General features: G+C 42.1%; 3 protein-coding genes across 4 annotated transcripts; 2 read left to right on the forward strand and 1 right to left on the reverse strand.

The window, feature by feature from the left end:
• The first annotated feature begins 18,281 nt into the window (after positions 1-18,281).
• On the forward strand, positions 18,282-27,777 carry LOC145405897 (protein rolling stone-like). The gene is made up of 7 exons (XM_080277153.1): positions 18,282-18,377; positions 23,807-23,908; positions 24,455-24,692; positions 25,545-25,670; positions 25,917-26,089; positions 26,797-26,966; positions 27,372-27,777. Exons 1-7 carry the CDS (start codon positions 18,312-18,314, stop codon positions 27,433-27,435), a joined length of 939 nt encoding a protein of 312 aa, XP_080133279.1. The 5' UTR covers positions 18,282-18,311; the 3' UTR covers positions 27,436-27,777.
• Positions 27,778-31,734: 3,957 nt separating this feature from the next.
• Positions 31,735-34,066, reverse strand: LOC145405842 (uroporphyrinogen-III synthase-like). 2 transcript variants are annotated; one of them, XM_080277088.1, is made up of 3 exons: positions 34,035-34,066; positions 33,444-33,518; positions 31,735-32,868 (listed from the first exon to the last, which is right to left on the reverse strand). In XM_080277088.1, the coding sequence occupies exon 3, from the start codon at positions 32,850-32,852 to the stop codon at positions 32,091-32,093; it is 762 nt and encodes a 253-aa protein (XP_080133214.1). In that variant the 5' UTR covers positions 32,853-32,868; positions 33,444-33,518; positions 34,035-34,066; the 3' UTR covers positions 31,735-32,090. The 2 variants fall into 2 exon arrangements, with proteins under 2 accessions (XP_080133214.1, XP_080133215.1); XM_080277089.1 differs by lacking the exons at positions 33,444-33,518; positions 34,035-34,066 and adding an exon at positions 33,065-33,182.
• Positions 34,067-34,593: 527 nt separating this feature from the next.
• Positions 34,594-44,974, forward strand: LOC145405896 (ubiquitin-associated domain-containing protein 2-like). The gene is made up of 8 exons (XM_080277152.1): positions 34,594-34,643; positions 36,366-36,496; positions 37,025-37,107; positions 37,321-37,470; positions 37,937-38,105; positions 42,217-42,447; positions 43,948-44,008; positions 44,287-44,974. Exons 1-8 carry the CDS (start codon positions 34,604-34,606, stop codon positions 44,430-44,432), a joined length of 1,011 nt encoding a protein of 336 aa, XP_080133278.1. The 5' UTR covers positions 34,594-34,603; the 3' UTR covers positions 44,433-44,974.
• The last annotated feature ends 27,115 nt before the right edge of the window (positions 44,975-72,089 follow it).

Genomic DNA, 72,089 nt, shown 5'->3' on the forward strand with positions numbered 1-72,089 from the left:
AGTGAGGTGTGTGTAAGGGAGATGTGTGGTGTGGTGTGGTGTAAGGGTTATGTGTGTGGTGTGTCGTGTGTAAGGGTGTGGTGTGTGTGCTGTGGTGCGATGTGAGTGGTGTGGGTGAGTGATGTGTGGGTGTGGTGTGAGTGAGTGGTGTATATTGTGAGGGTATGGGGCTGTGAGTGAATGGTGTATATTGTGAGGGTATGATGGTGTGAGGGGGTTACCAATGGTGTATACGGTAAGGGAGAGTAATGGTGATGATGGTGGTGGTGTCAGGGAATAGTGTGTGAGAAGGTGATATGGTGGCAGTGTTAGCAGTTCAGGTATCAGGTGGTGGTAGTTAGGGTATCTTGTAATGGTCCTTGTGGTATCTGGTAATGGGAGCTGTGGTATCTGGGGGTGGTTGTTATGGTATCTAGTGATGTTAGGTGAGGTAAAATGGAAAGTTGAAGAGAAAAATCAAGGTCAGTCCCTTTTGAGATGCCTGTAAACATTACATTGTAAATACTGGAGGTCATTAGCAGAAGGAAAGACTGATTGAGGAAGACAGTTTTAAAGTTGATCACTGATTTAAATGAAAGATTGAATCGGTCAACTATTAGCATTAGCTGGACAGAAATGGGGGGGAGGAGTCTGTGTAGTTATACGGATGCTGCATACCCACCGTAACAGGGGGAGGGAGAGAGAGAGAGAGAGAGAGAGAGAGAGAGAGAGAGAGAGAGAGAGAGAGAGAGAGAGAGCAGGTAAATGTTTAAAATGCGGCATAAATGGATGAGAGGCGTGGACAGGAAAAAAAAAAGTTCTCGATCGTTGTAGTGCTTGTGGTTTTGATGGTAATTGTGGTGGTGATGGTTGTGATGGCGGTTGTGGTTGTAGCTATAGTTGTGGTAGAGGTTGTGGTAGGTATGGTTGTGGTGGTATGTGTGGTAGTGTCATTGAGCTGCTGGTTGTGGTGGTTGTTATGAGATTGGTTGTGGAAGTGCTTGTTGTGATGGAAGTTGTGACAGTTGTGGTAGTCTTGATTGTGGTAGTTGTGGTTGTAGGTGTGGTAGTTATGGTGATAAAAGCAGTTGCTGTGGTGACGTAATTAGGCGAGCCGTCTCCATTTCACGCCTGTTTCATCGTTCCCAGCAGAGAGAGAGAGAGAGAGACTGACTGGTAACTTTGGTGTGTGTGTGTGTGTGTGTGTGTGTGTGTGTGTGTGTGCGTGCGATCTGAGAGAGAGAGAGAGAGAGAGAGAGAGAGAGAGAGAAAGAGTTTCGTGTGACCATTGTGATGTAAATGTGAGTGTGACGAGTTATGTGTGTGTGTGTGTGTGTGTGTGTGTGTGTGTGTGTGTGTGTGTGTGTGTGTGTGTGTGTGTGTGCGACCAGTGTGATGTAAGTATGAGTATAACCAGCATGAGTGTGGCCTCCCCGCCCATCACCCTTCAGCAGGAGCCACAATACAGGAGAGTGAAGGAGTAGCAAGGTCGCCCAGCCTGAGAAGAAGAAAAAAGGGGCTGACATGGTAGGTGTTTTGTGCCCTGGTTAAGATTGGTGGGTTGGGGTCAAGGGGGTATAAGGGTACTGTGTGTGTGTGTGTGTGTGTGTGTGTGTGTGTGTGTTTTATTTTGTACGTCTTTTATGTTGTCCTGCCTTGTCTTTTCCTGTCGGTGCCACCGCGTGAAGGCTTCCCTTTCCAGCACTATATCGCCATAGTCTGTACTGTACGGCAAAGGGAGGTGGGTCATGTATGGTTATTTAGAGGGCAGGTAGGGAGGAGGAAGAGGAGGAGGAGGAGGAGGGGTTTGCGGGAAAGGGGAGCGGAGGTGAGATGAGGAAGGGAGACAGGTAGGGAGAGGCAAGAAGGAAGTTTTGAAAAGACAGTGGAGGTGAAGCAAGTAGGAAGGTGTAATATAGGTAGGCAGGCAGGATGGGAGGGGAAGTCAGAGAGGGGTAGGGAGGGAGGGGAAAGACGGACGTGTAGGAAAGGCAGGGAAGGAGGGAGAAGTAGATTGAAAGATACATGCACGAAATGTAGGGGGGAAGGAGGGAAGAGTAGGGCAGGAGGAAGAGAAGGGAGGAGAAAGCGTACAGTGAAGAGAAGGTATTTGGGTGGAGGATGAGGAGGAGTAAGTGTATTGTAGGTTGGAAGCCTCATAAGCATACCAGCAGAATAGGCCTACTTGCACGGCACGTGTAAACGTTTACGCACACACACACACACACACACACACACACACACACACACACACACACACACACACACAAAACCTATCTTTCTTCCTTCCTATTATCACCTTTTCTCACCTTTGTTTTCTTCCTTTTCATCTTCCCTTTCATCCACCTTCCCATCCCTTTATTCCTTTTCCCTTCCCCTCTTCTCTGCCTTTGTCCCACGTACTTCCTTTTCCCTCTCCCAGTTTTCTTCCTCTTCCTTCTCTCCACTCTCAGCCCTCGATCTGCCTCCACAAACCCCCCCACACCCCTTCCTCTATCCGTCCCCTGCTGTCCCTCTCCCTTCCCATCTTCCCTCTACTCCTCTCCCTATTTCCCCCTACCTTCCCCTCTCCCTATTTTCTCCTACGTTCCCCTCTCCTCCCTCTGTCCCTCCTAGCTTCTATCCCCTCAATCCCTCGCCCTCTTTCTTTTCTTTCCGAGTCTCTTCCCCATCCCCCTCTTTCCTCTCTGTCCCCCTCTCTTCTCCTCCCCCCTCTCTTCCCCTCCCCCTCTCTCCCCTCTCCTTTAGTCCCCCCACTGGCCCCCTCCCCATACCCGCATACGGCAAAGCAAGGGTCATTTCTAAACTGAAAAAAAAAGCAAAGTAAAGATTGCTGAAGCTCTCTCACCCGCACTGCCCATCCATCCTGTCCACACGCACACACACGCACACACACACACACACACACACACACACACACACACACACACACACACACACACACACACACACACACACACACACACACACACACACACACACACACACACACACACACACACACACACACACACACACACACACACACACACACACACACACACACACACACACACACACACACACACACACACACACACACACACACACACACACACACACACACACACACACACACACACACACACACACACACACACACACACACACACACACACACACACACACACACACACACACACACACACACACACACACACACACACACACACACACACACACACACACACACACACACACACACACACACACACACACACACACACACACACACACACACACACACACACACACACACACACACACACACACACACACACACACACACACACACACACACACACACACACACACACACACACACACACACACACACACACACACACACACACACACACACACACACACACACACACACACACACACACACACACACACACACACACACACACACACACACACACACACACACACACACACACACACACACACACACACACACACACACACACACACACACACACACACACACACACACACACACACACACACACACACACACACACACACACACACACACACACACACACACACACACACACACACACACACACACACACACACACACACACACACACACGTGGGCTAGGGTGTTGACATGAGTGTGCACGTCTTTATAAGCTGAGCCAAATGACGCAAGAAATGAATGTCTGGCCAATGTATGTGGATGCTGTAACACGTGTGCTTATATTTGGCCATTCTCTCTCTCTCTCTCTCTCTCTCTCTCTCTCTCGTGATTTTGTACCTTTTTTGAAACTCACTTTTCTTCCTGTGGTCCTGAAAATCCTTCTTTGCTTTCTGCCTCTTTGTTTCCCCCTCCCCCTCTTGCCTGCCTCCTTCCTTGTCTCCCCACCTCCCATTGTCCCCTTCCCCTTTCCTCTTCCCATATCCCCACCCTTGCTTCCCTTCCCTTGCCTGCTCTTTCCTCCTTTCCCCCAACCTGCCCCTCCCTTTCCCCTCACCTTTCCCCTTTCCCCTCACCCTTCTCCTTTCCCCCACCCTTCTCCTTTCCCCCATCCTTGCCTTTCCCCCTCCTTTCCCCCCCAGCCCACCCTCCTTTATTTGGCCAGGACTTGAAATTAGGTAACATTAAGGAAAGTTATGTTATCTGTGTGAAATATGTTGGCTTGGAAGTTACGTTAATTGCTTGATTGCCCGCCACCACCACCATCCCCATTAACCATTAAATTTTGGACACACATATTTTAAGGCATTTTGTAGGTTGTTATTTCACCCTCTCAGTATTTCCTCGGTTATTTCACTCATTAAATATTTTCTGAGTTATTTCACCCCTTCAGTATTTTCTAGGGAGTTCTTTCACCCCTTCAGTATTTTCTAGGGAGTTATTTCACCCCGTCAGTACTTTCTAGGGAGTTATTTCACCCTGTATTGTCAGCGTTATGTTCTTGTGTTACATTCTCCTGATTACTGCTTGGAGGGATTAAACCTTCATCGTGCCGAAATGTCTGCGCATCGTTTTTATTTTAAGAGGGTTGAGATGCGGTACATGATGGATTGATAGAAAGCATTAAGAGAAAAGTGAATTCATATAACCAGTTTCCGGGCGAGATTGTGGTAGTTTCTCAGCTACAACGAGGCGCGGGTAAAAATATGGCACATGTAAACAATTGTAGTAAACAGACAACACCAGATTCGTGAAAAATGCAATATCAGCTTTGTATTACGACTGTGGTAGTTAGAACGGTGCAGACAACAAAAGAAAACAAGTAGAATTATCATATCATCACCATCGTTATCAGTAATCATCATCATCGTCATCATCATCATCATCATCATCATCAAGTATATTTTATAGTAAACAGAAACCATCAAAGGGAGTGTAAAAAATATATACAGTATAGTAACTTTGTACTAATGTATCAGACTGGGCCCGTATGACTCCTGCCCTCAGCATTAACTTTGTTCCCTTAGAGTACGTGTACCCGGTGTTGTGGACCTGGTATAGATGGACAGATAGATAGATAGATAGATAGGGAGAGAGAGACGGAGGGGGAACGTACACGGAGACATAGACGTACACACAAAGGGAGACAGAGACAGACAGACACAGACACAGAGAGCCTCTAAGCTGAAGAAAGTAGTCAGGAGGCATCAAGAATAGTATGTAAGACGTCAAGGTGGAGAGGTTAATTAGAGAGGTATATATCAGGTGGTTGGGTATAGGTTAATTAGTTATATCAGGTGGTTGGGTATTGGTTAATTAGTTATATCAGGTAGTTGGGTATAGGTTAATTAGTTATATCAGGTGGTTGGGTATAGGTTAATTACTGTTATATATCAGGTGGTTAGGTATAGGTTAATTAGTTATATATCAGGTGGTTAGGTATAGGTTAATTAGTTATATCAGGTGGTTTGGTATAGGTTAATTAGTGTTATATCAGGTGGTTGGGTATAGGTTAATTAGGGAGTTATATATCAGGTGGTTAGATATAGGTTAATTAGTTATATCAGGTGGTTGGGTATAGGTTAATTAGTGTTATATCAGGTGGTTGGGTATAGATTAATTAGGGAGTTATATACCAGGTGGTTGGGTATTTGGCCACCTGCCCTGACCTGGCGCCGTGCCCTTGCTGGTTGACAGAGGTAATGAGTACAGGTGGAGAGAGAGAGAGAGAGTCCTAGTAGTGAAAGGGTTAATGATGTATCTAACCTCTACATTTCGGAATGTTTCCCCTGAAATTAATAAAATTGTCTGGAGGTAGCAAGAATACGTTATAAAATTCGTACCTGAATTAAAGAGGTGTGACACTTTTATTATTTTTATTATTATTATTATTATCATCGTAGCTATTTGGGAGGGGGCGGGGCAGTGACGTCATCGAGTCGCCAGCCAATAAATGTATCAGCTGGCTCAGAGAGAGAGAGAGAGAGACGTAGGAAGGAAGAGAGGGTGGGGGGAGGGGAGGGATGAGAGGAAAGTTGAATGAAGAAAGCGGGGAGATGGGGGAGGAAGAGAGAATTGCAGGGAACGGAAGAAGGAGAGAGGAGGCAAGGAGAGGAGAGAGTGGGAGGAGGGGGGGAAGAGGAGAGGAGAGGATGGGAGAGGGATGGGAAGAGGAGAGGAGAGGAGAGGGTGGGAGGGGGAGGGAAGAAAGGGGGGGAATCTTATATTTTGCCAAGGTAATGTCAAGGTAAAATTAGTATATTAATTTTTCCATCAACTCTCATGGTCACGTATTTAATTCAGGCAACATTTATTCCCGTATTCCCATCGACAAAAGAATCCCCCTAACACATCTTCTCTAGCTGTTTATTTTTGGATATGGCTGGTTAATAGCCTCTGTACGTTGTTTATGTAGAGTATGGCCGTACTGGAAGGAATTATGTAACACAGAAGAGGAGAGTAAGGTGTAATAAGCAAAACAAGTCACTTTGGAAAAGGTGTAAGGGAGCTTCCTCAACTGACGAGAATACGACCTTAGACTTATTGATCTGAGAGTGGGTCATAGGAGACTGGTAGTGTTATATTGATACCATTAACCCTCTCATGGTTAGGACAGTTCTGGTATTCTGTTCTCTTCTAAATTCACAAGATTTTATTTAGCTGAGTTCAGTTATAAGCGTCTCGGTGTTTTTTCCCTCTTGTGTTTTCTCCCTTCATTAACCCCTCCACCATCAGAGAGAGAGAGAGAGAGAGAGATCAGGGTGTCTAAAACTTGGTAAGGGGATACGCCCCCCGTTTCCCCCTCTCCCCCTTCCCCCTCCAGGTCTGACGTCATGATAACTACCCCTACTCTGCCCCCTCCTCCCTCCCACCCTCCATTCTTTCATTTCTTTTCCCACTGCCTTTCCCTTCTCCTTTCCTCCCTAATTTTCTCTCCATCCCTCATTCTTCCACCTCATTTCCTCCTTCCTTTCCTCTACTATCTTCCCTGTATTCCTTATTTACTTATTTCCTCCTTACTTTCTTTTCTTTCCCTGGGTGATTGTCTTACATCTTTACTTATCTGTTTATTTATCACCTTCTTTCCTTGGTGTATTTCCTCAGTTTCCTTCTCACCGCACTTTTTTCTGGTCTTGATTTTGTTTCTCGTCAACCAGACTTTGTGAGACTTGCGGTGAGACAGGTTATGTGGAGTCAGATGTGAAGAAAAGTAGGTGTGTGTGGGTAGTTGAGAGAGAATGTGGGTGGTGGAATGTGTTTGGGTTGAGGGTGGGGGTGGGGTGGTGTGTGTGTGGGGGGGTGGATGGGTGTGGGTGTGCGTGTGGGTGTGTGCGTGTGCTTGTGCGTGTGCGTGTGCAGCTGTGTACGTTGCTTTAAGATCATGAGGGTCCATTATGAATCCAGGCGATCACAATGATGCATACATACAGTACATAGAATTATAGAAGCGAGAAGTGGACGCAGTTAGGGAATGTTTATAGACTGGATGAAGGGAATTTGTGCCGTATTCTAAGTGGCATGAGAGGCTTCGTGGCACCTTTTCCATAGCGATTTAATTTGCTTATTACACCTTGACATTCACTATCAACCCTTTACATTTTCCAGCATGCTATTTTTATCCCTCAATCGACCAAGCTTGCATCAGTATCACAGCAAGAGGAACGTGATTTGTACTGTGCAGAATAAATCGCTAAGGGAGGGGTGTTGCGGGATCATCATAGCCACTCATAATACGGCCCTTACAGCGGTGTAGTGAATCGAGGTGAGTTATGTAAGGAGGGGGTAGGTGAGATGCGAGTTCAAGGGGATGAGATGACAAGCCAGATTATACATACACATGCTGGCGTTGGTACCCTTGAAGGACCGTTTGTGCCCTATCTGTCTATCTAACTATCTGTCTATAACGAGATCCCTCAATCCCGTAAGGGGTGGACTGAGACAATCGCCTCTATGTCGCCCTGTCTCCTGCCATTTCGCTGCCCTTTCCCCAGCTTACACTCCCTCATCGATATGACAAACAAAATGCCGTTTCAACTCGATGACGTATATTTTTTGCTTATTCTTGATGCTGGTGATTGAAAGGGACACCTTCAGGTGGTGGCACTGATATAGCCAGGCGGCTCCACTGCCTGGTTGTACAAACGTCCCTCAGGTCCCCCCCCCCATAGTCCCCCCAGGGGAGGAGGACAGTTTCAGCCTGCAGTCCACTGGGTTCACACTTTAGTCGAACCCGGGATTGTCTACCACAAGGACTGCCCCACAGAAGAAGTATCTTATCTGTAGTCAACGGGTGTGTTATTAATCTGGGCGTGATAACAAATAAAGTCTAAGGAATGCGACATACATCAAGGCCGTTCCGCATAAACAGCCAGGATGAGAAAATTAGCCGTCTCACTGCTTGCCATCTTCCTCGTGCGACTCTGCCTGCTAATCTTGGCCTTGGCATTATATACGCTTTATTTAGATGCTTAGGACTTTTTTTTTTTTTTTTTTTTTTCTTCTCGTATGTAGGCACTAGGTGGATTGAGGGGATTTTTTTTTTTTTTGTTATTTTTTCATGAACAGGTACGGGATGGCAAGGATATTGTTGTCTCTTTTTGAGTTTTTTTTTTTTTTTTCGAATATTCTGGTTTATCTTTTCCTTTTGTTCTGCTTCTGATATTTCTTGTTTTTCCTTTTTCTTGCTTTTACTTTTTTCTCCATTTTTGCTTTATTTATTTATTTTTTTATATCTTGTCTCTGACGAGGAGACTATATGTGAGTGGGGTGGAGGGGTGGAGAGGGAGTGGGAGGCCAAGGATGAGATGGAGGGATGGAGTGGAGAGGTATATGAGGGAGGGGGTTGTGAGCTGGGAGCAGGGCAGTGAAATGACTGGGGACAGGGCGACATGAGGGCGATTTGTTTGTGGCCACCCCTTACGGGATTAAGGCGTCTGACAATAGAAAGATAGACAGACTCTGGACATTCGTTTATAAGCCCTTTCCCGACTTTGCTGTCCCGTGTTCGTCCACCAATAGAGAGTTAGTGGTATATTTTGCACTCCTTTCTCTATCAACACATACTTTCACATTAGCCACATGCACATACTATACAGTCACATGTACACGTTTTCATATACACATAATCCCATGCACATACATATTCACACGCACATAGCCATCCAGATGGGTACATTCATTCATAAGCGCATAACCACTCACATGAATGTATTTTCACACGCACATGGTCATTCACACGTACATAGCCATTAAGTTACACCCACGCACATAGTCATTCACGCGCGCACAGTCATTCGTACGCACATGCACATTCAAGCACACATTCACACTGACACGCACACAGCCAGTCAAGCGTACATATACACTCCCGCGCACATGGCTGCACCCACGCACATACACATTACATTCACACACACACACACACACACACACACACACACACACATTTTTATACTCACTTACATACACACAAGCACCTAGATCTGCATAATTTCCCACACATCCACACACATTCATACACACTGGGGTGCTGTTTGAAAAGACGTGGGTTCGAGCCCCGGCCAGAGGAGGGACGGGTTTTTGTGGACGTTAGTTTCGTTCGTGTTTAATAATACTCCACAACCCACCCACGTCTCATACTCCCGCTAATATTGCCGTGTTAGTTTTAAATGAGACAGCCCTAGTATGTATTCAGTATAGACGGTGGGTATTGGTGTTAAGGTGGTGATATGTGAAGGCGTGTGGCTGGTAGAAGAACAGCTGGACCTCAGGGAATGGCCTTGGTCTTTGCCCCGAGTAGGAAACATTAAAAATATGATGTATACACACACACACACACACACACACACACACACACACACACACACACACACACACACACACACACACACACACACACACACACACGTTTCATTTTCAGGCATCTTTGATCTTCACTGCACTTGAGTGAAAAGTGTCTCTTGTGGAGGAGGAGGCAGAAGGAATAGAGGAGGAGGAGGAGGAGGAGGAAGGAAGGAAGGAAGGCGGTGCAAGGAAAAGAAAGGGAAGGGGTAAAGTGAGGGTAGGGAAGGGGAAAGGGGAGAGAGAAGGGGAGGGTAGGGAAGGTGAAAGGAGAAGGGGAGGGTAGAGTGGGTAGGGAAGGTGGGGGGACATTACTGGGGAGGTGTACGGAGGGAGGGGGGAAGGGGGAGTGAATTAGGAAGGAGGAGCGATGATGGGAGAGGGAGGGATAGAGGAGTGGAGGTACGTGGGGAGGAAGAGAACTGTGGAAGTAGGAGGAAGGGACAGAGAGAGAGAGAGAGAGAGAGAGAGAGAGAGAGAGAGACAGACAGACAGACAGACAGACAGGCAAAAACAGACAGACACGGATACAGAGAAAAGACACACACACACACACACACACACACACACACACACACACACACACACACACACACACACACACCACTCAGACAGGAGGACAGAGACATGACGGGAAGCAAGAACTATATTAGGTTGGAAAGGGGAGGAGAGGGGAGGGGAGAGGAGGGGAGGAGAGAGAGAGAGAGGGAATAAGAGAGAGTGGGAGAAGAGACAAGCTTTGGGAAGAGAAGGGGAAGGAAGGGAAGACGAGAGAGGGGAGGGGATGTCAAGAGGGAGGAAGAGAGAGGAGACAGTTTTGGAAAGGGAGGAGGGGGAAGGAGATGGAAGCAGGGAGGAAAGAAGGAAGTGAGGGGAAAAGGCAGTTTGGGGAAGGGAAGGGAGGAGAGGGGAAGGGATGAACGGACAGTATTCAGAGAGAGGGAGAGAGGGAGATGGAAGGGACGAGGGAGGGAAGGAATAGACAATTTTGGGATGGAGAAGGCAGGGGATAATAGGATAGTATTACGGAGAAAGGGAAAGAAGGAAGAAAGGTGGAAGTAGGGGAAGGAAGGAGGGAGGACGGGGGAGAGAGAGAGGAGAAAGAAAGGAAGGAAAGAGGGAGGATGGGAGGGAGGGAGAGAGAGAGAGAAGAAAGGAAGGAAGGAGGGAGGATGGGAGGGAGGGAGAGAGAAGGAAGAAAGAAAGGAAGGAAGGCGGGAGGGAGGGAGGGAGGGAAGAGATATTTTTGGAGAGGGGAGGGGAGGGGATAAAAGGATAGTATCAGGGAGAAAGAGAGGGAATGAAGAAGGGAGGGAGAGGAGGCAGTTAAGGGAGGGGGAGGAGGAAGAGAGGGAGGGAAGGAAGGAGGGAGGGAAGGAAGGAGGGAGGGATAGAAGGGATGAGGGAGGGAGGAAAGAAGGGAGAGAAGAGACAATACTGAGCAATGGAGTGGGAGGATTACTGAGGGAAGGGAGACAAATGATGGGAGAGGGGGAGAGAGAGAGAGAGAGAGAGAGAGAGAGAGAGAGAGAAAGGGAGGGGGGAGAAAATACGATTGAATTAAAAACACTTTGATATACCGAACCTTAACTGGCCTTTCCTCTCATCCTCATTCCTCTCTCATTTTTCCTCCCCCACTATTCCTCACCCGTCTTTCTCTCCCTCTCCCCTCCTTCTCTCCCTCACTCTCCTTCTATCCCTCATCCCCTCTCCCTCTCCCTCATATTCTTCCTCATCCCTCCTTCTCTCCCTCATCCCTCCTTCTCTCCCTTATCCTTCTTTCTCTCCTTCAACCCTCCTTCTCTTCCTCATCCCTCTTCCTTTCCTTCATCCCTCTTCCTTTCCCTCATCCCTCCTCCTCTCCCTCATCCCTCCTTCTCTTCCTCTCCCTCTTCCTCATGTTCCTCTCTCCCTCACGCTTTTCTTTCACTCTTCCTCACTCATTCTCACTCCTTTCTTCCCACTCTTCCCTCCCTCCATTCCTTCATTATCTCTCACTTTACCTCACGCCTTTCCTTCTCTCACCTTCACTCTTTTCTCTCACCCTCACTGTCTCCCCCACTTCGTCCTTGACATTTTCATTCATCTTCCTCTCTATCCCTCCTACACTCTCTCTCTCTCTCTCTCTCTCTCTCTCTTCCATTTTTACTTCTCACCTCACCTTCATTTCTCTTCCTCCGTCTCTGTCTTTTCCCCCTTTCATTCTCTCTTTCTACCGCCTGCCTGCCTGCCTTCCTGCCTGCCTGCCTTCTCATTATTCCTGCCTGCCGCGCTTGTTTTCCCATCCACTGCCTACCTAACTTCCTTAATTATCGTGTTTTCGTACCTTCTTCGCCTTATTTCTCCTTTCCTTCCTGTCTTCATTACTACTTTACCTTCCTCTCTACCTCCCTGCTTCTCTCCCTACCTTAATTTCCTCCTGTCTGCTTACCTACCTGCTCGTCTGCCTTTCTTTTTTTCCTGCTTACCTGCCTACCTTGATACGTACCTACCTGCCTGCCCTTCAGCCTTAATACCTACCTACCCATTTACCTGTCTGCCTAAATGCCTCCCTACCTTTGTCTGTCTCTCTGCATTCCTACCCACTTCCTTCCTACCTATCCTAGCCTTCCTGTCCTTACCTTTCTGCCTTCCTTCCTGCCTGCCTTCCTCTCCTGCTGTCTGCCTGCCTGCCTACCTCCTCCCTGCCTGCCCCCTGCCTCTTCGTCTGTTGGAGGCATCGATTGACCCCCTCCTCTCTCTCATCAGCTCCTCCCTCCTCCCTCCACTCCCCCTCTCCCCTTCCCCCTCTTCCTCCCCTCCCCCTCTCTTCCTCCCCTCCTCCTCTCTTCCTCCCCTCCCCCTCTTTTCCTCCCCTCCCCCTTCTCTTCCTCCCTTCCCCCTCCCTTCCTCCCCTCCCCTCTCTCTTCCTCCCGCCGCTGGCACTTGAGCACACCTACGTACACACTCACAAACATTACAGCGCCGCGCACATAAACGTACATACAGAAGTTCACACTCCCACACATTTACACACACACACACACACACACACACAAACAGCGGCAAATAATAACATTCAAACTCACTCCAACAAAAACATCCAATTCTCTATCTATACAGTATCGAATAATGACGTTAATTGACTTGCCCATTTGCGTCATATGAAGTTAATAGTGAGGGTAGTGTGGAAATCTGACCTTTTGTTGTGGGTGATTTTTTTAATGTTATATTATTATCGAATCTTTGAAGTGTGTGTGTGTGTGTGTGTGTGTGTGTGTGTGTGTGTGTGTGTGTGTGTGTGTGTGTGTGTGTGTTGTGTGTGTGTGTGTGCGTGTGTGTGAATGTGTTTGTGTGTATATATGTTTGTTTGTGTGTGTGTGTGTGTGTGTGTGTGTGTGTGTGTGTTGTGTGTGTGTGTGTGTGTGTGTGTGTGTATTTTCGAGTATTTGAAGTGTGGCGTTTAGTTGTAATAGTTGTTTTTTTTTTTTACTTAAGGATTTCTATGAGCCAAATACCTTTTTAATTTTTTTTTTTTACCATACCTGTAAAAGAAGGTAGCGTAAGTGATCCATCTATAACTACATGTCTATCTATCTATCTGTGTCTATCTACCAGTCTGTGTATCTATATCTGTCTGTATGTCTGTCTATCTATCAGTCTGCCTATCCGTAGCTCTCTCTACCTGTGTCTATCGATCTATCTACCCATATTTATCTATTCGTTATCGGGGTGAAGTGGTTGGAAAAATCCGAATTGCGCAACTTTCCCCACAGATTTTCAGACATGCCAACACAAATGTAAATATATATATAAAAACTCGTCCAGCCATGGCCCCTCCCTGCCCCCCGTGGTGTGGTTGGTATAGCGTCCACCTTACGTTCACGGTCTGTGGGTTTGAATGCTGTGTGTATGGAAGGGCAAGAGAGGCGGGGTTCCTAAGGGTTTGAGCTGGGGGGGTGGTTGGGGTGTTGTTATTATTATTATTGTTATTAGGGTTGATGTTCGCATTGTTTATTATTATTATTATTTTTTTACAGAAAATAAACACAAGAGGGAAAAAAACATACATCAGATTACAGTTGTCCCCCTTCATGAAATATATATAACAGTTGGACTTGAAATAAATACTAACAACAACAACAATAATGATGATGATAATAATAATAATAATAATAATAATAATAATAATAATAATAATAATCTGGTGTTGAAGGGGTTAAGCTCCACGTGAGGTGTAGGCTGGACTAGCAATTTTATCTTGGTAGAGAATAGCCTTGAGTACCCTGGTGGGGCTGATGGACAGTATTTAGACGGAAGTAGGGAAGAGAAGGGAGGGGAAAAGAGACAAGGAAAGAGAAGAGAAGGGGAGGAGAGAAGGCAAGAAGGATAGTGTTAGGGAGGAGAAGAGAAGGAAAGGGTAGGGTAGGGGAGGAAAGGAAAGTGGAGAAGAGAGAGGAGGAAAGCTGGGGAGAGGAGAGGAAAAGGACAGTGTTAAAAGTGAAGGGGAGGAGAGGGAAGGGAAGGTAAGAGAAGAGAAGAGAAAGAAGTGGAGGAGAGGAGAAGGAAAGGGCTGTAAGGGAGACAGGGGAGAGAGGAGAGAAGGTAAGAGAAGGGAGGAAAGTGGAGGAGAGGAGAGGGAGAGTATTAGGAGAAAGGGACAGTATTAGGAAGGGAGGTAAAGAAAGGAAGGGGGAGGACTACTAGGGGAGGAGAAGGGAGGGAGGGAGAGGATAAAAGCAGGTGGGAGAGGGAGAGAAGGACAGTATTAGGGGGAAAGGGAGAGAGAGAGAGAGATGACAACAAACAACTCATTAATTTCAACAAGCAGACATGATGACATAAAAACAATAACACCACGACAACAGGTAGTGCAATAGATAAGACAAGACAAAAATAGACAAATAATGGACAGAATAATAACCATACTAATAAATAACGAAACAGTAAAAAAATCAGTTAAAGTGAAGACCCAACCACACTAACTGACCAAAAAATAAAAATAAATAAATAAATAAATGAATGAATTGGCAAAAGATAAATCAAGCGTAAAGGTCAATGTATAAAATATTGTGGTGAATTTTACGTGGCTGTGTTTAATCTGCCTCGTTAAAGAGCTGTTGGGGTATTTGTGGATGTGGTGGTGGTAGGGCAGATTGTGGTGGTGGTGGGGGATTGTTTTGGTGGTGGTGGGGGCAGATTGTGGTGGTGGTGGGGGGGTTGTGGTGGTGGTGGTGGGGGGATTGTGGTGGTGGTGGTGGGGGGATTGTGGTGGTGGGGGTGGAGGGATTGTGGTGGTGGGGGTGGAGGGGATTGTGGTGGTAAGGGGGATGGTGACGATGATGGTGGTTGGTGAGATTTTCATGGTGGTGGTGGTGGTGGTGGTGGTAGAGAGGTGGTGTTACTGATGGTAAGGGGATGGTGACAGTGGTGTTAGTGGTGGTGGTGATGAGGATGAATACTAGGAGTGGTGGTGACAGGTGGTGCTAAATGCTGGTGATATTTATAATGCTGTTGTTGTTGCAGTATATGTGGGTGTCAATAGCTATAGCACTAATGTTGGTAGTAAATGTTGGTAGTAACTGTTGGTAGAGGTAGTAGTAGTGTTGGTAGTCTTAACTTTAATAATTGATACGTGGAGAGGGGGAGTTAGACAATGATGGAAGGGGGAGGAAGAGGCAGGGGGGAGGAGAGGGGAAGGGTGAGGGGAGAGATAATGGCAGGGAAGGAGAGAGAGAGAGAGAGAGAGAGAGAGAGAGAGAGAGAGAGAGAGAGGGGGGGGGGGGGTGAGCGATGTAAAAGATATGGGGCAGTGAAAAATAGGAATGTGTATGGAAATGTGTTAGATTAATGAAACAAAACAATTAGGTAACAGGAAAATATTGAACGAAGAGTAATAAAAAAATGAGTAGTGTAATGGTGGGTAGGGAGATAAAGAATGGGAATGGAGGGAGAGAAAGGGGGAGGGAGGGAGGGAGGGAAGATGAGAGGAATTGATTGGAGAGATGAGAGAGAAATCGATAAGACGGAAGGTAAAGGAGAGAAAAAAGGGGAATAGAAGGAAAAGGGTGAGAATGAGAGATGGGTGGATATAGAAGAAAAAGGGAAGGAAGGAAAGAAGATGAAAGTGAGAATATGTGGGTGGCTTTAGGAAAGAGGAGGAGGAGGAAGAAAGATTTGTTGTGAAAAGAGGTGGGAAACGAGGGGGGGGGGAGGAGGGAGGGGGGAGAGAAAAGCGAATGAAAAGAGAAGAGAAGAAGAGAGAGGAGACTGTGTGGGCGTATGAATTGTGTGGGACGAAGGGAGAAAGAGGAGGATAAGAGGAGCGGAGAACAGAGCGTGGAAAAACAAGGGTAAGGAGAACGAGGAGGAAGAAATGTGGAAGAGAGCAGAAAAGAGGCGGGAGGGAAAGAAGAGTAAAGAGAACAGGATTTGAGAGGAACGGAGGAGAGACAGAGAAATGAAGAAAAAAAATGGATGACGTGTTTGTGCATTTGAAGTGATATGCAGATAAAGAGAGGGATGAGAGGAGGGATAAAGAGAATGAGAGAGAGAGAGAGAGAGAGAGAGAGAGAGAGAGAGAGAGAGAGAGAGAGAGAGAGAGAGAGAGGAGAAGGAGGAGGAAGGAAAGCGAGGGAGAGAGAAAAAGTGTCGAGGAAGGTGACAGGAAAGGAGACAGCGATAGGTAGGGGGAAAGAGAGAGAGAGAGAGAGAGAGAGAGAGAGAGAGAGAGAGAGAGAGAGAGGGAGCGAAGGAAGAGAGACATGAGAGGGGGTGGAGGAAGAAAGAGGCGAGAGGAAGGAAAGGGAGGGGGGAAAGTAGAAGTGAGGAAGGTGACAGGTAGGTAGGCAGGTAAGAAGGTAGGCAGGTAGGTAAGTAGGAAGGTAGGTAGGTAGGTAGGTAGGTAGGAAGGTAGGTAGGTAGGTAGGGAGTCTTAATATCGATGTACAGCACTATTATGCCGCCATGCGCGATGCCCTCCCTCCCCCCCCCTCTCTCTCTCTCTCTCTCTCTCTCTCTCTCTCTCATTTTACCTTTATCAAGTATCGTGAAAAAAATGTATTATCGAGTATGTATGTTTGTATGTATTTGTGTGTGTATATATGTATGTATTTATGTATCAATGTGTGTACGTCCTGACAGCCATTAGGTACACCCAAACGGGCGCGCGCACACACACGCGCGCGCGCACGCACACACACACACACACACACACACACACACACACACACACACACACACACAAACGCGCGTGCATCACCTGCGAGCGAGGGAGCGTGCGTGTGCGCGTGTCGCCGTGTGTGCGTGCGTGCGTGCTTAGCGAACACAGGTCACCCCTCCACCTCCACACACACACACACACACACACACACACACACACTCAACCTCAGTGTGGTGGAGAGCGGCGGGGTGGAGTGTGGTGTGGCTGTGGTAGCTGTGGTGGAGATGATCTATACTGTAGTGAAATATGTAGCGCTCCACCTCACCATATCAATGTGGATTTAGGTGGATGAGGCTCTCGACACTAGTGGATGAGCTGGTGGATGTGGATAGTGGATTGAACGTGTCATACCAGCTGAAATATTGGTGTTGTGGTATAGATTGTGGTTACGTATAGAAGCATTCCACCTCGATTATAGCCCTGTGGATGCCAGTGGATGAAGTGGTATAGGCTGGTGTGGATAGTCTGGCCACGTCAATAACACCAGATGGAATAGTAGTTGTAGTGGTATTATAGATTGTGGTGATCTGTACAACCCTTCCACTTCTGTTATACCCAAGTGGATGAGGCTTTTAAGGTGGATGTGGATAGACGTGGGTGTGGATGAGGTGGATACGTGAGCCATACCAGCTGACACCGGATTTGTGGTGGTGGTATAGATTGTGGCTGCTTATACAAGACTTCCACCTCGATAATACCCAAGTGGATGCAAGTGGATGAGGCTCTTAATACCAGTGGATAAACTAGCAGACGCTGGTGTGGATTGCGTGGCGAAGACTTACCATACCAGCTGGAATATCGGTGTTGTGGTGTTGGTGGTGGAGGGGTGGATTTAATGAGCTGGGTGGAGTGGATGTGGATGGATTTTTACCGCCGAATGTGACTTAAAGATGAAAGGCTGCGAGTTGGATGAGCGAGTGAGTGAGTGGATGAGACAGTGGTAAGAAAAGTGATACAGACAGAGAGACAAACAGACAGACGATATATTGTAGAAACATTTTTTTCCACAGACAGGCAGACAGACAAACAAACAGAAACATACTGTAAAAATATGGCCAGCCACAGAAAGACGGACGGACAATGAGACAGACAGACACAGAAAAAAGAGTGAGACATAGACAATGAGGCATTCACAAACAGAGAGGCAGACCAAAGGAGATTGAGAAATAAAGTAAGCGTGAGTCTGAATAAGTGAGAGTGAGTGGGAAAAGTGAGTGAGAGGGAGTAAGAAAAAGTGAGCGAGTGAGTGAGAAAAGATAGTCAGCGGGAAAGGTGAGAGAGAGTTAGGGAAGTGAGCGAGAGAAGTGAGAGTGAGTATGAGTGAGGATGGAGACAGTGGTGGGCTACCATACGGGCAACCCAGGCTACCTCGTCCATTTCTACACCATCAAGGTAAATTACGTACACCTGTCCTCATTCTGATTACATGTACACCTGTCTAATTACATGTACACCTGTTCTTTTTTCATTACATGTACATCTGTCTTCATTCTAATTATTTGTACACTTGTCTAATTACATGTACACCTGTTTAATTACATGTACACCTGTCCTCTTGTAATTGCATGTACATGTCTTCATTCTAATTATTTGTACACTTGTCAAATTATATGTACACCTGTCTTCGAACTACATTTACACCTGTCCCATGTATACCAGTCTTCTAATTACATGTACACCTACCCTCACTACATGTACACCTGCCCTAACTACATGTACACCTCCCCTCACTCTAAATACATGCACACCTACCTTCACTACATGTACACCTCCTTGCTCAAATTACATGTACACCTACTCACTCACCATGTACACCTGCTGTAATTACATGTACACTTGCTCTCATAACACGTACACACCCTCTTTCACTCCACACACATGACATGCACTTACTGTAGCTAAATAAACTAAATGATTTCGTTCAGTATTTCACTCGAACAATTTTGAAACTGATATAACATTCTGATAACTTGAGCTCACAAGATTGCGTCACTGGTCATCACATTTTGAGTCGTATTTTCAGTGGTTTTGAAAATCCCGTAACACCTCTTCCTTAGCGGTTTACTATGGACATTATACTTGGCACATATATAATTATCGTATCAATATTCCACAAAAATATTACTTCGATATACTACAGAATTATCGGGTCAGTATACAGACTTATCGGGTAAATATACAGAATTATCGGGTCAATATACAACAAAATTATCGGCGCAGTATACAGAATTATCGGGTCAAAATACAAGAAAATTATCACCAATACTGTAGACATTTATTGCCCAAATGTCTAAAGAAATAACGTCAGTAAGCTACAGAATTATCGCCTCCTTATTCTACAGTATTATCATTTCTGCAAAATTATTACTGGAATCCTGAGTAATTTTCACGTCTAAGTGTTGCTCAGAATTAGCTAGAAAATATTAAATGTTTATTGAATTATAAAGAGATGATTAATTGTATCACTGATATTGTCTGTCCAGGTAAACTCACGTAAAGGACACACACACACACACACACACACACACACACACACACACACACACACACACACACACACACACACACCATAACAGCCCTCCACACGAGCTGCAAAGGGGGCAATTGCATACTGTATCAATAGCAAGGCATAAACCTTACCTGGGGGGAGGTGTAGCTAGATTGCATTGTGTTGACCGCCAGCTTGCAGTGTTGTGTGTGGCGGGTCACGGCGATTTACCTGATGTGTTGCATAAAGTTGAGGATTTGGAGCTGGTGGTGTGGGGGATTAGGGTAAATTGGGTTGGGCTGGTCTGGGTGGGTTAGATTGGGCTTAAAGTGGCTTGGGTTTCGTTAGGTTGTGTTAGGTTTGGTTTAGTTTAGTTTGGTTAGGTTTGATTTGGTTTGGTTAGGTTAGGTTAGGTTTAGATTTTTTTTGGACTGGGTTGGGTTGGTTTAATGTGTTGGAGTAGATGAGGGTAGATTAGGTTAGGTGGGTGAAGTTGGGTGGGTGTGGTTTGGCTGGGTAAAGGTAGAATAGGATACCTCAGACTGTTAGCTTAGAGTAGGTTATTGCTAGGTTGAGTTATTGTTCACGCTTATCTGAACGGGACACCAATGGACTGCAAGAAGCCGGACATTTGAACCTGTCTTTCCCAGAGGTCTTTTGTTGAGGTTATACTAAAGGAATGTCTCGCGGTGTGAAAGTGTGGTAGGGTTGGATTTAATGAGGTTGCTGTGGTTGAGGTGCGACCGTGTGTAGTGGGGTTGGAGTCACGATAATCTGTAGAGTTGGATGGTGTATTGCCTAAGTTGGGAAGGGGTCGGGTCAGATTTGGTAGGACGGTTGGCTTGGCCTGGGATGGATTGAATTGGATCGGATTGGGGTGGATTGGATTGGGTTAGGTTGGATTGGATTGGGTCGAGTTGGAATGGATTGGGTTAGGTTGGGTTGGACTGGATTGGGTCGGATTGAGGTGGATTGGATTGGGTTGGGTTGGGGTGGATTGGATTGGGTTGGGTTGGGGTGGATTGGATTGGGTTGGGTTGGGGTGGATTGGATTGGGTTGGGTTGGGGTGGACTGGATTGGGTTGGGTTGGGATGGATTGGATTGGGTTGGGTTGGGTTGGATTGGGCTAGAACAGATAAGGTTAGGTAGGTTTTTGTTAGGCTGTATTGGAACAGATTAGATCAGGTAAGTTATTGTTGTGTTGGGATGATCAGGTCATTTTATACCCTATTTTTGGAGCTGTTGGGTGATATTACTCAGCTTTGGACAACACAGTGGCAGTGAAGGGTTAAGGGTACAGTACTAGGCAGAAGTTCCCTGGTATTCTCCTATTTTCCATTTTTCACATTCCTCCCTGAACGTCTGAGAGTTCCTTCCTTCACTTTTGTTTATCTTGGTATCAGACAAAAACATTTCATACATCGGCTTCCGGCTCACGACTGTGCATGTAACCTCTCTAAATCAAAAAATTCTCTCCTAAGCTGAATAACATCGTCTGGAGGTGGCAAAGGAGAATTTAAGGAAATCGTCTTAGGGGCGAAGGGGCTGAGACAAGTGTGAGTTGAGGGCAGCCGGCTATTGAATTAGGGGAGGAGGGCGCGTGGCGGTGGCGGCGGGGGAGAAGAGGGGGAGGAAGGGTGAGAGGAGGGGGAGGGAGGGGGTGGAGGGAGGAGGGGGAGGTCGATATATTGTGAGCGGGTGGAGGCATTTTTGTTGCGGCCACCCTGAATGAGCTCTGGGTCCGCACGTCTGCAGATTGACTTTCTTACATATTTAACCCCTTGAGTCAGAGTAGCGTGCTTTTTTTTTTTTTTTAATATACTTATTGCCGATACTAGACGATTTTATTCAGCTGAGGAAATTCGTGTTGGAGAGGTTGATTAAGGCTTCATCTACCCATCGTGGTAATAATAATAATAATAATAACAATAATAATAATGAGTACTGTAGTATTAGTATTAGTCGTAGTATTAGTATTATAGTAGTAGGAGTAGTAGTAGTACTAGTAGTAGTAGTAGTAATAATAATAATAATAATAATAATAATAATAATAATAATAATAATAATACTTAAATGAAATCTTAGAGAAGACAAGAATTAAATGGGAAAGACATCCTTTGCCTCAGTGAAATATACAAGACTAATTCGCCCACATTAACTTGCCTGAACTTTCCTTTCGTAGCTTTTCACCTAACTCAGTGGCAGAATGAGACAATACTACGACTCTGCACCCTTTCTATAGCACTTTTTCGTGACTAGCACCATATTGCGGTAGTACAAGATTACTATTCCTGGCTTGTGTGTGTGTGTGTGTGTGTGTGTGTAGAGAGAGAGAGAGAGAGAGAGAGAGAGAGAGAGAGAGAGAGAGAGAGAATATGGAAGTGAAATAAAAATAACTGAGAATAAGCTACTATTGACAATTATCGAGGAAATTCGCGAAGTGATAAATACGATAAGCGTCTGAAAATAGATTGAATTATAGATAGTTATATGGGAGTCTAAAATGGAAACTAAGATCTGCTGAATAAGTTATAATACTGACATTTTAAACCCTCTGGAGGAGGAGGAGGAGGTGGGGAGGATAGGGGAAGGGGGACATGGTGTAGGGAGGAAGGGGGAGGGTAAGGATGTGTAGAGGGAGGTGGACGTGGGAAGAATGTGTATGTCTGGGTGGAAGAAGGTGATAATTTAACACACACACACACACACACACACACACACACACACACACACACACACACACACACACACACACTGGTCAGGCCATACAGATAGTGCGTTATCCCATCTTCCATTTTCTGTTAAGTGCTCCCAGGTCTAGGTGTTAGCGGGCACTGCGATATACAGTATGCTGTTTAAGACCCACCTCAGTAACTTTAACCCCATTTATTACGAGAACCAGTTTCTTATTTACATCTTGCTCCCTCCAGACGATTTTGTTCAGTTTTGATTTTATTTGTCTTAACTGAGGGGTTGTGTATGGCCATCATCAACCCCTTCTGAACGAGTAGTCTTCCCAAGCTGAGTAAAATCATGGGAAACAGTAAGATAAAAGCGAGAAATGCCATCGGGCTGAGTAATGGATCCTAATTCTGTCCAGACTATACCCTCTTAAACTTGGCCTAAAATTGGTGTCTCCCCATCTTGAATGCAGAGTTGTAACCATAACTGAATGTCCGTATACGGTGCTGGTCACGAAGAAGTACAGTGGAAAGGATGTATAACATTGTACCTTCTTTTCTACCATTGAGCTACGTGAACTAGCTGCAAAAAGACGAAAATGTAGACCAAGATAGACTTTTCGAACTGAAGGGATTGGAAAGACTATCCCCTCTCGAGACAGCATTCCTTAGCTAAGTACTGTCGTCTGGTAGTAGCCTGAGTCAAATGAAAAAATATTTGGTCGTAGTGAAGGGGTTAAGCTTGCAAACTAGTAGTGTATCAAGTTAATCCTATTTTGCACATTTGTATTAGTCTGTGTGTATATTTCTTGTCTCGTTATCCTATTCATGTTACTGTATAATCCGAGAATATGAAAAAAAAAAAAAAAAAAAATCTAAGGGAAATACTCTCAAGTTTCACAACGAGTAGTATCAGAAATTTAACGAGTTGTGGAGGGGGGGAGCCCGTTAAACTGGGATCAGTCACCACAAGTGTTGCTCCTGACCTTGTGGGCTTTAGTCTTCTTACTGAAAAAATATTTCTCAGAATTGAAATGAGTCCGTCTAACTGACTCAAAGGAAATCCACTGAGTGTGTGTGTGTGTGTGTGTTAGGTTTTTGCCACACGGTAATTTTGAATCATATATATGTATGTTCAAGAGTTTTAAAAATACGTACAACTCTAAACATGGGTTTACCATACACAACCTGTGTGCATTCAGTCGAGTTTATAGCACAACGATAATGTTGAGATGGAAGGAGCACCGACCTTGTAAACTTGGTAAAAGTAAATATGTAAAAGAATAGGTAAATGAAGGCTATCTACTCTACAGTTGATATTAGTCTCTCTAGATGAGTAAAACGGTAGCAGCAGTCCCCATTTAACCACTTTCGAAGTGTAGGGAACCTTGGCTAGGCTGCTGTAGTTCATTGCTCTTAAGGCAGATGACCAACCTCCTCTCCTTGGTGGCCTGCATTAAAAGAACATCCATTCACGTCTTATGGGTGGAACCTTTGCAAGAATGTATTCCGACTGGGATAAACCACTAGAGCACTTGATTATCAGGTGGATTTTATGTTAGGAATATCAAAGTGTGGCCTTATCTTACCCCATCCTCAGGCAGGAAAAAAGAGGTCGGGATTATGAGAATTGTTGTATGTTATTTTACAGGTACAGAGGCGTCGAGTGGGACTGCAGCAGGTGCGAGATGAGTTCCGGCGAGAGAATCTTTACCTTCAGAACAAATTCCCCCACCTGTTTGTCACGTCCCAGGTAAATGCCAGCAAGGTATTCTGTACAGCACGTGATATGAGGGACTTCCTCCCTGACACGATGTCAAAGAACAGTCTATGGCAGAGAACAGGGACCTTTACAGGTAGCCCGGCTGGTTACAAAATACCCTCTTAGACTACCTCACTCACTCTCACTCTCACTCTCTCCACTCTCACTCTCTCTCTCTCTCTCTCTCTCTCTCTCTCTCTCTGTAGTAACTAGCTATTTTTTTTTCCCTAAGAGCCCCTGGCCCTTAAATGTTTGTGCACGCCACTAGGAGAGAAACGCACCAGACCTCTCTAGTTTTGGAATATTAGCCAGTAGGGAAATGTGTAGGGAAAAGTGAGAAGCAGAAGAGGTGAACTGTGTGGCAAACTTGATCCTGACCCAGCATACTCATCATCATGTAATGGACAGAGAAACATACCCATCATCTCTCAGCCTAGAAACATTAGCCAGCAAGGAAAAGTGAGATGTAGCATAGGTGAAATTTTATATAAACTTTTGATTCCAGCTTGACATATTTAGGCTGTGGTTTATTTACAGTGGCAGCAGCATAATCGGATGTCATGTCTGTACTTGGGGTATCGGTTGTTCTGGGCACTGTACTTCACCATGTGGGCAATATGGGCATGGGTCGGCTCCATGGGGTATCACGCACAAGCCTCACTCAAGTTCTACTTCCTACTTTACCTCACCAACTGGAGCATCTGGACTTTGGCTGTTGACACCACTATCCAGGCTGTTAATGTTATCCTTCATTTCAAGAAGATCTCAGAAGATGGTTAGTTGTCCATATTTCTGTTTATAGTTCCATTCCTGGTGCAGTGATCATGATATATATCCTGTACTGCTGCCTTCATGTGATATCACTGATGTAACTGGGCAGGTCCACTGGCTGGTATATAATAGTCCCTCAGCTCTCTCCCAGTCCCCTGCAAAGAGGATGATTATCTGTAGGAGAGAAAGAGACAACTTCAGTATACATTCCATTAGGATCACATTCAGATGAACCTGGGCTACAGCTACTGGTGCTACTGCTACTTTATTGTTTTTACAGTACAGCATTACTCTCAGCAGAGATTAGTTTTAAAGATGTCAGAGGGATTAGTAAAAAATACTAAAAAGGGAAGCTATAGGGGACTAGAAAAACTCCCATTATCCACTGGTATCAGGATGTGCAGCCCCACTGCGCAGCATTTGTGTTGCTTAGAGTCCTTGACTGTCAGAGAATGAAATATTTTTCGCAGGTCTGGAGAACTCATCATGGAAGAATCAAACTACCCAAGACACTCATTATTCCAGTTATGACTGTGTTGTTTTAGTTTGAGCCTGGGTGTATTAATTGTAATTCAGGAAGGAGGAAGGGTGTCCCTGGGTATTTCTTTCTGTTGTTCATATCTACAGTGAGATTAAGGAGGTTTGCTGTATGAAAATTATGATGACTGTAGAAGTGACAATGTAGGCCTAATGTTCTCCACATTTCTTGTCTTGAATGTTACATAGTGTTATTTATTGCTTTACTGGTATACAGTACTTCCTCATTTTATACTTAGTGATATTTTGTAGTACTGTACTGTACATCCTACTACCAGTAACATTGTACAGGATATTAAGAAGTAGCTATGTTTTGCAGGTGATGCTCAATACCCACGTATGACAAGAGCAATGCAAGTGTCATGGGTGCTGTCAAACATCATGGGGGCGGTGCATCTCTTCATCACATTCTCTTACTGGATTACAGTCTTCCCCAATAGGAATGGTGAGCATTAGACAAGATTAGTTGACTATTTCATGCCACAAAATTTTATCATAATACACCTATTAGTTTTTCTGCAATCCCTTGGACTGAGACAGACAAACAGACAAGAATAAAAAAAATAGCTAGTATTAAAATATAGTGTTATATAGTACCCTATGTTTAAATTACAGCACGTCACAGATAGTTGTCATTATTTCACTCACCCAGTTACTTCAAAGTGACCCATATCTCCCCCTCTCCATTCAGATGAAAGGTTGACTGAGATTGGCATCAACACCCACATAATGCCAGGGGTGTACATCCTGCTTGATGCTGCTGTTGCTGCCACACCACGCCGCCTCCTTCATGCATACCAGCCAGCCCTCTTCGTCACTGCCTACACCCTCTTCAACCTGCTCTACTACTTGTGTGGTGGCCTGGTGGGTTGGGTAGCATTGTAACAGCCGATTCTATTTTCTTCCTGGAGAGATGTAGGGGCCCCTAGTTCAGGACATTGAGGGTAGATGACCAGCCTACTTCCTTTTGTAGCAGTACATGACTGAAAAACCTCCAATCACCTCTTGGGATTGAACCCATAGAAGGCTGTCACTCCCACCTGGGGTATGTTAATCACCAGACCACCAAGCTGTAGGAGTGCTGTGATGGAGTTGTTATTCATTGCTTATGTGGGGGTATGAGTTGGTCTTCTGCCCTTTATTATTCTGATCTATGGTAGCTTAGCCTTGGGTACTTTCCTATATACTTCAAAGGGGGTAAGAAGAGGCTAACTGTTTACTTTTTTTTGCTTTAACTCACCTAGGTCTAACATTATTTTATGCCATCTCAGTATTATGCTTTACTTGTTACCTGTCTAAAATTTACATTCCCTAAGTTGAATAAAAACATACAGAGGCAGCTATAGTAAAATAAGAACTATAAGATCGGAGTCAGGGAGTTAAATTCTGACCATTGTTATACCTCTTTATGAAGGATTACCAGGGGCAGACTGCACTTTACCCATCCAGTGAGTGAACAAGCTAAAACCCTGACCGATATTCCATCTTCTGCAGGATTACCTAGGGTGGTCTGCCTTCTACCTATCCACTGAGTTTAGATGTTAAAATCCTGACTGTTATTCCATCTTCAGGATTACCTAGGGCGGCCTGCACTGTACCCGTCCATTGACTGGACCCAGCCAGGCAGCACTGTGGGCATCATGTCGTCGGTGGTACTCCTCCTCATTCCTCTCCTCCATGCCTGCCTCTGCGCCCTCTATGCTGCTCGAGTCAAGATGTGGAGGATACTCAAGATCTCCAGGTGGGTTCAGGATACCTGCACATAGCATTCAGTTTGTAAGTCATGTGGCCTCCAAAAGGTTTATGGTAGTTAAAAGAGATGGTTGGGGTTCATTTTGATGGGGTAGTAAGGGTTTAATACTGTCTGTAATTGGTTTGTTTTCACCGATGGTATTGTGTCACTCCCATAGCATGAGTACTAAGTCATGAAATTAGGTGAACCATATATATGAGGCAGAAATGAATTGCCTTGGTTACTAGTCAGATCTACCTTCTAGTTTGACTGCTGTATACTTGGCCATCAGATGAGCTGAAGGGGATTAGGGGTCTTTGTCAAGATAGAAGAAATATTATCCCATAGTCAGTAATTATAATAATAATAATAATAATTTATAATAATAATAACTCAATATTTGTATGTGGGCAGGTATGTGCGTGAGGATGACGAGACTGATCAAGTGGATGGAGGCGCCCAGGAACAGAAGGTGTAATACACATTTCTTCAGACCACTGTCATCCTGCCAAACCTAAACCAGTTGTGTGGTACAGTCAGGGATAAAAATTTGCCTCCTGTTCTATTGAATCTGCTTCATACTTTGGGCATGTCTGTCACTCTCTGCCTTACCGCATTATATTAGTTGTCTGTGGGGAGAGCAACCTACCAGGCATCCCTCAGCTTGGAATACTGTATTAGCAAATGGGGGAAAGTGAAGGAAAGTGAAAAGTAGAAGAGGTGAAATATCAGGTGAACTTTTGTCCCTGATCATACCATTGTGATCTGAGCCACTTCAAATGTGATGAACAGTTTACAATACACCAGAAGATCACAAAGATAACTTGTCCTGTCATACTGTTACTGTATTTGTTGTACTATGAAGGTTTCTTTTACGTGGTACTGTGTGGCTCATGGCTCAAAGTGCAATTCATTGTTCATAATTACATTACTGTAGTTGTTTTTTTGGTTACAGTACCCTAAGGTACTTTATATATCAACATTTTGTTTAGTCAGGTTTTTGTTGGTTGGCCATTGTGTCATTTCAAGTGCCAGAGTGTTTCAGAAATAATTTAACCAAATACTGTATACAGTGTTTCACTTGGAGGTTGATTGTGGATGAATGCTGGCAGTGTTGTTAATTAGACAGTGTAATATTGAAATTGAAAGTAAGTTTTTGCGTAAATTTTTACTGATAACAGTAAATTTTAAATAAATATAAATTAAGCATTAATATAAAATGTAAAAATTACACAAATCAGATACCAGTAAATTTGATTGTTATTGGAAAACAATCAGGTGTGTATAAATATGGTATGCTTGTAACTCTTGGATATATGCTTTGGTTGAATTCGAAGCTATGACAGGTTTTGCGATTGTGATAGGTAAATATTGTTCCTACAGCAAGATGTCTAACTTGTGGTATACTGTACCTCTTTAGTGAACGATTTATATCAGTGCCCACATAGGTTTATTATTGCTGTCTCGCCATTGCCCTCTTTATGTATAATAAGGCACCAGTTGAGGTGTGTTGTGTGCTCCTCACTAAATATCCCCAAGAGTGCTGATTTTTTTATTTTTTTTTTTATTTTTTTTTTTGTGCCACAGCCATAAAAGTTTGTTGCCTGTCCTTAACCCTTTGTTGGGCAGGGTTTTTTCCTCAGCTGCATTTTCTGGCAGTAGCCAGACTAAAATACTTTAGTGATGATTTTCCTTACAAAGAGATTGAGGAGGATAGTTGCTGAATCTGCATAGGGTAGGGCCTCCATTTTTTTTTTTTAATGTAAGTAAGAAGGATCCAAAAGCTAAAAGCCTGCAAAAATGTACTAGTACCAGTAATTATCTGGCATGAACCAAACTAAAGTACTAAAGTGACATATTGCCTCATAAATAACTAAATCTTGTGGTCTGTGGTAGCTCAGCCTTGGGGTTTATGTGCCCTGAAGGGGTAACATTATACCAAATAGTTTGTTTGTTCATTTGTTTTTGTTTACTGCAGTTGGTATTCCCATATCAGGTGTGGGAAACTGCTAAAACAGGGACAACTTTTTTGAAAGTATGGACCTAGAAATCTGACAGTGCTTGTAAGTTTCATATTTTCTTTATTTAAGTTTACCATCTGTATTTTTATTATTTTTTAGATGTGCTTCACGTAACACCTATCAGTGAGTCATTACATGGTATGACTGTCGGGTCATGTGAAGTGAATCTGTAAAGAAATAAAAATCAGTGCTGATGGTTATGTTTGTGTGGTGGTCAGGATTCTGAAGGCATGCATGATGTGTGAATGACTGTGTGGCCCATTTTATTGGGCATGTTCTTGATAGCTTTCCCAGTTGAGTATGTGATGCATATACTTCCAGTAGTCATTTCATAGTAACTGTTTTGCCGGAAATGTTAAAGAAATACAGTATATCGTTGGTGCAGTATTACCAGTACCATTATGTAATAAAAATATGGCATCTTTATTAACAGCAAAGAATTTAAAAGAACTTTTAGTATATGCACCTAATGCACACTAAGTTAATTATATTCAGTAAAATACTATATTATTCATTTCCTGTGCTGCAGTTTCCCCTAGCATAATATTTAACGATTGATTTGTAGAAACATTGTATGTGTGCTGTTCAGTATTTTGAATTTGTTGTGTGTGTTAGGGACTGTGTGTTGGATGGTGGTGCTCTTACTAGACCTACCAGATACTGTACTTGCACTGTGAAATAGTCATTCAGTTCTTTCATTCATGTAGATCTCTTTCAGTTGGACCAAAGATCTAATGTAGTACACAAATCTCGTAGGCATAATGCATATTTATATTTTGTACATTTTAACAGACCTAGTGTACTGAACCAGTAACTGTATTTCTTGTTGCTGAATACAGTAGTGTGATGTGGCAAGTGTGCGTGATGTGGCAGTGTTTATTTTTTCTTGTTTGTTAGACACTATGTTGAGACTATGTAAATGAGTCATTTGTTGGTGATGCCTTGACATGTAATACAAATCTTCAGTAGTTGACTGACCAGAACCAGCAGAAGTATTAGCTACTGCATGCCAGCTAATGTAATTGCAGAAGACACCCAACATATGGCAATACAGGACTGCAATACCTCTTCTGTTTCTGTTGCTTGTAAAAGGCAAAAACTTACTGCCTGACAACTGTAATACTGCCTATACTTTTCATCATCATCACTCAGATTTAGAATTCCATAATTGACAAGAGTACTGATTTTTTTTTTTTTTAAGTACTATTTCGCTATACAAATCATATTGGTTTAACCACATTCATTGCTCAGTGTAGCCCATATGGACTGTAATGCCATATACTGGGTATCAACTGTAAAAGATGTACTGTATTTGCAGCACATATTAATATTGTGTTGTACTGTATGATTTTGTTAACTGTTGTATTATTTAAATATACAGAGCCATAGAGAGAGTAAGAGAGAGAGGAAAAAAAAAAAAAAGATACAAGTTCTTGGACAAAATTTAGCTCAGACATGGTAAATACTGTGTGTATAAATTATATACAGTAGTACTGTACAGTTCAGTAATGCCAATAATATTCTCCTGCAAAAAAGGAAGAAAGAATACAACCAAAATACCTCTTGAACTGTTGTAGAAGTGACTACAGGGGTAAAAGTAGAGTTGAAATGCCCCTTCTTTGTTTGCTTAGGGATTTGGTAAGCCCACTACCCAGCAAATGTATTACAAACAGCCTAGTACATTCTATAGCAAGAGGGAGATTGTATTGACTCTTTCTTTCTCCTCTGAGTGATGTCATTAAAGAGGCTTGCTCTGCATCCCATTTGAGAGTGGGAAAACTGGGTCAGCATAGTGATTACTATGATATACTGTAAATAAAGAATGCTTGCTAATGATCTCTGTTGTGTATATGTCAGAGGGAAGTACTGTGTGCAGTAACACATTATGAGTAACAGGTGGATGGCTCATGTAGAGGGGATCTAAATGTGGGACGGGGATGTAAAGTAAAATGAAGATTGTTTTAATTTTGGTTAGGTGTCACATTGTCTTGGCACAGATTAATTTAATGTGTTACCATTTGTAGAGATGTGTTCTAACTTTGATTACATACAGCACATTTCTAAGGTTTATTGTAGAAATCAAAAGTTATTGTAGAATGCAAGCAGTGCTGAATGCAGTATTTTGTACCTGTGTTTTTGTTCTTCATTAGTGGAAACTCAGTTTTTGAGATTCGTATAACTTTTTTTTTTTTTCTTTTTTAGAAATGTTAACAGTTTTAAAGCAGGTTCTATGGAAATTTTTATCAGATGGAGTACAGTATAGTAAAGATCATGGTGGATTTTGTTAAGACTTCATGGTTCATGTTTATGTTCATGATCAGTGAATTTTGTATTAAAATTTGAGCATATAATTTCTAGTTTATACCCTGTATCCATAAATCCCTCTCTCAAATGCTGTACTTCCTTCTATGAAGTTTCCACAGGAAGTGCTCATGACAAGAATAGTCTTCAGGCTGCTCTGTCATTGTAAACTCCATTGCTTTCAACCACTTCTTCCTTTGCCAATACTGTAGGTATAAATTTTTGTTCCAAACAGATGGAGGTCTTGCATTAACACCAGTTAACTCTCAAACACATTACTAGTCAGTATACTTTCCTGTATTCTGTCCATATCCTGACACTACCCAAATACCAATTTCTACTTGTGCTCTGTATTTCACTAATCTCCCTTAAATCTCACAGCAGGTGAATAAGTACAAAAATAAGTTACTCGTATTATATTATACAGTACTAAATATTACAAGATTAGATGACGATTACAGATGAAAAAGGCACTCGCTCACAAAAATTATCCTCAACCCCTACACGCCGAGGGTTTTCCGATGTTGCATGCTTCTCCCTACGGGGGATATCCATGACTGAAAAAAATACCCTTTCTTCAAACCCTAATACCTGCCACACTATAACAGCTAGAGAAAAAAATTAGAGATACATAAGAATCACAAACTCTTCCTCTTTCAAGTGGAAGTATCCCCATGTCTCCAGGTGGTCTTGCTGATGAGCAAAGATAAGTTAAAGTTCAAAGGGTGGCGGGAAGACACTTGCGGCTATATGTGTCAACCGGCATTCCTCTGCACCCAAAATTGTGAAGGCAATACACATCAGCCGGCGGTTAGGGGTTAAGGGAGGTGAGAACCTGTACAACTCCCTCAGGTGTAGGAGTGGGGCACACACCTGACACAGGGATGTTGTGTTTCACTAGTGCTGTGTTGGTGGTGGGGCCTATTGCCACAACCTTCACTCCTGTCATGCTCATCCCCAGTGACTCCACAATGGGAAGAGCAAAGCCAACCCCTGATGGACTAAAAAACACCATCGCTTTTGGTAACTGATTGGAGGATATTAAAGACTGGATAGTTTGTTTCAACTGAGGATGCTGAGAGGTCTGGTAGGTAGTGAGAGCTTTGAAGTCTCTATCCTGCTGTGCTAATAATTGTGGTAACTCATCCCTGCCAAGGTTGCCACAGGGATACAGCAGAGGTTTGTCAAATGCCTTGGTTTCTCTTATTATGATAGGAGCAAGCTGCTGTGCATTACCAGATTCCTGACCTATACATGGTAATTTAAGGTGAGTCTGGACTGCCCTGAATGTAGCATCTCCAATAACAAACACTTTCTTCTCACTCCATGCATGATGTAGGGCAACTGGCAGCCTCTTGTAGTGTTCAGCTACTGCCTCAACTCCTCGCTGACTGGTGAAGATAATGCCACTGTGGCCCTCTGGATTTTCTAGTGCTATTTTGAGAGCATTCTGGTTGCAGAATGTGAATGACAGTACTGGTACATGAACTGCTGTCAGCCCAGATCGACTCAATGCGTCCATGTATCGGCTATCCCCATCCTCCTTGGACTTCAACAGCCAAATGGTGCTCATGGTGCTGAATGTGAACCTACAAATTATAGAAGATTTTATAACATAATTTACATATTTTGTAAATATTGCTTGGCTACATTATCAAAATAAAGCAATACATAATTCAAACTTCTATGCACTACTGATATGTGTTAAATAGCAATGGCAGCATATGAATGCTGCTTTATTTCATTACTTAAAATACTTATAACTGAACAAAGTATAACACTTACGGTACTTAATCATTACAGTACTGGTTAAACACGTGGTCTGGCATGTGAATCAAACTGGTTTTACTGAGCAAATATGAAACTGTATGTTCGGGAATTTAGAATGGCTGCAAACATATACTGGTACCATCATTATCATATAATCCCAGGCTACACTCTTCCCTTCCCTTTCCTTTCTACTTCCAGTCTTTCTGGCTACTCGGCAACAATAAGCCTAAGCAACGATAATGTGAACAATGTAATTTTCACTCAGATACTAAGCAACACTTATAATTTTTCAGCTTATTTATTATTACTGTGGACGTACATAATGGAGATGCTCTGAAAAAGCACTGGAAAGGGAATTTATCAACATGTGAAAGCAAAGTTGTGCAATTTATACCCAGAATTTTCTGCTGAATAATCACAGTGTGCGACTGGATGGTGATGTATCAGTGGACAGAGCCTCTCTCGCCTCCTGAAATGAATAAATAATAGGAATAAGGTCAAACTGGCCACTTCACATCGTAAAGGCATGACCTGACATACATCTCAAAAATTGTTGTACATTGGAGAAAATGGAACTGACAACATGCCATTACAAAAAAGCCAGGAGAAACCAGAACTGTCTGATAAGCCCTTGTTATGTCTCCTATATCTTTTTTGCTACTATGTTAAACAGAAATATAACTGAACTTCATATACCTTACAAGCAAATCAGGCTTGACAGGGCCTAACAAATGATAAAAAACAATTTTGGCCCCTAATTTGGTAGTACTGTCCTAATCTTTCTTATCATGGGAGGTTTTGGATGCAGTAACTAACTTACAATATCATGAAACTAATCACAGCCAAAAATTTTTCAACAAGTGACGGGGCGCTCTACTTCTCACGTACCGTTGATTTTTATCCACGCATTTTAGCAATCTCAACAAAAATATGATCAATATGGATTTCTTTTACATATAACACGTCCTTAAATTTGGCTACGTACCCTGTCACTGCACTTGTCCTTCCAACATACAACCTTCCTGTCCTGGTGAATCGCAGACCTATCACCTTCCGACCTAAACAATCTGTCAAATGTGTACTCGTAATCAGCTGATCCTTGTTTTGACACTGTGATGCCTGTTCGTCTTTTCAGGGCCTTACCACTAAATAGATTATCATTTTATTTGGTTTTACATGGATCTGTTATAAAAGGCAAAGATGGTTCAGTAATAATAATGAAATACTCTTTGTTACCCACAACTCTGCGCAACACGAGGCTACTCTATCTTAGGCAAAAGAATATATAAATGGAAAAAAATTCTGTCATGGTAGCTTGTAAATAAAGATGTTTACCACCGGTATGTTTAATTAAATTATTTTGACAAAAGATGTACATTTTAATTAGTTATAGGAGTAACGAGCTGGAAGGAGGGAGTAGCAGTGTGACTATTTATCTGACAGTATTGTTGTCTGTAGTCAGCTCCGGGGTGACGAAGCCCCGCCAGAGGAAATCTATCATTACCTAGGTGGTTCCCCTCGTAGATTCAGCCATAATACTAGGATCCAGCAAATATGGCAACCATCCTCTCACAATACAGTACAACGGGGTTTTGTAAGTTGGGTTTTAGTTAAGTTCGCTGCATAATTTTGCTGTGCATGCCACACGAGGCGTGAGGAAGGGTCATGTCATTAGCTTCATTATCGTAGCATCGAACAGGTCACAGGATACATGCCACACTGTAATACACATAATTTATTCACATAATCTCAGAGTACTACCAATAGGAGGTATCAAAGCCAGAATTGTGATACTAAGGGTTTTTTGTTAACCCCATAAAATCTTGGACAGTTAATGAACTGACCTTAAAGCATACACACGTCACACAGGTTGTTAACCACCCTCCAGCCCAAGAGCCTCTATTTTAAAATTTATTAATGCTCATGCTAAGCAGTTTCTATTTGGTTTAAGTTAGGTGGGATACCCAGTGGCAGGAAGGGATAGACAGTGTCCATGCAAAGCCGCTGTCTGTGTAGAGATGGGGCTAATGAGCTGGACTCATGAGGCCTAACAGTCTCCTCCAGAACATCATATGTGTGAATGTCCTAGGTTAATGTAGTCTATTTATCTTTATTTACTTTTTTAAAGTAAACGTTTGCACTCCTCAGGTGAGGAGATGTCCTTGTGCTGAAGTGGTAAACCTCGTGACAGGGTAACTAGTGGGTCAAGTTGACCTAGGCCAGACACATAGGCTTTGTATTATACTCTTAGGCCTATTTATACCAGTGTTATTTCACTACATGTGCTATTAAACCACATAGTGTTTTATTGCATTACCTGTTGTGAAAGAGTTCTTCCTTGCACAAAATCATAATCATCAGTAAATCTGGGAGTTTGGTAGTTACTTGACAATACCCTTATTGAATGAGTAATGAAAGACTGACTAAGAGGGTGTATGTAGGTGAGGTGGAGGGAGGGAGGGGGAGGGGGAGGGGTAGACAGAGGATGAGGTGGAGGGAGGGAGTTGAGAGGTATATGAGGGAGGGGGGGGTGAGTTGGGGGGAGGGGAGTCAAATGGTGGGTGACAGAGTGACTTGGAGGCGTTTTGTCTGCGGCCACCCTTTGCGGGATTAGGGCGTCGGGCTATAGATAGATAGATAGATAGATAGATAGATAGAATGAGTAATCCAAGTTTGAACAAACATGTGAGTGTTTATAAAATGTTGCCGTCTGCTTTATATATGGTCTGTAAAGTGGGGTAGTCATGTGTGTTAACCCTTTGACTGCCAAGATTTTTGTGGATATGCTGTATGTACAGTACAGTCGTTGATTAAGTTATGCAGAATTAAGTTAGTTTGTCTTGCTATGATATTCATATAGTAAAAGTTTCATTATTTATGGTTAGAACCAGTATGAATGAAACTCAGGTACATCCCCATGATAATTCAAGGATGTGTTCTCACATATCATAACCTCTCCATACTGTTGGTACCATAAACTATGCCATAGCCAGCTTGTTTTCATCTGATGGAACTGGGTCACTCCCATAACTTGACAACTAAAGTCATGGTTACTTGATTTCAGTGAGCCATAGTTATGAATGACTCCCCATGGTTACAGATACAGTTGGCAATCAGCAAAGCTAAAATGGGAATATGTGTCTTTTTCAGGGAAGAACAAATGTGCTTCAGGCAAAACTGTCAGATCAGCTATATTGGTAACAGGAGGATTAATAGGCATTGTTTATGTAATTCCCCGTGGACTAATACCGGTAGCAAAAAGGAACATCAAAAAAATGGGTAAGTTATTATAATACCTTACTATTCTTTATTCCAGACAATGCACCAGTGAGTAAAGGACTGATGGGCTGCATGTTCCTAACCTGCACTGCACTTAATGTCCCACTCTTTGCTCACCTTCGCAAGTACCTCATCTGTAAACTTCCAGATGTCTTCTTAAAAGGCGAGGTATGTATGGTATTGCTTGTACTCTGGGTTGTATTCTAAGTGGCATTGCAGACTTCACAGCACCTTTTACTCAGTAATTTGTTTTGCACCGGACACATAATATCCTGTTGTATGTCAGTGTATGTTTATATAAAAACGATGTAAACAGCACAAAGGAGACTTCAAGTGTAATGGGCGAAATAAATTGCTTAGAAAAAGAAATGGAGTTACATTGTCCAATTCATTCTGTTATTTAGTGACTTATCAGCCAGTTAATGTAAATTGCCTGATACCTAGGACCATTAATACAAAAAAGAAAAAAAAAAATGCAGATGGTATGGGTAGGCCTGTGAAATAGAGCCATGATTCCAGGGGCTTCAGTACTGAAATGAATAAGTGTTATGTCTTTTCATCTGCTCTTGATGGGGGAAAACAGGATTGGCTGATGGATGGAGCTTTTCATGCTAGCTTAATGAAGCATGTGATACACTTGTCTGTGTCTGGTTCTGCAACATTTCTCTTATTTCTTATATAGTCTGTTTATTTCAGATTTGGAGAATAGCATCAGCAAAAATATCTTTTGTTGATACCAAAGATCTTGTCTGTGGTTCATTGTTAATTTATTACTTCAGGTAAGATGCATGTTAAATATCATTGTTTGCAATTTTCTTGGTTGAGTTTAAAAATTTGAGTACACTGTAATGGATGGTACAGTTCTTCATTATGTAGCACCTTATTGAATATAGCCACAGAATGAAATGCATATGACTCTTTGCACTGTATTTGAAGTACTGGTACAGTACAGTTGCCTCTCTGTAACACTGTCTCCCTTTAATATGGCGAAGAGTGTTTGAGCGTCGGTATGGGTCACACAAGTTTGCCTCGTACTTGGTGGCGTCACAAGTGCTGACCACAGTGCTGGAAGTGCTGGCTATCCTCACCCTTCAGTGGTTTGCCATTGACTTCCACTCAGGCGGCTTCCTTCCACCAGGACCGTGAGTCTTGTCTGCTCTTCAGTTAGGTTCCCTGCATATCTTTTTGTTTTGTTTTATTTTTCATGATGTGAAAATAAAATATTACCTGTACTGTATTTGATATTATTGACATCAGACTTGGCACGGTTGTTCGTTGGGCCAGTAGCCCTTTTTTTTTTTTTTTTTAAGGTCTATGAACAGGGGATTTTTGGGATCAAATCTCAGACCATATTAACACACAAATTTTGAGATCCTATGTCTATGTGTGTTCATTTGTCATAATAGAAATAGCATGTCAGTGTACAGCACATGTGTAGAGACCCTCTTGCACTCCCTTGGGAATGTTGGCACTCTTCTTATATGTATGTTAATGTATAGTACAGGATTGAACAAAAAACACTGGAGTGCTTCAGCCTTAACAGATAACTTCTTATATTTTCAGTGGATAGAAATTGTATAGCTTATTAACTCTGAGAATGTCCAACAGGTATGGTGTGATTTTCCCATTGTTTGTTAACTACCTGTTTGACATCCCTCGTGTGGCCCAGACAAGTGTATTAGGGGTACCCATCACAGGCAAGACCCTCACATACCTACTAGGCCTACAAGTATGCTCCACCTCACCAGCTACAGTCATCTCAGCCCTTGCTGGCATTGTAAGTTATTCCTTTGTTTGCTGTGTTTATTCTCATTACTCTCTTAACATTTTGGATGCATCCTAGGAAGAGGCTTCAGGTGACTTTGATATCACCCAGGCTTTAGAAACAGTGACAGAAGGAATCATCCAATGTGTAATAAGTTGGGAAATTGGTAATTTTTTTTATACTTATGTTTAACCCGTTAACTGCTCTATACAGCCTGGGCTGTTCCGAGTGCAACTGCTCAGTACAGCCCTGGCTGTGCAGGTGAATTTCAAGTACAGTGCCATGGTGACCAAGGCCGACCCATGCAAGCATGTTTGAGCCTTCAAAACCGAAACTGAAACAGAAAACGAAAACCATTCATTCCGATAGGGAATCAGACACTTCGATGTTCATCCATGGCTTTACCGAGGTAAATATTGAGCTAATATTATGTTACTATATACTTTGGCATGTGTTCTCTCAATTCCAAAGACAAAATTTGGCCTTTGGGAAATTTCATTTTTACCCCTATGTCTGTGTACCACGGGCACCTCCAAAAAAAACCCATGCGCAGTTAACGGGTTAATGGGCAGTTAAGGCACCCCAATTGCATTGAGCCTGAGCAGGTTTATATCAAAGGGGTGGTTGGGTTTTATTGCTGTACTCAGGCAGTTGCAAGCGCTGGTTCGAATCCTCGCAATATTTAATCTTTTCAGAGGAGCAGACTGTAGCACCAGTCGAGCAGGGCAGTACTCCCGAGGTGGATGGAAAGCTGATGACAGGGAGTGCTGGAGCTCCCGTTTCATCAGCCCTCAGGACTAGTTCCTGACCATCCCCCTTTGCTGAACTTTTTCAGTGTCTCAGTTACACAGAGAGTAGGCCAGCATGCTCTCCAGTACAAATTTCTCTAACTATCTTCACCAAACTACATGCACAGCACACGCTACACTTCCTTTTCAAAAATCAATACAAATGGCGTCTATTAATCAAGCCTCGGAGTCCCCAGGGGGGGGGACCATAAATGCCCCCGCCATCTGCCCCTCTCCCGGTGACGACTCGAGGTGCCTGGAACCACTGTCTGACTCTCTTCTTCTTCATTTCTGCAACATTCGCGGCCTTTCATCTAACTTTCGCTCTGTTGAGCACCACCTCTCCTCCTCTAAACCTCACCTTCTTTTTCTGACGGAGACTCAGCTGTCTGAGGCAACCGACAGCAAACCCTTTTCTGTATCCTCCTACTTTCTCTATACTCATTTCAAAGCCAAAGGTGGCTGTTGTGTATACATACGCAACGACTTATCTTGCTCTCGTGTTCCTGAACTTGATTCTTCTGAATTCTCCACACTCTGGCTTCGGCTTTCCTGTCATTCTCTGACTAAATATATCTGTGCTGTTTACTTATCCCCTAATTCTACTGACTATCAAAAATTCTTTGACTATCTTACTTCTACGATGGAACACATTCTGTCCATTTCTCCTTTCTCTGAAATCTCCATTCTTGGAGATTTCAATGTTCACCACCACCTTTGGCTCTCCTCTCCTTTCACAGATCCACCTGGTGAACAAGCCTACATCTTTTCTATCCTTAATGACCTAGAGCAGCTTGTACAGCACCCTACCCGTATCCCTGACCGCCTTGGAGAGAGCCCCAACATACTTGACCTCTTCCTCACAACTAATCCTTCTGCTTACTCTGTTAATCTTTTCTCTCCGTTGGGCTCCTCCGATCACAACCTTATTACCTTAACCTGTCCTATCGCTCCGTTACGGCCTGTGGACCCTCCAGTGAAACGTCGTCTGTGGCACTTTTGGAGCCGCGAACTGGGAGGCCCTCAGGCAGTACTTCTTTGATTTTCCCTGGAATGATTATTGCTTCCATGGCCGGGAGCCATCTGAGTGTGCCTCGCGCATTACGGAGGTTATTCTCTCGGGCATGGAAGCATACATTCCTTTCTCATATCCTTTGACTAACGCAAGAAAGCCTTGGTTTAATCACGCTTGTTCTAATGCTGTCCGCAACAAGGAGAGGGCCTACAAAAGGTACCGGATCCAACACACACCTGAATCACATCATCTTAATGCTTTCTGCCCGGAATCGTGCTAAGTCTGTTCTTCGCTCTACTAAAAATAATTTCATCCATACTAAATGCTCTCAACTCTCCAACTTGAATTCTTCCCGCTCCTTCTGGCACCTTGCCAAAAATCTTTCTAACAACTTTACCTCATCATCCTTCCCTCCTCTTTTCTACTCTGATGGTTCTGTAGCTATTTCTTCTACTGATAAAGCAGATCTCTTCGCTCAGACTTTCTCCTCCAATTCCACCTTAGACGATCCCGGTGCTGTTCCTCCATCACCTCTCCCTCTGACTTCCTCATGGCTGACATTAAAATTTCTTCAGTTGATGTATTTTCTGCCATCACTGGCCTCAGTACTAACAAGGCATATGGGCCTGATGGGGTCCCTCCTGCTGTTCTCAAGAACTGTGCTTCTGTGCTTACACCCTGCCTAGGCAAACTCTTTCGCCTTTGTCTGTCAACTTGTACCTTTCCTTCTTGCTGGAAGTTTGCTCTCATTCAGCCAGTCCCAAAGAAGGGTGACCACTCCCAACCCTCCAACTATCGTCCAATTGCTTTAACGTCCTGTATTTCAAAAGTTTTCGAGTCAATTCTTAATAGAAAAATTTTAAGGCATCTTTCCTATCACAACCTTCTTTCCGATCGTCAGTATGGGTTCCGTCAGGGACGCTCCACTGGCGATCTTCTCACCTACCTTTCAGACTCCTGGTCATCCTCCTTTCGGGACTTTGGCGAAAGCTTTGCCATTGCACTTGACATCTCAAAGGCTTTCGATCGAGTCTGGCATAAATCTTTAATTTCCAAACTGCCCTCCTACGGTTTCTATCCTTCTATCTGTGCCTTCATCGCTAGCTTCCTTTCTGGTCGTTCTATAGCCGCTGTTGTAGACGGCCATCGTTCTTCTCCTAGATCTATCAACAGTGGTGTTCCTCAGGGCTCTGTCCTATCACCAACTCTCTTCCTTTTATTCATCAATGATCTTCTAAGCTGTACATCTAACCCTATCCACTCATACGCTGATGACTCCACCCTTCACCTTTCCATTCGGTTCCCGCAACGCCCATCTCAACAGTTGCTTCAAGAAACAAGGGATGAGGCTATGGCACACCTAATGTCTGACTTGGCTCGTATCGCTGACTGGGGTAAAAATAATATGGTTGTCTTTAATGCATCTAAGACTCAGTTCTTACACCTATCAACCCGACAAAATCTTCCACAGGTATACCCATTAATGTTTAATAATATTCAGCTTAATCCTGCATCATCCTTGAACATGCTTGGGGTTTCATTTACTCGGGACTTATCTTGGAAAGATCATATTACATCTCTTGTAAAATCTGCTTCTAAGAGATTGGGTGTGCTAAGCCGACTCCGCTCTTTCTTTACCCCTGCACAATTGTTGACTCTATACAGAGGTTTTATCCGCCCCTGTGTGGAGTACAACTCTCATGTGTGGGGAGGCTCCCCACATACAGCTCTTCTCAATAGGGTGGAGTCAAAGGCTTTTCGTCTCATTAACTCTCCTCCTCTTACTGACTCCCTTCAGCCTCTGTCTCTTCGCCGCACTGTTGCATCTTTATCTCTTTTCTATCGCTACTTTAATGGTCACTGCTCCTCTGAACTGTCTGCTTGCATTCCTCCACCTCTACGACGGACGCGTAGCACCCGTCTGGCAGCAAACTCTCATCCCTTTTCTGTCCAACTCTCTAATGCAAGAGTTAACCGTTACTCCCAGACTTTCATTTATGCAACAGGTCAACTCTGGAACTGTCTCCCTCTGTCTGTATTTCCTGCTGCCTATGATCTCCAGTCTTTCAAACGCAGTGTGTCCAGGCATCTCAAAATGATCGGATCTTGAATTTGGCTCTCTATTGTATTTTGTTTTTCTCTTGGAGGGAACTGTTACTGCGGGCCATGGCCTTTGGTTCCTTCTTCCTCGCATAAAAAAAAAAAAAAAAAAAAAAAAAATCTTAAATGTCAGGACTAACTTGCCTAGCCCCGGACTTCTATGCTCCTCATGGTGCAACACAGGCTTCGATGATGATGATGATTTTTAATTATTCCACAGGTGGCAGGGCTGATGTACCGATATAATGTGCTGTACGTGCAACAAGTGCCGTGGGTGCCAAACTGGTTGGCGCGGGGCGGGAGTGCCACATTGGCCCGCCTCTTAGCCTCACCCCCACCACCAGAGGGGCCGTCTGGTGCCACCCTAGAGTTACAGCGGCAGGAGCAGATAGAGATGTGGGAACAGCAAATGATGATGAACCGGGCCAGGGAGATGCGTAACAGGCCTGGGGTTAGCTCACATTCCATACATTTTAGCGATACCTCTTTCTCTCTCTTTTTGTCATTTTATAGAATAACATGTTTGTGCCATGCATGGTTTAAATGGAAGACCTGTACAAACATTTGTAAAAGTTGTTCAGTGAGTCTAGTTAGACTGCAGCATTCAGGGTGATGATTTTCAGTTGATTCAACCCCCAAGAGGTGACTGAGAGTCTTAGCAGCTAAATAATACCATCAGGTGGAATAGGCTAGTCATCTCCTTTGAAATATCTTGGACTGTGATAGCTAAACCTTGGAGCTGTACACCTCAAAGTGGACAGCATGAGAATGGATGTTTGTTGTTGGAGAGGGATTCCTTTCTGTGGTGTCATGGATATAGTCAGGCTGCCCCCTGCTTCATTATAAAAACATCGATCAACCTAACTCCTGAAAGGGTGATGGTGGACTGCAAGCAAAGGACAACTTCAGCTTGCAGCCCACCAGGTTCACATCTAGATGAACCTGGGACTGCAGTTATGTACTACTACTGCAACACTTTCCAAATGTGGGTATACTGCTTCCATTAACATTTTTAGTTTAGATGTTAGATGTGTACCATAATTTTGAATAATTTAACTTGTAAGAAAATCATGTTGTCTTATATTGGCTTATGCAGTCTAGTCTTTGCTGCTTCACTTCTGGTTTAGTTTCCTGGCTGTTTGTTGAGCATTTAAAAACTGACGACCCTGTGGTTCCACGTCACCGATACTTCATAACCATAATGCATTCATTATCATAGTTTTAACCTTGCAGTGACTAAACTGCCTAATGTGTGGGCTGTTGCTAATCAGTGAGAAAACGGGCAGTCCTCATTATGTTTCAGAATATTGTAAATTTTTTCTTATAACTGGGACTGTGTTTGTGAAGAACTGGCAATTTAACTTAGCTGTACGTTAAACCTTAACCCTTTGAGTCCGATGACCTACAGTAGTTTCTAGATTGTTCATGCTACTTTTGGACACTTAATTCAAATCAGGATGGGCATTTTGCAGTGAAGAGGTAGTAACAGCAGTAGTAGTAGCTGTACCCAGGTTCATCTGAAATGCGAACCCAGTGAACTGCAGAATGAAGTTGTCCTTCTCCTGCAGTCCACAATCCCCCATTTGAGGGTGGGAAGGAGATTGGGGGACATTTGTATGACCAGACAGCTCCACTGCCTAGTCGTATTGAAGCCACCACTTGAAGGCATCTTTCTCCAACATTATAGCAAAGGGATAAATCTCATCTCTCTAGTTAAAAAAGTTCCTCTAAAGCTGAATGAAACCATTTAGAGATAGCAAGAACAAAATGAATACTACGTCATCAAAGTAAAGGGTTAACAGGTGCTCTTTCAGTAATTCACTCTGTACCTAAGAGCAAAAATGGAAATAAAAGACAAAATATAACGAGGACTTGCTAAATTAGGTGGCATGGCAGTGGCGAGCTTAAGGCTAGAGTCATCTTAGGTCAGCTTCATTGTGTCCCCCCACAGGCCAACGGTGCTGTACATCCCCTTATGCAGAACTTCATGGGCAGGAGACAAAACAACCCAGGTCAGCAACTCAAGTTTTTTGTACTGTAAATGTATTGTTTGTTGTTTACTTTAGGGGAGAGTCAGGGAGGATGGTTTAAATTGGTTTTTATCTACTGTTTTGGAGGACAGTTTAATAAGTTGGTTTTTATCTTGTGTATTTTAGGAGGGAAGACCTCTTAATAGTAGCTAATGTATTGTTTAAGTTATTTATTGTACTACAGTACATTAATTCAGTTTAATGAAATAAGCGATAAATTGAGATGAATGCCAGTGTGAGGTTAAGGGTTGATGTTACAGGTCAGCACCCACCACCACCACCAACTGAAGAGCAGGTGCAGACACTGGTGGAAATGGGGTTTGATCGGCAGCGGGTGATCAATGCCCTGCAGACCTGCAACAATGATGTCAACACTGCCACACACCTCCTCCTCCAAGAGTCATGATAAATGTAACACCTAGACCCATATACAGTTGGGGACAAATGTTCACCTAATATTTCACCCATTCTGCTTCTCACTTTGCTGTGCTGGCTAATATTCCTAAGCTGTGAGAGGCCTGATATATTTCTCTGCCTGTAGATATGTTGTGTCTGGGATTAAAGTATTAAGCAAATGTGTGAGAAGTAAACAGATGTGATGCTTCAGGGATGAAAGTAAGGAACATGATGTAAGCATGAAGTAGATGCAGTGGAATATTAGGGAGAATCATATCCCTCAATATATGGTAAGTATTATAAGTTCCCTCCCTGCCTCCCCCCTTTTTTTTTTTTCCTATTTATATTTTTGCAGTCTGTGGACTCAGTGACCCCTTCAGTCCAATGATGTATTAATTTTATTCTTGCCTCAGACAACCATATTCAGCTTTAGAAGAATATCTTGTACAGAAGGGATAAGTGAAGTCTGTTTCTGTTTTCTCCCATGCGAAAAATTTTTCCTTGGCTAATTATACTATTGGAAGGTGGAAGAATAAAATAAAATACATATAACTGGAGCTAAGTGGTGAAATTTTACGTGGTTACCACACTACAGTTCTGTTCAGCTGAGTAATGTTTTAGTAGTCAAGGGGTTGAATACTCTCTGCATAAACTCTTGGACTAACTGTTTCCATTTACCATTGCCTGAGCAAAATACTTTGGATTTAACCTGAATAGAATACCGAGGTGCATCCGTGATGTCTAAAGGGTTAAACTGACTGCAACTTGTTGAAAAAATAATGTAGACATGTATTAAGATTCTGCTGTTATATATGAAGCTGATTTCCTGGTTTCCCCAAATAATGAAATGGTACAGTAAGTCCTTGTATGTTACTTAAAAAAAAAATTGAATTTGAAGTACAGTATATTACAGATAAGTTACCTATTGCCATTGCATCCTATGAAGCTAATTTACCAGTTTTTTGTGGTTCTGGAGAGGGATGCCGTCATGATGTGTCCCTCAGTGGAGGATGGTGGACTGCAGAAGGGCAGTTTTGGCCTGTAGCCTATCAAGTTTACAATCAGATGAGCATGGGGTTGCAGCTGCTGCTGTTGCAGAGGGCTTATTGTCCCACTTGTGTGGAAATATTAGACCAGTGATATTCCAGACTTATTGCCTGACATGGAGTTTCCTGTATAAAAGGTTGTTTGTGGCACCAATGTAAAAATAGGTGTAGCATTTCGTTGATGTAACTCCTTCAGTACCATGATGTAAATTTTGTTTTTGTCTTGTCACCACCTGATGATTTTATTTACATTAGGCTGGACCTTTTGTAGGGAAGGGGTTAAAATATATCTAACCTCAACAGTTTGAAAAGTCTTCCCCAAGCTGAATAATATTGTCTGGAAGTAGCAAGAATTAAATTACACATGTTTAGGAGCTGAGGGGGTTAATTAGGGTATTGAAGTATTCATTCATTCATTCATCGTCTAATCCTGTGTTGCCTCACGAGGAGCGTAGGAGCCTGGGGCTTGGCAGTTTGGTCCTGACATTTATATTGAAAGCGATCAGCCTCACTTATCTCTGAGTAGCATTATGTGAGCAATAAACCTCAACCACGCCTTGGATATAAACCTGCACCCGCTCAGTCCAATTGGAGCACCTTAATTACCCACTAAACCACCAGGCGCTGTAATTTGGGTATGTGGTTATCACCCAGCGTAGTAAATGATTTCCTGGTGTACGGAAACCATTTGGCTTGCCACTCAGTGTAAAGTCACCCATAGGCAAACGGAAGAGGAAAGAATGAAGGAAAGAAAGACAGAAGAGTGAGTGTAAAGCCACCTGTAAAGAAGGAAGGAAGGAAGGAAGAGAGGCAAGGGCAGACACCCGAGAGCAGCACCACATCGATTGAATAGATGGTGAGGACCCCCACTTACTACTTTTGTATGAATAAAAATTATAAACATAATCCCTTCCCCCCCCTTTTTTTTTTCTTTTGATGTAGTAAGGGGTAGAGTTAGGCTAAGATGAATACATAGCAAGCATAAATCACAAACCAGTGAATTGTTGTAGTGTTCTGGAATGTAAGTGAATATTCTCTTATAGTATTATGGCATTAGAAAATACTATTTCCAGCAAGGTTTATTTTTAGCTTATTACCAAAATTTTAATGTATCATCATCATCATCATCCTGACCTCCTTTCCCACCCAAGGGCAGGGTTAGGAGTAGCAATGTCCAGACAGCCCAAATTTGCCCAGTCCAATGGGCCACATTTCCATTCACTCATCATTCAAACCCCTGGAATCTTGGCTCTATTGGATTCGCCAAAAAACATTCACCACGTTCTGTAACAACGCATTTGAGCCCTCTTTCCTTACACAGTTTGAAAGCTCGTACTATGGTAGCATAACCTCGAGCTCCTGCATCTGAAAGGCAGGAATATGGGATTGACTGGTACTTTTTATAGATATATTTATTTCACCATCACCATCTCAACCACTTTCTTCCCATACAAGGGTGGGGTAAGGTAGGGCCAGATAGCAAGGAAAGAGAAAAACATCATAGAGGGAGACTTAATCATCAGAATGCTTAGTGACCAGAGCCTCAAACTCATTCACCCACATATCAAAACAAGGACCAAAGCCTACTATGCAACCATATCTGTGCGACAATCTGGGAAGCAAAGAGAAGGTGGAGTCACTGTACATGGAGGGACATTCACACAAATGCAGAAGTCGTGTTGTGGTATTGTGTGGAAGAGGAATAATCGGATGATTTGGCCATGTGGAGAGGATTTAGATTTAGAGTCTGACTAGGAGAGTGTATGTGTGAGGTGGAAGGGGAGGGGAGACCAGGGATGAGATCGAGGGATGGAGTGGATAGATATGCTCATATGAGAGAGAGAGATGAGTTGGAGGGAGGACAGTTAAATTGCAGAGAACAGGGTGACATTGAGGTGATTTGTTGGTGGCCACCCCTATGGGATTAAGGCATCTGGCAATAGATGGATGTATAGAAAGAGAAAAATGAAATTTCGTGTAACTGATCTGTAGAACAAGCATTATGGATATAGTTAACACTTAGACTCCTGTAACTCCCTCATGGCTCAATAAAAGCATTTAGTGTTGGTGGGGAGAGAAGACTAGGATTGTGCTGAGCATCAAAGGGAAAATATTATCATCATTAAATTCCGTGGTCGAGGTAGCAATGGTGTTTCATTCCAGGACAGTTATATTCAGTAGAAAGTGAGTTAGGAGTCTGAGGAGAGGTTTAAGTTACAGGATTTGACAATACATATGAGTGATAAAATATGCAACCCTCTCTTTGAATGACTCATTATTATCTTTCACACTCCCATAACTCTTCTTTATCTGTGTTTTGGAGGTGCAAGATCAGTCAGTGCATACTGTTTTATATATATATATTCTTGAGCCTGTTATAAGTGTAAAATGAAGTACAGTAGTGTGCGTGTTTTTGGAATATGGGTTTATTCTCAGAGTTGGCTGTGAATGCTAAGGTAGTGTTTAATAGAGTAAGGAAGTGCCTAATACCTTCTGTGCATGAGATGGTCATTGAATACTCTGCATCTTTGTGACCTAATTGTGTGTAAAATGAATACCATTACTATAATTCATGGCGGTTTAACAGACATTTAACCCCTTTTGTCTGGTGATGTATTTATGATTTTATTCTCGCCAACTTTGAATGATTTTACTAAACATGTGAAATACTTTTCAAACTCAGGGGGTTAGTTATAGCATTTTTTTAGTATCATCAGTATGAGAGGCCTTTCCTAAACTGCATAATAGCACTAGATGATAACAAGATAAAATATATTTGTCCGCAGATTGAAAGGGTTAATCCTTGGAATCTGATGGTAACTTAAAATTTTATTGTTACTACCATCAAACGATTGTATTAACTTTCAGAAGTACTTCTCGTACTGGTATGCTATGTAACCCCATCAGCTTGGCTGAAGAAAATAATCTGTAGTAAAGCAAGAATAATGTGAAAAACACATCATGGCACTGAAGGGGTTAAACTCAGCAGTATTTGTCATGCATCCTCGTCGTTATTATCATTATCATCCCTGCCTGTTTTTCCCACCTAAGGAAGGATCTTGCATCTGTTCATCAGTATATTATAGTCTGTACTGTACCAGCTTGGAGGTTTGTGTTGTATTTAGTGTTTGCAAACATCAGCCATTCTCTGCTCTTCTTTACCCACTTTTTCCACACCTCTAGAACTCCTGTACTTTCTCTAACCCCCTTTTCACTTCACATTGCACAGTAGACTCAAGCTGCAAAACAGACATCTATATACATCATGCCCTGACATACCTTTTTGGTGGGCCTTACCATTACAGGCATAGCAGTATATAATTAGTTAGTTATGTTGTTGTAATGACATTATTTACTATACAGCAGGTATGTGAAACAGGTTTATTTTACTTGGCAGATGAAATGAGGTGAATGATCAGAAAGGGATGCCCAGGTGAACCAGAAGAAGCAATATTTAGCAGTGGGCTAAGGCACTCCAAGTGGATGGAGCCTGTAGTGTTTCCATCCGAAGAATGGTTGGATTTTGTTGCTCACATAATGCCACTCGGGCTAGTGAGCCTGGTCAGCCTTGCCTTAAATGATTTGACTGAGGAGCCTAGCCCTGGGCCCTGATGTTCCTGATGGGGCAGATGAGGATTGGGTGATGGATGGATGATATTGATAGTGTAACTGACAATGAGTAGCCCTTCAACCAGGGAGAAGTGTGCAGGTGCTACAGTATATGTGCCATTAATGTTTGGAAACCTGAGCCTTTGTGCCCCTTCTTTACAGTGTTTTATTTCTATCTCATTTATACCACACTGGTACTTGATAGGTTTGAACTGATTTTTTATTCAAAGAAATTAGTATATTTTGAATAGAAAAGTTGGTAGAACTGAGGTGTTCAGGACAGGCAGATGTTCATTTGTTTTGGGATATACACAGGAAAGATAGGCAAATGTTCATTGTAGTGGGATATACTCAAGCAAGTTAAGCAAATGTGTATTGTACGAGTAATGGAATTGAAATTAAAAAGCTTTTCAGAATCTTTTAGGTCATGTGGTTATATGAAGTGCAAAAGTAAAATATACTTGGGAAGGTAGGATTTAGAGAGAGGTTGTAAAGTAGGCCTTCAAAGTTAAAAATGAAAAGGTGGCTGTTTTGTTTGATTATTATATGATAATAATTAAAGTAAGTGGATGGAGGGGAGACTGAGGTATTTACAGTAAAAGTGGCTTTACATCAGGAATCTGTTTTGTGCTCCCATCTGTTTATCGTAATGCTTAAAGTACTCTTGTGAGCTTTCAGGGGCCAGGTTGCTGTGGAAATTGCTGTTGGCAGATTTTTTTTTTTTTTGTGAGGAAGGAGGAGCCAAAGGCCAGGGGCCTGCAAACTGGTTCCTTAAAAAAAAAAAAAAAAAAAGACAACAGAGAGCCAGGAGGGGCCAGTGAAGAAAAACAAGGATTAGAGGATGGTAAGCAGTCTCAGTGTGTGAAAGTAAACATGGAAAAGGTAAAGGTTATAGTTAGTGGGAAGTAAAGCAGCCGGAGGCTTTGTGCTGTATGCAGGAAAGAGGTTGATACTAAGTCCATTTTGTGTGGTGTTTGTCAAGAAGGATACATGAGAACTGAATGAATGTGAAGATTAAATTACAAGATAACTGCTAGATGTGTGCATAGATCATATAGTCCAGCCAGCATTAGAGGATATTGCAATGGGAGATGTTACTTTTCAGTGTGTCATAAGTTTTGGTACATGGGTGATGGTGCAGAAGCTATCTCGTGCGAGAATTAAAAATAGGTAGAAGAAATATAAACATGTATGTGTTGATGCTGAAGGGACTCTATTTCTCCCTTTATATATGAAAGTAAGTGTTTAGTGCATAAGAATTGCAATATTCTTTTCATCATCATCATCATCATCATCATCATCCAGACCTCCATTCCCACCCTAGGGCAGGGTGAGGAGTAGCAGGCTGTAATGAACTGGTCTTAAATGATGATGCTTGTGGATTTGTGGAGTGTAGTGTATCACTGATATTAAGAATGTAGTAGTGGATAACTGAGCAGATCAACATGTGCTAAATTGAAGAGGACATATTGAGTATTGAAAGTGTTAGTAAGACATTGCATATGGATAGAGTGATGGTTTGAACATGGTGGAATGTCTGAGAGTAACTGGGTGAAGCATTGCACAGATGTTCATATGGGGAGACCAAGAAAAATGTGAGAGGTTCTAAGAAGGGACCTCAGGTTAAGGCACATGATTGGTGTGTTGTGGAAGACTATGCAGTTTGGAAAGCAGTCATGTGAGCAAGGCTTACCCATGGAAGTGTGGAAAGTTGCCTTTTAATAGGAATGTATGTACAGCATGTATGTACTGTATATACTGTACCTGTATGTGTGTATCTGACCTAATTTCTGGTCCCATTTCTCCCTCAGGATTAGAATACAGTAATAATATTAAAGTCATCTTTGATCCCATTTGTTGATGCTGTGACTTTTATACTTATAAATGTATATATTTATACATATATATTTTATCATACGTATTAAGACAAAGTTACTTAAGATTTTGTTTTTTCCCTCATCAATGATGTTTGTATGGTAGGCTAATTTCAGTACAGTACTTCCATACTGTCTATGTGCTGGGTGAAGTTAGTATTGTTATTCTGTGTTTTATCATGAGGGATAGGGTCCATACACACTGAGTTGGAATCTGACAAATTCTAATGCAAATTGCAAGGGCATGTTGGTTAGAGTAAAAATCGGAATAAAAACACCCTGTTCCATCGAGTCACATTCTTGTTAAACGTTCCTTATGTGTTAACTGTGTTGTGTCTGGCGTTATAAACCGAATGTCCATAATATACCTAATGTTTGCCCCGATCTACAGTTCGACAACTTGCACCAAAATATTTCTTGATTCCAGTCTCAGGGTGACAGGGACCTAAGATTATGAAACCTTTGTTTTTTGAAAGTTTTATTTTTCCTTCTGCATGTTTTTCTGTTGTCCCCCTCCCCCCTCCCTCTCCTTTTTCCCCTGTATTTATCCTTTCCATTTTCTTCCATCTTTATGTAACCTTTCCTTTTTTTTTTTTTTTCTTTCCCCGTATGTAGTCTTTCCTTTTTGTTTTTTGTTTATTTAACTTTTTCTTTTTTGTAGCCTTTCCTTCTTGTTCTTTTATATTTATCCAGTCCTTTCTTTTTTGATATATGTAACTTTTATATATATATATATATAGCCTGTCATTTCTCTTGTTTGTGTATTTATCATGACATTTCACTTCTGAATGGTGATGTTTGAGTATTCAGTCTTGTTTTCAGTGGGTTTCCTCATGCTTTATTTGTTCATCTCTCTCACAGTCAACCAAATGGTATTGTTACACCTTTGCATTACATTGTGAAGCATTGTATGAAGCATTTTGAAACACTATCATATGCTTTATTTTAGGAAGCATGTACTGTTTGTTTGTTTTGTTTTGTATTTATGTCACTGATTAATGCAAGACAGTATAGGTAATGTGGAGGTGATTTGTTTGTGGCCACCCCCTCCAGGATTAAGGCATCAGGCTGTAGGTAAATAGGTAGCTAAATGTAATGTTTTGGTTTTTTATATAATATATATAACACACAAAATGTTTTAGCTTGAGCAAGAGCATGATTTTGCTTATTATTATCAACGGACTGACCAAAATTTGATGGAACCTGTGGATAATGGTATTTATTTTGTTGGTTATACAACATTATACTATTTTAATGCAGCTAAACTTTAACCCTTTCAGAGTCAGTATATTGTTTAAATCATATTCTTGCTGCTACTAGACAGTTTTATTCAGCTTGAGAGAGGTTATTTAAAGATTAGGGGAGAGATATGGCCTTTGTTCACTCCTTTATTACTGTGGTTCGATCTAGCAGTTTAGAATCATTTGAAAATAGTGAGGATAAACTAGAAAATAATGATATCATATTGAAAGAGTTTATCCATTCCATGTTTGTTTCTCCATTTGCCAGAATATGAAAAGAAAATACAAAATAGTGTAAATGATTGCCAGGATAGGAGTTTAAGACTGTGAGTTGGCATATCATGTGCTGCTCTTGACAGTTATTCTTAGTACAGTATTGGGAAACAGACTTATAATTTTGCTGTGTAATGGCGAACTCCATTGGAATACCACTATGTTTGTTTAACCCCTTCACTCCCGTGATGTTAGTGGTAGGTGGGGGCAGCTATCATCCACTTACTTGATGTGGTGTCTTTAGGTGACTAATCTGTTCTGTTCTTGCTGCCTTTAGACGAAATTGCTCAAGCAGAGAATTCTGGTACTGTAGGGATTATTGAAGGCTGTATCTAATTCCTCCTGTTCAAAACCTCATTCGTAAACTGAATAAATTGTCTAAGCAAGAGTAAAGCAAAAAAAAAAAAAAAAAAATTATTCCATTGAAGGAGTTAAATCCTTCAACATATGAATGTCATTTATAGAGTGTTTATTATTGTTATCTCCAGCTCTTTATCCCGTTCATGTCATCATCAGCATAATCATCCTGACCTATTTTCCGATCATCATGCCCAGGAAGGATAGCAGTTGGGAATTGGAGGTCAGTGTTTCATGTAACTATTTTTAGTTATTCTTGGTAATGGAGAACAAACAGCATACAGCAAATTATAATTTGCTGTGTACTGTTTGTTTCTCACGGAATACTGTAGTTGTCTGTGTTTAACTCCTTCAGCCTAAGGATATCATTTATTTTATATCCTATTCAAGCTATCTCCAGGCAACCTTATCCCTTTCACATCATTGCCACCATGGAGGGTGACAACAAGGGGGTGTGTAGGGTACATAACAACAAAAGGAATGAAACATACGAGAAGCAGTACGAGAATATCACAGCCCCTCTGTACACACACCCACACCTCCACAATGCATTCTCATCTCCACTTTGCCTTCTCACTATAATCTCACTTGGCCTGAAATTGCCATATCTCCATCTTGAATGCTGAGATGTAATGTGATTGACAACAGAATATGGTGCTGGTCACAAAACTGTCCTGGAAAGGGGGTAAAGTCCTGGTATTATCACATTCTACAGTATTTAGCTGTGGGAAATTAACTGCAAAATAACAGCTCTCCAAGTTGATGTGGGCAAGTATAGTTACTTCCTACTTTCCAGTTATGCATCACATGCTTGCTTAACCTCATGGTGATCTGTCATATTTTCACATCGTGGTCGTTATTTAACATCCGTTTTTCACATATGTTCCAGTTATAGTTGACTAATCATACAGTTCTTGCATAACTTTTGTATTAAGTTTGTTATACATTGCAGCACTCTGTATGTGTTTTATTTTTGGCTGGGTATTTAATAAGTGTGTGAAAGTGAGAATTACTCCCAGATATGTCAGTTATACCTTGCACAAATGGAATCCAAGCCTGTCTGATTATAGGCATGCATGGAAATGCTTACTTTCAAAATTGGTTGGGATTATGTACTAGTTTATATTATTTATTTATTTATCTTTGAAGGTTTGAAGAAAATAGTGAGTAAACCAAGTGATTTATGTGCAGGTGTGTGTGGCATATGTTACATTCCATTTGTTAGTCTTCCTTTCCATGATGGCTTGTAAGCTTGCTATGCTGTACTTTTGTGTCTCTGTTGTCATATTGTGGAATGTCAGGGAAGATTTATAAAGATAACCATAAAAGCAGTTTGAAGGTGAATGTTATTTTCAGCAGTCTGATAGAAGCTGCTGTAAGTGTTTGTTGTCTTTCAGAGTTTTTGGGAAAATGGACCTAAGACAGTTAGAATGATGTATTTATTTAAGCTTTAGACATTACTGGATATATGGCAAAGAATTAATACACTTCTTGGTGCTAAGTCTTCATAAGGATGTCGGCTCTATCATTTTTTTTTTTTTTTTTTTTTTCCCCCAGCCTACCATCCTATTCTTTATTAACTTGCTGAGGTCTGGATGCTTCCTTCTGCTGAATAAATTTACCATGCTGGAGCCATATTAAAATATTCATGAGTCCCAGCTGCTCTCAGGAGGTTAATGGAAAGTAACCGAAATATGAAAATTTAGTTACATAGCTTGTAACAGAAAGAATAAGAATTTTGTTACATAATTTTCATGTTGAATGATAAAGAAAATAAGTGAGTATCTAACCCAAGTTTTAATTTGATGAGTGGATAGAATTGTATGGAAGCTTAACAGGTATCTGTAAGTAATTGATATGGTGAATACAGTACCAGCCGGTACTGCCAATACGGTGATCAGATGTAACCAGATCTTATATGCAGCCAGGTGTTCAATTCATTAGTAAGTATGCAGTTTAGTACTTAATGGTGTACTATTTTGCACTTCCTCAGTGTAGTGCATAAAAATGTATTCAGTACTAAGCATTTTCAGTGTAATGAATATTTAGGCCATGCATCTCCAAAGACTACTGTGATGTTTTGTATTCAGCAGAGACTTTTCACGGTTTGAGTAATTTTGTTGAGTGATTACCATCTGACAGAACAGCACAACAGAAGGTAATATCACAGTTGGTGTGTGATGTGATAACTTCCTATATCCCATTGCTTTTAGAGAGAGAGTCACATCCAATGCTGATGCCTGACAGCCATAGCATCACTCCTCAAGAAGTGATTGCAGGCTTTTTGAACCTGCAATGCTACTAGGGGAAATAGGCTGGTTATCTGCCCTTAAGTGGACTGGAGTACAGTAGGCTAGTCTCTTGGCTCCCTACACCTCTTATTGGGTAAATGGGATTGACTGTTACTATTACTGTCAAACCATCAGGCATTGTTTAGGGGGGAAAATAAGGCAAGTGAGTGAATCTGTTTGTACATCTGAAACTTGCCTTTAACCCCTTTAATTTTCCTATGTATTTTTTAAAAATTGTATTCTTGCTCCCTTCTGACAGCTCTATTTAATTTTGCGAGAGAAATTGGGTAATAAAGGGCTTAATGAGTGTTTCTAATGCCTCCAGTATAGATGAATTCTGAGTTAAGGCAGTTTTGTGGAGGTAGCAAGAATAAACAAAAAAAATACAAAATCGAATAGAAGGGGTTAATATGATAAGTTAGTACAGGGTTATTGCGTTATTTATACAAGTTTTTCATATGTATTTGTACACTATTTAGCAGACAAGGGAAAGTAAAGGCAGTAATCAGTGTGGCATATGAGGATTTATAGTGCCTCTCAGCGATTTATTAAGCATGTTGAGTATATGATATGATATTATTGGATCTTTCTCTCCTCTTTTACATTACTGATGCGGTGACATGGAGGCAATTAGTTTGTGGTCAAGTATTCTGGGATACCGATGTCTGGTTATAGATAGACATTACCGAGGCAAATTCTGCTATATATATATCAGAAAAGAGAATACTGTATCAAGGTGTAACATGCATAATAACTTGGTGAGACGAGGGCACTTTGGAGTCTACGCTGCCAATGAGATTATGAACCTAAGTGTGTTGAATGTATATACTGTAACATTATGTGGATGTGAGGAGTTTATAGTGAAGTGTGACCTTAATGTACATACTATATTTGTAAAGCATTGCGTACTTGTAGGGCAGTTAACCCCTTGATTCCAAGTGACGTCCTTTTTAGCTTATTCTTGATTCCTCTGGACGACTTTATTTAACTTATGAAACACCTCTTGTATTGAAGGGGTGTACTAAGGCTGTGGTGCTGGAGAGCGATGCCTTCATGTGATGACACTGATATACTGAGCTGCGGAGTTAGCTTTTATACAAACGTCCCTCAATTCGCTAGCCTCCAGTATGAGGATGGTGGGCCGCAGAACAACTTTATACTGTAGTTCACCGGGTTCACATTTGAGATGAGCTTGGGGCCATGACCACTATGTCAAGGCTGTATCTAACCCTTTCAATTCGAAAAGTTGCCCTAAGCTGAATAAAATCGTCAGGAGATGGCAAGAATGTCATAAAAAAGACGTTCCTGGTCTGAGTGGGTCAATAGAAAAATTGTATCAAGCTCTGTCATGATATTTTTTTCATAGGCATTCTTCACTGTACAAATTGCACCGATGATGAAGATCCAGTTTTTTAACAGTTTTCTCAATGATAATGGTAACACTAGTAATAAACTGTGATGTTTGTAATAAAAATAACATACTCAGCAGTGGTTTGATGAGAAGTGATTCCAGACTCAGAGTTTGATCAGTGTTATTAAGTCTGCATGATGGTCACATAATTTTTGTCGTATTTTTAGTACGACTGGTTGATCATACTCAGCCACGGGAGAGACATGGGCCCATATTGTTGTCAGTTAAGGAAGTTCCCTAATGCATTTTCCTAAGCAGTGTATTTTGTCTATTACATCTTACAGTCCTGTTCTGTGTTATTTAAATCTTTCTAACATTGCCATACGCTGCATAGATAATGTACAAAAGGATATTAACTACCCATATCCAAAAATATATCGCCAAGAAAGAGGTGCTAGGGAGCTTCCTTATGCAGCGAGAATACGAGCCTTGTAGTGACGAAGTTAATGAAGGTCGTCTCTATCCCATCCAGCTCTTAAAGGCTCTCCTAAGCTTAGCATAATCATCTGGTGATTGAAAAAAATGAATATTGGATACTGTACCATTTTTACTCGACCTAAAATTGCCATATCTCCATCCTGAGTACTGCATTGTAGCAAGAGATTGATGCTAGAATATGATGCTAATTGTGAAGAAGTCATATGAAAGAGATACAGAGTCATAGTACAGTATTGTAAGAAAAAAAAAAAAAAAAAAAAAAAAAAAAAAAGGTCAGGTTTGCAGAAGTGGTATGAAAGAGATAGTCATAGTACAGTATTGTAAAAAAAGAAGAAAAAAAAAATATGGGTTAGGTGAAGGTAGAAAGATTATAGGAGCTCATTATCATATGGGGTTGAATACTGATGGTAAATTTTCACTTGTGATGACCAGTTTTTTAATTAATATGGTGATTTTGCTTTGGTAGATTATATTTCTTTTCATTTGTATTAGGTTCCCATTTATTGCTTCCCAGGTTATTCTTATCTGTTATTAGGATGCAAATCTTTGTGCTAATGGCTTACAGTGGTTCTTTACGTGTCATTTGCCAGGTTTATATGCCATTCCTTTCATTGACTATGCATTATTATATTATTTTTAACCAGCATTATCATCATCATAACTATCCCAGTGCATTTTCCACCATTACCAAAGGGGTGAATGTCTGTGTGTATCTTCATGACCATCATTGCAACGTTAATTTCCACTTGTGAGAGGGAGGATGTGTGTACTGTATATGCCATATTGTATATTCATGATTATACTTTTTACTTCTTACACGTTCTCTCCTACTTGCATATTTTCCTCTTCTGGTTTACTCCCTTCCTCATTTCCTCTTTCTTTCCCCCTCTTCCCCTTCATCTCTCCTCTCTCTCTCCTCCTTCCCTCCCTCTTTCTCCTCCTCCCCTCCCTCTTTCTCCTCCCCCCCTCCCTCTTTCTCCTCCCCCCCCTCCCTCTTTCTCCTCCTCCCCTCCCTCTTTTCCTCCTCTCTTTTTTCTGACTTGCTTCCTTCCCACACTCCCAGTCCCTTCATTCTCACGTCTGTCCCTCTCACTTTCCCTCCTCCTCCCTCATGCCCTCCTTTCCCCTTTCTCACACACCCAGTCCTTCCTCCTATCCTCTCCCTCCCTCTTGTCCTCCTCCTCTCACACACCCAATCCTTTCTCTTATCCTCTCCCTCTCTCTCCTCCCTCCTTCCTCCTTCCTTCCCACTACCCTGAAGCGCAGTCAAACAGTTTTAATATCGGCCAAGCGCTTGTGAGATCAAACACAGCTCTGATAAGCATCCATTACGTATACTTTTTTTTTTTTTTTAAATCTCCCCCCTCCCGCGTGTGTGTGTGTGTGTGATTTCACAGTGTTAGTATGATGAATACTAACACTGTGAAATCCGTGTGAAAGCAGGTGAAATGATAAAAAAACTGAAAATGAATAAACAAGAATGCATAATTATGAGGAAGGTGGGTGTGGGGTCAGTCACTGCGTGTCCATGTAGCCTACTGTTAATCCCTTTAAAAATGAGATCTGTTCCTTGTAAAATTATGGATATATTGCAGTCGAGGCGAGCTAGCATCAATTTGGTTATGAGCACAACAAGGAAGGAATGCCAGATACCTCTTGATTCATAATTCTTGGCTGTCATTTCCGTGTTATGTGGATAACTAATGCTAAGGCCTTTCTTCCAGTTGTTTGTTAACGTGATATTACGAGCTGTCTTACATTAGACAAATTGTTATTCATACATGAACAGCGAAAATCCTGCAAGTGTAATTTTCCCCAACCGCTTAGCAAGATGTTGAGGTGTTGGCGGGAAAAAATGTTTTCGTAATTTTCCAGTAAATGTAGACACTCATTACGCTGATTACTTCTTGTTCGTGGTTGTCAGGCTCATACTTGCTCAACCACTCATCAGCTGACCTACATTTACGCTTATTTGGTGTAATATAAGCTATGAATAATGGAGAGGTTAACACGGATATGGCAACAATGACAAGAGGATCGCCATTCAAACGCAGGTCTTACAGATACTGTTTTAATTCTCTGTGTTGCATCTTTTCATTATTATAATCGAAACCAAGTGCCATCTAAGGAATCTTCAGTATTTCCTGCACAGCAAACGGTAAGTGTGAGACGTTGGAATAAGTAATTTCGTAATTAGCCGAAACCAGCATTCATTCACATATCGTTGGTAATATGCAGTACATATCGCTGTTGGTCTTGTGGTCATATTTAGCCTTAGAGGAAGTTTACCACCTGCTTTGACAACAATTTAAAGCAACCTGACAACAGAAAAGTCCCATCTTCCAACTAAGTTATCCATCATGGATGAGTCACCGTATGGGCTATCACCCTCCTTGAGTAATGAGACACTTTCAAATTACCTTTAACTCCGTATCTAAATGGATAGCTTATAAGTTACCTAGACAGGGGGCCGTCGCTATATTCTCAAGCAATCCCATGTAGGCTACCTCTAGAATGGTTCATATCACGTGAAGATCTTAAAAGAAAGTTAGTTTTGGAGTTTACGACACTGCATTTCCCGCATTTTGAAATCTGTGATCCTTCTTATTTCATCCATGCTAATCCTGTTATTTCGTACCCTAACCTTCGACAGATACGATAAACTCAACGTAAGAGGACGGGCTTGAAGATGGTGAGAAGCCGTTGGGTAAAAAAGTCACTATGAAGTAAATGAATGGTCAATATATGGTATGGTTAAAGTAGGGAGATCAAGCGGGAAAAGCTGCTTCCCGCGCTCCGGTGGGGAGATGTATAGATGCCGAAACCGCTCATTCCTATCGGATCCAATACTCTAATTCAGGGGTCTCAATACGATATTATTGATAGTCTTTTGTTCATAAACGCTTTCCTGAACCTCCTATTTTGATCGCTCTCATTTCTTCTATTATCCATAACCGTCGCGGCATTACTTTTTGAATTGTAGCAGCCCCGACATTTCGTCGCAGTTTTTCGTTCATAAGTCGAGAAATTATAGAGTTTCCTTCGAAGCCACATCAACTTCAGGAACGCCAATAGACCCCGGACTGATTGACAATTCCGCGTGTTTGAAGTGCAGTGATGTGTATATTAAGTTCGTAAAAATTGCGAGTTGAACTGCGACAGGAAGTCGCAGTGGCCGCACGTCGTTGAAACACTTGTCGAGGTTAGTACTGATGACGTTGGGTTAAATTAGGTTGTTAGATTAGCCTAATTTTGGTTTGGTTGTTAGGTTAAGTTAAACTGAATTGCTTAAGTATTTTAGACACTTGAGATTTTAATTGCAAACTTCCTAGAACTGCTATGAGTGCTTTTTATATTACAGTATCCCACATTTATCACGACGTCCCGCCATTTGGGGGATTTAATTCTGAAATAGGGACCATAAATACAGAAAAGTAGTACAAAATGTAAACGTGCAGTCGTACTGAAGAAAGACTTGTGGTGAAGGGAGGGGGGGAAGCAATATATGGTGTTCCCTAGAATTCCTACACACAGAAATGTTTACCACTAAATGCCTTTTTTTCTCATCCACTGACATAATTTCATTCATTCCCGTCTCTTTAATTTATAACACCCGTATTCTGTAGTTGCTATATGCTTCAGTTAGCCTCCCCCATGCAAATTTTTCCAGGACTTTTTTTTTTGTACCGATCCATATTATTGTTTCCACCAGATGATTTTTACTAATACGCCATCGTAGTGAAGGGAACTATCATATATTTGATGTCAAATCGATCGATTTTTAATACGTATAGCTCACTGCTGCATGTTAATTTTGTTAACCATTACTCTCTCTCTATATCATATATATATATATATATATATATATATATATATATATATATATATATATATATATATATATATATATATATATATATAACTGTTATGAATAGTCATGTAATGATTTATTGGTGCTTAAATAAAAATGCACAACAGGGGTGGACAGACATCAGTACATTTATCGAACTGTCTGTCTGTCTAAAATTACTTATCGACAGTGGTGTGCCTGTCTGGAGCCATATTGTTTCTGGATCAGTGGTGGCAGGGACATCTCATGTTATGCTCAGTCTAGGGCAATAATGCTGATTTCGACCTCCACTGCGCACAAGGAGCCTTCTATATCACTCACAGGTTCATCTCATCATTAACACCCTGGCGTCTATTACTTACTCGCAGCTGTGTGATGTTAACTGGAATACAAGATGATTATAAAGCTGTCGCAAGGCTTATCTCATTACTAGCATTCAAGTCCAAGTGTTATTATTATTATTATTTCTTTTTAATGAATGGGCGACACTTGTAATCAGTTTTTTTTCCTTTAATTTGGTTTTCTTTCGTCTGTTCATCGTCTGTGGAAAAAAAAAAATCGGGGGCCATATTCAAATTTTCCTAAATATAAGTTTTAGAAAAGACTTTGCATAGTTTTTGATTTCATTCATACAAGTACTACACTTCACAACCAAATGGAAATGAACGTACACCAACGTGATTATTTGTGTGTGTGTGTGTGTGTGTGTGTGTGGTACTGTCTCCCTCTAAAGTTATGTTGACATCCGTGAGCTTTCTTTAAGACCATATCAAGGACCCAAAGAATGACCTGCTAGAGAACAAAAAAACGTCACTGATTCCGGAGCCCCTTCCATTTTTCCGTTAATTGTTTCTACAGACGATGCCTCTACTTTGTACTCTGGCTTTGGGGAGCTCGTAATACTTTTTCTTTGGCGATTTATTCTGTAACATGGCCTTCACTATCTGGTCTGCTTTTACATCCAGATTGATTATTGTTGCACCTTTCATCTTGGTCCCCAGCATGAGATTAATGATTAGAGGAGTATTTCTATTGTCCTTGATATCTAGGACACTATGGCTTTCGTTACATCCATCTTTGCTCTGAACTGCTAAATTTCTTCAGTCCCATGAATTATTTTACCAGCTTAGGAGAGACTACAACCTGAAGGAATTAAATACAGCCTTCATTAACTCCTTAAATATAAGAAGCCTTTCCTGGGTTGATTTAAATAGTCTACAAGTAATAAAACCAAGCGGTTGTATACGTCACCAAATACAAGAGATTAACCAATACATCCGCGAGGCTGACTGCTCATACAGCATTTTCCGCTGGAACTAATATTGGTAAGATACGGTAAGATATTCAGATTATTAATGGGAATATCTGATTGTGTTAATATTTATCTTGAAAGCGTTCGATATATCACGAGAGAAAGACGCGTTAGTAGCATCGACCAGGAGGATGCACATTTCACTGATTCATTCATAACCATTAAAATAACAAACTAATTTCGTGATATAATTATGGTAAATTTATATCTGCCATAATTAGATCCACCACAAAGTATGATAAACTATACAAATGTCGATTTCACCCGATAGATAAGGAAGTGATGCTGCAAAGAGATTCTGAACTACTCTCCTTCCCGGATGATAACGAGCGGATGAACTGCGTCGTTGGTGTCACTCGTGTCAACAGTCGATGTGTGTTTTTTTGCCGTTGGTGATAACTTCCCACTGCGTTCTGTGCAAGGTAGGTGATTAAATTAGTTCAGTGCATACTTCCAGTCAGGTTGGGCAAATGAGAGTCGCTCTTGTGTAAAAAAAAACGTGGAAAAGTAGCAAGTAAACAAGTTGCGTGGGTTTCCTGATTTTTGTAGGTAGTGGAATCATTGTTTCATTTCGCTTGGGCGTCTTACCGTGAAGATGATGGCGTTACATATTATTTCAGATACGACTTTCAGTGCAGTTAGCTTGATGTTGTAATGTATTGACACCGTACCTACCTGAATAGGTTAGTAAAAAATATATATACATAAATAGTACCTTTGTTTACACTGTGACCGCGCATGTGCAGTAGGGAGGGCGAACCAGTTGCACCACGGGGGTAACCAAACAGCACATGAGACAACACCCGTAGTTTGTTTACCAACACGTTACCCCAAGTAATAGTTCATACACATGCACACCTCATGGTACAACTCCAGGCTGAGTCACGCATACAACCTTCGTAATCGAACACGCCATAAACTCAATGGTAATAGTCGGAAATTTCTCATTTCGACTGTGCTATTTTATTGTAATATTTTATTAATTATTGACAAGTGATTTCAGTCACCTCGTGTGATCATGTAATCAAACCGTCGTACAAAGATGGTACCGTAATAATGAGTATGCTAAACTTTTATAAGTACAATATTTTGTCAGCAGTTATGTCTACTTGCTTTTATTAACTCTTGTTTTTATGTAGTCATTTTGCCACACTACTAAGATATTTTACCGATCACAGTAGCTGAAATTGTGGGCTATCACGCACGGAACGCCCTAATGAAAATTTAAATGGAACTCTCTCTCTCTCTCTCTCTCTCTCTCTCTCTCTCTCTCTCTCTCTCTCTCTCTCCATACATAACCATCACCTGGCAAATAACAGTGACCATGCTAATAAACAAAGTCAAGTAAAGTTAATTAGAGAATAATGAACAAATATGCCCTGTCTTCTAACACTGCATTAAAGGATATATATATATATATATATATATATATATATATATATATATATATATATATATATATATATATATATATATATACACACACAGTAGAGAGAGAGAGAGAGAGAGAGAGAGAGATTCACACGAGATGTGACAAGGGAGACAAGTTAAACTTTCTGCTGACAGTGGAAGTGGTCAATTAAATGTGCACTCGGTGTTTCTTTAAAAGCTGTTTAGTCGTTTATTAGAAGCTGGGTGACAAACAGAGGACAAACGGGCACAACAAAATACTCCCACGTATGTGTTGTGTGGGTGCGACCATGCCAGAGTGATAACACGTTTCTCACTTGGGTGGCAGGGTTAATAACGAAATGAAAACAAAAGCCGTGGTGTGTGTGGTCGTGCAGTGTGGTGTAATTACAACAGTTTGACCTGAGTTATTGTGGCAATGTTTACACCCAACCTAACTTTGCTACTTTCTCGCCCTGGCAACACGTGGATGCTGGGTGACGGATGGTGCTTTATGTTTTTGACCTGCTGGTGATTCTCTTTCTGCTTCTGTTTGTCATTCCTTCAGTTTTTCATTCCTTTTGTTTTCATTTCTTTCTGCTTGTCATTCCTTCCGTCTCTGTTTCTGTACCGGTATGTCATTTTGTTTGTTTCTTTCTAAGTAACTGCGTTTGTGTATTTTCGTTTCTATTTATTTTTGTCTCTTGCTGTGCTCCCCTCCCCCCTCCTCTGCTTTTGTACTGCTGCCTATCCCCTTGCCCGTATGTCCATCTCTCTCTCTCTCTCTCTCTCTCTCTCTCTCTCTCTCTCACACACACACACACACACACACACACACACACACACACACACACATCATCTCCCTCCCTATATTTCACCTCTCCCCTCATTACGTATGCAGGTCTTCCCAGCTCTGGCAGTGCAGACTTTGGGCCGCAGCTGCATTCTCTTTATATTTTTAAAAAACAAAATTTTTCACATTTTAAAAAACTTCGCAGCCTTACCTCGTTTTTTCCCTCATACTTTCCTGCTTTAGCTTGGTCTTCACTGTTTCGATTACTTTTACGCTTTGTTACTTTTTGAATTTCTTCGTTTTACTGGTAAGCTTTCTTCAGCTTTGTTACTTCCATTCTTTTAATGTTTTTATGTTTGCTGTTTCTTTGCATTATCATTATTATTATTACCGTATTTTCTTGCTCTTTTATATTATTGTTTCATGCTATCTTCCTTTATCTGTTTATGTATTCAGTTACATTTTACTTCAATACTCTTGTTTATGCTTTCACACTTTATACCATTTTACCATTGTACTTTCTTAGGTGGGTATAAGTTTTTTTTTTTCACAATTTGCCTTTCCTCTTAGTTGTTGTTTGCCTCGATATCGTTATCTGTACATAAAAAAGAACGTCAGTGTTAGTTGCGAATTATTTATTTATTTATTTTTGAGAGAGAGAGAGAGAGAGAGAGAGAGAGAGAGAGAGGCAGCAGTGTACCAGTCTTCTCAAGATTTTCTTCTTTCAAAAGACTCCCTCTATGCCGTCGGCTCTCAGTCTCCGCCCACACACACACACACACACACACACACAGACTAAGACGCACATGCATACACGCTTAAACATTCTGCACAATCATCAGCAAACCCTGCATTTTTCACTTCCGTGCACGTATGCATGGCACACATACACATGCTCGTACATACTGATTCATGCACACATTTACGTACATGCACTGATAAACGTGCAAACACACACACACACACACACACACACACACACACACACACACACACACACACACACACAGATACATGTACATATACACATGCACAAAATAATAAAGCACACACATTTACATTCACACATTAGCACACACTCACACAAACACATGTATAAAGTAATTTACACAAATTGTAAAACTCACTGTTCTTCCGTCTCTCTCTCTCTCTCTCTCTCTCTCTCTCTCTCTCTCTCTCTCTCTCTCTCTCTCTCTCTCTCTCTCGTAGTATTGGCAGATTATTCAGTGCAAGCCTTGTGCTGTATACATATTCATACAGTAAGTGAACGAACACAGTCTACCCACGCACCGTCTTACCTACAGTATATACCGCCGTGTTTCCGCTATTGCCACATTAAATACGAACTTACATATACATTTTGTTGATTTTAGTGACGTTAACCGCTTGAGACAGGAAGTAATTTTTTAATTTTTATTCTTCTGCCAGGCAACTTCAGTCAGCTTTTGGAGAGAGACGTAGAAACGACCCAACTATTGGTGACAAAATCTGACCCCTTCTTTTCCATCTGTTTATGTATATCAGTCTGTCTGTTCTACCTGTCTATATCTGTTGACCACAGTTTACCAGTATCTGTCTAATTTATCAGTCTTGTACCTAATAACGCAAGCACACATACAGATGAACATATCTATATACCTGTACAGCCCTATTGAACACACACACACACACATACACAAAGGAATATGTACGTTTTTCGCATGGCACATACGTTTGGGGGCTTTGTTGTGTCACTGGGTTTATTGAGGCTTACAGCGTTGCCGTTTTCTGAATGCAGTATTTTATCTCTCTCTCTCTCTCTCTCTCTCTCTCTCTCTCTCTCTCTCTCTCGAAATCTCCATTTAAGGGATTTTTTTTTTAATCAATTCAATCAGATTACGTACTTTTTGTATTTGTTTCTTGCAACTCTGGATAAAAACGAGAGATTCAACATCTGTTCGTTTGGAGATGCCTGAACACGTCATTTAAAAGACACCAGTTCTTAGCTGATATACTTCCTTCACTTTAACTTGACCTAAAATCGCCATCCCCATCTTGAATGCTGAGCTGTAAAAATGACTCAGCACTAAAATACGATGCTAGTCACGAAGAGGTGCTATGGGAAGTATGTAAAGCTGTAGTATTGCCTTCCCCCCCCCCACTGACCTACCTGAAATAAGCCGCAGAAGGACGAAAATCTGCCAGGTTAAGGTGAACGTAGTATTGTGGGCAAAACTTACTCAGGAAGGCAGTTGCAGAGTTGATCAGTGACTGCATGAAAGACAGAGTACTAGGCAACTTCCGTAGGAGAGAGTAGGAGAGAAAAAGGTGAATGCAAGGAGAGAGAGAGAGAGAGAGAGAGAGAGAGAGAGAGAGAGAGAGAGGCATTTCAGCCTTATGTTTGATTTGTTTTGGATTGTTTGTTTTTGGTTTTACTGTCATTTTTTTCTTTTGTTGTTGGATTGCTTTAATACTTGTATTAGTTTGTTAGGATTATTTTTCACTGTAAGGATAAAAAAAGTTACCTTCTATTTATTTAATTTCACGTTCTCTTACGTGTAAAAATTAACAATCATTTTAGCTATCCATTTGCCTTTATATCCGCTCTCTCTCTCTCTCTCTCTCTCTCTCTCTCTCTCGCGCGCGCACACACACACACACACACACACACACACACACACACACACACACACACACACACACACACACACACACACACACACACACACACACACACACACACACACACACACACACACGGTAAGGGGAGGGGAGGAGCGAGGGTGAACAAGAGCACCTGAGACCAGCCACCTTAATGATCTAAATCACTATCAAGGTGAGCTCAAGTGAAGGGGTAAAGTCATTGTGTTACATGGGGGAGGAAGGTGAAGGAGGGAGAAGGGGAAGGACGAGAGAGGAGTGGACGAAGATGAGGAGGGGGGAGAAGCGTAGGACAGTGGAGAGGATGGAACACAGAGGAAAGATGGATAGATACAGAGAGAGAGAGAGAGAGAGAGAACTGGGATAAGTGAGGGAAGGCAGACGAGAGAAGGGACATAGGTGGAAGTAAATGATGACAAGGGAGCGATAATGAAGAGAGAGAGAGAGATCATGAAAGGCATTGAATTGAGAGGTGGATATAAATGATGACAAGGGAGCGATAATATAAACAGAGAGAAACATAGTGAAAGTGGAAAGAGAAATGAGAGAAAGAACGGAAAGGAATGGGAAAGGATAACAAAGAGGGCGGAGAGAGGAAAAAAAAGAGGCAGTTTGGAAAATGCAATTTCGGAAGTGAGAGAAAAGAAATGATTAATAGTAGCTTATCGGAAGGTCAGAGAGAGAGAGAGAGAGAGAGAGAGAGAGAGAGAGAGAGAGAGAGAGAGAATTATATATTACTTTTCCACCAGAGCATTGATTTCAGTGGAGTCGAAATTATATTACACACACACACACACACACCTGTATATATATATATATATATATATATATATATATATATATATATATATACACACACACATTGATAATTGAATAGATACTCTTATGCAGATTCTCTCTCTCTCTCTCTCTCTCTGATCGGCAACCATGCAAAAATTGGAAAACAAATGATAAGAGAGGGTAGTGGTGAGAATGAGAATAAGGTATGGAGGGCAGAAGGTCGCAGCTGGTATTGAAAGAGAGAGAGAGAGAGAGAGAGAGAGAGAGAGAGAGAGAGAGAGAGAGAGAGAGGGAGGGAGGGAAGGCAGGGTAGAGGAAAAGAGAAGAGAGGGAGATGGGAAACGGGAGAGGAGAGAATGAGAGGATGTTGGGTAGAGGGAGAAACAAAAGTTAAGGAGGGAGGCAAAAGGAAGAGGGGGGGGTAGGAAAGGGAGGTCAGAAGAGGAGAAGAAATAAGGAAGAAGGAGAGAGAAGCAGAGAGGGAGATCTAATCATAGGTGAAAGGAGAGGAGGAGAGGGAGAAAAGAAAGAGGAAGAGGAGGAAATGGAAGAGAGGGAGGTGAGAAAGGAGGAAGACTGAGGAAATGAGGAGGTTGGGACGAGTAATAGGGATCAAGTGAGAGAGAGAGGAATAATCCAAGCTTAAAGGAGAGATAAAGGAGGGATGGGGAGAATAATGGGCCAGATAAGGAGAAGGAAGGGGAAGAGGCTTTGTGATGGTAATACGCAGGAAACTGAGAAAGAGAGAGAGAGAGAGAGAGAGAGAGAGAGAGAGAGAGAGAGAGAGAGAGAGAGAGAGAGAGAGAGAGAGAATGTATATAAAATGTTAGATCGATAACTAAATGGTTTGTAGATAGATAGATGGACCGATTGAGGGAGAGAAAAGGGGAGGGGAGGTGTAAATAAAACTCACTCTCTCTCTCTCTCTCTCTCTCTCTTTTTCTCTTTCTCCACCCCTGTCTCGCCCCCCCGCCAATCTTCCTTCCTCTCACTCTCCCACCCTGTCACTCAGACTCTCAACACACTCTGACTCCCACATCCTGGTCACATCCCGAGTTTCACCCCGCCTTCTGATTTATGGTACAGTACGTGGTCACATTCCCTTCCATGAACCCCTGGTGTAGAATTTGTCGAACCAAAGTGCATTTTTTTTTTTTTTTTTTTTATGTGTCCGACTCTGGGCATAGGCTTCACAGCCTGCTATCAAGGCCCAGCAGTCCTCCTACATACCATACACCTCTACATGCCTATCTATATCTGTCTGTCTCTGTCTCTGTCTCCGTCTGTCTGTCTGCCTGCCCACCATGCCTACCTGTCATGATGGCAGTGTGATGTGGTTGTGTGATGTGGTAGTGTGATGTGGGAGTGTGGTGATGTGATAGGGTGGTGTGGCAGTGTGGTAGTGTGATGTTGTGGTAGTGTGATATGGTAGTGTGGTGTTTTAATAATATGATAGAGTGTAGTGATGTGATGTGTTGTGGTAGTGTGATGTGGTTGATGTGGTTCTGTGTTAAAAACTTCCGGTGATGTATCGACGTGTTGTGGCACTACTATTCCTACACATACAAATCAGTAACCACCCTAATCCTAACACGAACCACCTTCCTCTGCCTAAATTAATCTAACTCTTTATTTCCAAACGCCTAATCCTGTGTTCATCCAGAAAGACCACGACAAAAATGACTCAAAAGTTTCTCAATTACCATTCCATCCCTCCCCCTTACCTCCTCCCCTTTGCCTTTCCCTCCCTCTTTTCTTCCACTCCCCTCCCCTCCCCTCCCCTACCCTTTCCCTTCTCTCTACTCCTTTCCCTTCCCGTCCCCTTGTCCTCTTGCCTTCTTATTTCCCTTTCCTTCCCCTCATTCCCATTTCCCTTCCCCTCCTCTCATACTTGCCCCTTTCCCCTTTCCCTTCCCCTTCTGTCATCCTTGCCGCTTTCCCCTTTCCCCTCCCCTCCCCTCGTCCTTCTCCCTACCTCTTTCTCTTCTCCCTCATCCTTACCCCTTCCTCTTTGCCTTTCCCTCTTCATCTTCCCCTCTCTCTTCCCCTCCCCATACTTGCCTCTTTCCCTTACCCTCCCCTCATCCTTGCTCCCTTCCCCTCCCCTTATTCCTCATTTTCCCCCTTTTTCCCTTGACTTCAGGGCTCCATTCTTCACGTACTCTTCCAGCTGATCCTTCTGATGATTGATTGTAACAAGTATGCAATGAGCTCTAGTGATGGAAGAGTCTCCTTGATTACTAAAGTGGGTTTGTCTTCACCTGACATGGTTGTATAAAATTCCACGAGCCATAGTTATGAGGCAGTGAGTCCCCTTGGTTGTAAGTTCAAGTGCCCCCCCTCCCCCCCCCACCATTCTGACTACAACTGGCCATGACGCGATCTGAAAGGGGTTAAGGATTTTTGTGGTGTAGTAGTTGCAACCCCAGGCTCATCTGAACAAAACCTGGTGGACTGCAGATTGAAACTGCCCTTCCTCCGCAATCCACCATCCATCTTTCTGGGAATAGGGAGGGGATTAAAGGACGTTTGTATAACTAGCCAGCTCCACAGCCTGGCCATATTGGTGCCACCACGTGAAGGCATCCCTTTCCAGTGACTCAGGTTTGAGTAAACCTGATATACACTTGATAATCCACTGAGTTTTTAGAGGATTGGGATTTCGTCAAGTTAAAACAAACACTGACACTCGTCATGGGCCCGCATTCGTGTTGGTTGTGGAATATTATTTTCTAACACGTCTTCCTCACCGATTTATTTTACTTATTGCACCATGCCGTCCTTTTCTCTGTTACGTGAATCATTCTAATACCACCATAGCACCACACTCTGCATAAATAACGTACGAAACCACATTAGCCAGCCATATCGAAAAATAAACCGCTAAGGAAGAGGTTTTATGGAGCTTTTGGAGTTGTCACATCCTTCTTACGGCAGGGCATCGAGTATTTATCAGCCTGTAGGGGGGGGGGGTCTCTGACACGCTGCCAAGTTAACAAGTAGTTAATTATTGCTCTTGGTTGGGGAGTTGACGTGCACGGGAGGTACAATATTGTTAGTCCGTCTCCAGGCCCCTGAGGACATCTCCACGCTGGCACTATTGATGTGAGAGAGAGAGAGAGAGAGAGAGAGAGAGAGAGAGAGAGAGAGAGAGAGAGAGAGAGAGAGAGAGAGAGAGAGAGAGAGAGAGGCATATCTGAGCGTGAACTCATTGAACTGCACACTGACGTTGCCCTTCTCCAGCCCACCATCCACCTTTCCGGGGATAGGTAGTTAGGAATTTTAGGAAAGCTTGCATAGGCTAACCGGGCAGAGAAGACACCCTGTTATATCAGTGCCACCACGGGAAGGTGTCCCTCTGTAGCACCGCGAGAGGGAGTGAATCGTGAATTTGTGCCTTAAATTTCATCCCAGGTCACTCGGAACACCTTGGCCAACCCGGAACCGAATGCAGCAATGTCTACAGTCTCACGCCGTCGCAAAACTGAAAGGGAAAAAGAGAGGGGCTCACATGGAGGACAAAAGTGCGGTGGCTGAGAGTGTAATGGAACAGAGAGAGGAATCGGATGAAAGAAAGATAAAAAGCAGTTTGGGGAATCTAGTGGAGTGCTGTGGTGGTACGTGGTGCAGAAGTGTGATATGTGGCATGACGTGGTGGTATAGTTTGGTAGTGTAGTAGGATGTGGTGTGATGTATAATTTGGTAGCGTAGTGGTATGTTAGTGTGGTTGTGTGGTCTGGTAGTAAGGTGGTATGGTCAGTGTGGTGAGGTGATGTGGCGATGTGGTATGGTATCGTTGTGGTAAGTTGTCGTAGTGTTGTGGTAGCGTGGTGGTGGTGTACTTTGTTAGTGTAGTGTGATATTGTGGTTATATGATGCTATGGTCAGTGTTTAGTAATGTGGAAGTGCGCTTTGGTAATGTGTTGTGGTATGCCTTGGAATGGTGTGGTAGTGTGTGTAATGAATGAAAGTTGGGAGACCGTGACTTGTAACAACTTAAATGTATTTTCTGCTTATCTGTTTCTGTCCATATCAACTCGTATTCATCTGCTCATATATCTGTTTCCTGGAACCACATCTTGCGAGGGAATAGATAGATTTAATATTAGTGTTACAGCTGCCACACCAAAGTTCGATGCAGACGACGTAAATCAATTATATTTTTTTTTGTGTTAAATTTTCGTCCAAAGTTTGTTAATTGCGCTCCCCCTACATTGTGACAGGACTCAGGAGGAAACTTGGAACGTGAGCACAATCACATTAACCCCCCCAGTCCATCCCCTTCCCCTCCCTTTCTTTTCCCCCCTCCCTCTCCCATCTGTCCCCTCCCTCTCCTCTCCCCGTCCCTTCCCTCTCTCCTGGC

The sequence above is a fragment of the Coenobita brevimanus genome, chromosome 68 (assembly GCF_032717465.1).
Source record: "Coenobita brevimanus isolate Jiangsu-jjx chromosome 68, ASM3271746v2, whole genome shotgun sequence".
Lineage (NCBI taxonomy): Eukaryota > Metazoa > Arthropoda > Malacostraca > Decapoda > Coenobitidae > Coenobita > Coenobita brevimanus.

What these genes read in the sequence shown, in the direction of transcription:
- LOC145405896 (XM_080277152.1), top strand. Translation starts at nt 34,604, where the DNA reads ATGGCAACCATCCTCTCACAATACAGTACAACGGGGTTTT. An exon ending in ATACAGTACAACGGGGTTTT is followed by an intron (nt 34,644 to 36,365) that starts GTAAGTTGGGTT and finishes TCTTTATTCCAG; the next exon opens with ACAATGCACCAGTGAGTAAA. An exon ending in CAGGAGACAAAACAACCCAG is followed by an intron (nt 44,009 to 44,286) that starts GTCAGCAACTCA and finishes TTGATGTTACAG; the next exon opens with GTCAGCACCCACCACCACCA.
- LOC145405897 (XM_080277153.1), top strand. Translation starts at nt 18,312, where the DNA reads ATGGAGACAGTGGTGGGCTACCATACGGGCAACCCAGGCTACCTCGTC. An exon ending in AGTCTTCCCCAATAGGAATG is followed by an intron (nt 25,671 to 25,916) that starts GTGAGCATTAGA and finishes CTCTCCATTCAG; the next exon opens with ATGAAAGGTTGACTGAGATT. An exon ending in AGGATACTCAAGATCTCCAG is followed by an intron (nt 26,967 to 27,371) that starts GTGGGTTCAGGA and finishes GTATGTGGGCAG; the next exon opens with GTATGTGCGTGAGGATGACG.
- LOC145405842 (XM_080277088.1), bottom strand. Translation starts at nt 32,852, where the DNA reads ATGAGCACCATTTGGCTGTTGAAGTCCAAGGAGGATGGGGATAGCCGA.